The sequence below is a fragment of the Pinus tabuliformis genome, chromosome 5_1 (genome assembly GCF_031772625.1).
Source record: "Pinus tabuliformis cultivar Carrire ecotype Pingquan chromosome 5_1, CPIR1, whole genome shotgun sequence".
NCBI classification, from domain to species: Eukaryota; Viridiplantae; Streptophyta; class Pinopsida; order Pinales; family Pinaceae; genus Pinus; species Pinus tabuliformis.
Window position 1 is genome coordinate 709017253 of NC_142305.1, and position 72089 is coordinate 709089341.

At 34.6% G+C, this 72089-nt stretch overlaps 1 protein-coding gene and 1 pseudogene across 3 annotated transcripts; both read left to right on the plus strand.

The window, feature by feature from the left end:
* The first annotated feature begins 5374 nt into the window (after window positions 1–5374).
* Window positions 5375–8634, plus strand: LOC149166901 (uncharacterized). Of its 3 annotated transcripts, none has more exons than XM_089431426.1 (3): window positions 5375–5804; window positions 5904–6032; window positions 6177–8634. In XM_089431426.1, exon 3 carries the CDS (start codon window positions 6507–6509, stop codon window positions 8163–8165), a length of 1659 nt encoding a protein of 552 aa, XP_089287552.1. In that variant the 5' UTR covers window positions 5375–5804; window positions 5904–6032; window positions 6177–6506; the 3' UTR covers window positions 8166–8634. The 3 variants fall into 3 exon arrangements, with proteins under 3 accessions (XP_089287552.1, XP_089287553.1, XP_089287554.1); XM_089431427.1 differs by having other exon boundaries at window positions 5968–6032; XM_089431428.1 differs by lacking the exon at window positions 5904–6032.
* Window positions 8635–38542: 29908 nt separating this feature from the next.
* Window positions 38543–39107, plus strand: LOC149166902 (cytokinin dehydrogenase 5 pseudogene; annotated as a pseudogene).
* Window positions 39108–72089: the final 32982 nt, after the last annotated feature.

The following is a 72089-nucleotide window of genomic DNA, read 5'->3' on the forward strand; positions in this document are numbered from 1 at the left end:
TATTTATTAATATCATTATTTAAAAATTAATTTTAGTTGATAAAAAAATTTAAAAAAAAAATTGTTTAAATTTTTTTCATGTATAATTTAATTATTAAAATTATTTCAATATCTTGTATTGTGCTTCCTTATTTTAGTCACTTTATGGTGTCACATTGTGTTATTTGTAACTGTGATCAATCGATCCTTTGAGTTGAGTGACCTTGTGGAATTTTTTTATTGTAATATTTTATTAATAGAAATGAGATAGAATATATATATATATATATATAATTTTTTTATTAAAAATATATAGTTTAAATAACTTAAATTTTTTAATGTGTGATCTAAATTTAAAATAATTATAAACAAAGTCACATAGCTAGTATTATGTGCCACTTAATTTAATAAAATATTTTAATATCATGATATATTGTATGTACTCCAAATAATAATAAAATTGTAAAATAAGTTATGTGAATATTTGTTTTTTTTTAATATAATTAAAAAAATATTGATAGATAAAGGTGTGTATATATATATATATATATATATAATTGACATTGAAAAGAATGATAACAAGTTAATAATTATTTATTTAATATTGAATGATGATATTTTTTTTATATAATGCTCATATTATAGTGCACGTGTCATGTCATTAGACTATAGATTGATATAATGAGAGTTGTACAAATTGTACACATTTTATTTTTACTTTTTTTTTTTTTCAAATTTATATTTTTAAATTATTTTTTTGTAAATTACAAAATAAAACCTAAGAAAATATTCCATTCAATAATTTACACCATTGAGAAAATGGAATTTTTGAATTTAATTACAAACTATTTGTGTTTATGGTACATAGTAATTAATATATAATATTATTTTTCAAATTATTTATATTTATTGTACATAATAATTAGTGTTATAGTACATAGTAATTAATAACAGAGTAGACAAAAGTCAATTCTTGCCATCATTAAAGAATAAGAGGGGAGACATTTTAACCAATCATATTTGAAATAAACAGAAATAATTTTTATTTAAAAATAATAAATTTAATTTCAAAATGTTAAACTTTTGATAGATTTAATTTTTTTTTACTCAAAGAAAAACTAATAACAAATCAATGAGAAATTGGATATAAAATTCAAATGATTATGTCACAATGAGTAGGAAATACTTTTTCACAATTAAAATTTAACATTGCAATTAACCAAACAAATTATTCGAATTTATTTATTTTTTAAATAAATTTTTATTTTTCTTAATACTAATTTGCCCATAGTTGTGTTTATTTTGGAATAAGATTTTGAAAAAATAAATTTATTTATCAATAATTATTAGATAGATTATAGGGTTTTTAGAATATTTCTAAAATGTTTGTATTGATAGATGTGACTATTTTTACACTTATTTATTAAATGTGTCTATTTTTACACCTATAAGTGTGGATCCCTTGGAATAAACCTTTGTGAATTTTAATTTAATTATCAAAATTTATTAGGTTGTTAGGTGGATGGTAGGGATTTAGCCTCTAAAGAATTTTTTAGAATATTTTTAGTACTATACACAAATCAAATGTTGAGATTTATCACCAAAGTAGTTATGCTCTTTTTTTTGCTTTTAATTTAATTAATTAAAGAAATTTCACAGGAACAAATGTCATATGAAATGAATTATAAGTTTCTTAAGTATGTGGTATTGATAAGCCATGTTATTGTAACAAATCCTATATGCAAATATGGTAAAATCGGCATCAATCTCCATGGTTATGAATCATGGAGTAAATGTTTTGATGTTTATTAATTTATCATAAATTGAAGACAATAGACATTTACTAACCATTTTGTTTATATGATTGCAGAAGTAAGGTAAGACTTCCATAATTTTAGTTTAATTATGATAATTATTGGGTAGATGGTAGTGATTTAAGAGTCACATAATATTCTAGAATATTCTTACTAGTGAATGACAAATGAAAGAGTGAGATTTCTTTTAAAAATAGTTAAGTCATTTCTTCGCTTTTAATTAAATTGGTTAATTAAAAAATCATATCTCATATAAACAAGAGTTATAATGTTTGGAACATGTGCTATTAATAAGCCATCCTCTGAGCTCTCTATTTACAGATTGAAAATCTCTATGCAAAGAAGAACTAATCTATATTGTTACAGATCTCATATATATATAGAGAGTTATAATACTAATAATGAAGAAGTTATAATTTAATTGATTTTATGATTTTTATTTAAATTTAGCAATACTAGATATATAATAAGATAAGTATTTTGATGTCTATGGATTTTTATGAATCATTTAATTTATGTGATTACTCTAATTAATAATAATTAAATATAAAATATTAAAATTTATCTCAAAACTTATTATATCTTTTTAATTTAACTTAAAATAATATTATATAAAATTTGATTTCTCTTATATTTTTATTTATGTCATTAAACAATTACTTATTATTAATTAATCTATATATATAATTTAAAATATTTCACTTATTATTAATTATATATATATATATAATTTAAAACATTTTTTATTTAATTAATTTATATATATATTTGAAAATATTTCAATAAACATTTACCACTTATTAATTTATATAGCTAATAATGGTCATGTTTGGTAATTAAGAAAAATCACATAGTATACTAAGTATTATTATTAAACCATTCCGTTTGAAGTAAAACACTGAAATTTGAATTAATGGATAGTCGCGATCCAGTTTTTAAAATGAAGTACAGCACGCCTTTTAACAAATTTTGTTTTCGAATCAAAAGAAGACAAATAGAGATGCTCGTCCTTGTCCATTCACGATTAAGGGCATTAAATTTGAGTCTGAAATTAGAGACAGTCCAAAAAATTTCTCATTGAATTTGATGTAGCAGAAGGTTCACGGAATAGTAGCCTTTCATTCCTTCAATGCTCATGTAATTGCTAGTAGCCTTTCATTCCTCCATTGGACACGTAGTTGCTTCATCCATACAGTCGGGAATTATTTCTTAGATTGTGTAGTTTTCAAAAAAAAATGTTCTTGTGACATTGAACACTTTAATGGTTCATGTATACACTGGTCATGAGTTTTATAAGCAGGATCAAATTGCTACTCTACACATACTTATTTCTCTTATCAGCTAGGTTATAGCGCTGTGCAACTTTAACCATATATCTCGGAACGTCAAAAAGGGAAAGAGCTGTATTAATTTTCTTAGGATTATCTTAAAGAACTGTAATTGGATGGTGAGTTTTCTGAAGTGGAAATTCAGAAAGGGTAAGATGATTCAGATTGGCTTAGATGCTATTAAGGGTATCATTTTTAGCCCTATTTTATCTATCGACATAATACTTTCTCTTTAAAACAGTGATATCAAATATATATCTCAGATCAAGAAGGACTAAAATCAATTATCTTACATATAAAACTGGTACAGGGACACAGATTTGGGTTTCATGGGCAATCAAACAATCTAATGCGAAACATATATAAACAAATTACAAGCATCAGGAATATGCATTACAGAAAGGGAGGATAGATTACAGAAAGGGAGGATAGATGATATGGGATGGAAGGTACAAGAAAAACAACCAATGGTAAAAGAGATATATCATATATTATATAAATGGCTCAATATTGCTTGGAAGCAAGGAATACCTCTGAAAATCATATCTTTCTAGTGGCTAGCCATCCATGGCTGTATCCTCACATGGGATCGGCCACAACATAGGGGATTCAAAAGGTCTAATATTTGTCACATGTGCAGAATGGAAGCGGAGGAGTCAAATCATTTACTAATTAGATGTCATTTCCCAAAGGCGGAATGGGATGGAGTGTTGGACACACTAAACATTGGCACACTGAAGGTACACATTGCACTCATACATTGGATTAAAAAGTAGTCAACACATCGCTACCTTTCGTTATATGGACTATTTGGAGTTTCATAAACACTAAAATTTTGAGTGAAAAGAGCAAGTGGTCTAGGAAGCCACTTTTCAATTAGTGGCATACTACGAGGAATGTGGACTCACGACAAAAAAAAACCAGAAAAGAATGCCCAAAAACAAAAATATTAACACAAAATTCCCCATATGTTTTTTTGATGGGGCTTGCTAGCACAGTAAATGTGGTTGGTGCATACATCATAATTGAAATTGGTCATTTCTACCACAACTTGTGGGAGGGGTTACAGGAACAAATAACAAAGCAGAAATCATTGCACTATGGGGCATCCTTCTAATGGCAAAATGGTTGGATCTTGATCATCTACAAATTTATGGTGACGCAAAGGCCCGCAAAAATCATTGCACTATAGAGATCATTTTAATGGCAAAATGGTTGGATCTGGGTCATCTACAATTTATGGTGATGCAAAGGCCATTATATACTCCATAAAGGATTATACAGAGTTTAACCCACCAATTCTTTCAAAATGGATGTCACCCATCATGACATTGGTAAGCACCTTCTAGGACATCTCTTTCCAGACAACCTATCAAAAAGGGGCATCACTATGGTTCCAGAAAAGATTTTCTTTACTGTTTATGAACAGGGAATCCTCACCAAGGCTGACAGCATAGATTATTACCAAAAAACAAAACTGATTTTCAAAATGATAGAAAAATTGTATTACCAAAAAACAAAACTGATTTTCAAAATGATAGAAAAATTGTATTGTTTTGTTAGAGATACATATGTATGTAAAAGGGAGAAACTCACAGAGATAAAAAGAGATTGTAATTTCTATATTCAGAACAAAATATTCTGGTAAAACAGAAGCAATAATATGTAACTCACTTATATTTTATAATATAAAATTTGTATTTTTTTGCTCTGGAAAAAAGATCTCCTTTGAGTCGGGGTGTGAACGAATCATCGTCCCCTGAACTACCTAATCGCGAATTTCGTGATAATTCAGCCCATTGAACTGAAGTAATTAATGAGGAAAATGAGAAATGCAAAAATGATTTCGGAAACAGTTGCGAGCTCATTACTACCTCTCACACCTGATTGGACGTGTAGAATAATATAAAGGTACCTTGTGATTCCTACCTTCATTCTCTTTCAAATTTACAAATATATGTTCCATATCAGGACAGATCATGTCCATTGGAATAATCTGCCAGCATAGGTATGTTAATTGAGTCTGCTTTCTCATCCATTTGATCCATTTTCTATCGGCCTGCGATCAAGATAAGCTTTGGAGGAGAATGATAGGTCGCTTTCCATCATAATGTTAAAGTGAAATGTATCTGTCACCCATCAATCTTTTCGGAGATTGGCAACATCGGTCTCTGGCAATCCTCGACGGTATTACTATATGCCCAACTCCCAACAAAACATCATTTTCCCTTGTTCACCGTTCAAAACCACCGATGTAGATACTTGATCTCTCGTTCCACGGCTGCCATATTTGTATGGTCTGGTAAATGTTTAGAAGGGTCTCACTGCCAGCGTCAACAAGCCCTACCTGTTTCGGCGTAAGTCCTCGTCCCTATTGTTACTGTTACCGGCCGAGCGAGATGATTCCATGACCCCATGCCCGATTGCGGATTCTCAAAATATTCCAGTTAGGCGTGATGATCAACCAGGCGGAGTTAAGTTGTCAGGATTTAATTTTGAAATGCACTTTACCACTCGCCCATCCAGGATATTGTTGACTGGATCGCTATGCTTCTCCTTTGCCTAAATTATGTTGAAGTTTCACTCAGTTAATTACTCGACACACACAACAAATTTTGCATATGCCTATTTTCACAGTTTCTCTGTTCGTCTCTCCCATGGAATCAGCGTCAACACAAATGAGGTAATCTAGCTTTGCTTTTAGCAATTCTGTTTGAATCCTTCAATTTGCGTAGAGTAGGTTTAGTCACATAGTCTAAATAAATATGTCGGTGTGTGAAAGTAAATATACGATTCGTTACTTACTCGAATTAATTACCGATCCGGAACCTCGCTCAATGTAAAAGCTCGAAGAGAAGAAAAGGGTTAGCCTTTCGTTCCACTAGTTGCCTGATCTAGTGAGCTTTGTAAGGTACGATGCATTATACGACAGTGCAAATATCATTTATAGTTCTACAAAATTATTAATCTAGAGGGAAAATCTATGTTACACATATACTTTTCAGCCAGATCTCGTTTAATAGCCATTCCGTTATCATTAATCTTGGTTTTGCAGCTTGGACTTGGCTTCAAGGAAGCTAGCCTGTCTATGAATCTCGCAGTGTAAAGAAGTCGCCGACCATTGTTCGGCGTATGCTGTTTCAAACTATCTCATGTCCTTGCCACTTGAATTCAGAAAGGGACCTTCGGTGTGATAAATAGGAAGACGGATTGAAAGCAGTATATACAAACCCTGTTAACTTGGCATTATTCTCCAACTAGGGTTTCTATGCAGAACTGATTCACTTATGTCCTTCCAAGAACCTGTAGGCTAAGTTTTTGATCTTTTGTGAAGTACAGAACGTGATAAAGAGAGAAGTCCGACTATTTCAGCAGTTCTCAAGATATGGACATATTGGAGGAAGATAGTGATTATTTTGAGGAGGAAAATGAGTACTTTGGATTCAATGAAGATGCGGTACCTAGAGAAAAGAAGGGTGATAAGTGTAATGTTTTGTTTGAGGGGGAACTTTTGAGCTCCACAAAACCCCATTCAAAATATATTTCTGTGGAACACGAAAGGAAGTATGGACATCAAGCTCCCACATCGGATTCTTGCACATGCTGCTGTTGTTCATCTCCTCTCTTTTCAGTTAGACATGAAACTACTGGTTATAGCAAACCTGCAGTTGATCCCGCAACATACCCATTAAATGGTTTTCAGAAAGCATTTATAGGTCATTCCGGTCCTCGTCATATGCCAGCAGAGAATCCTTGCTCTACATTAGCCCAGCATCTAGATTCAAACCCATTACAAGATGAGGCTCCTGTTATTCTTATGTCGGATATGTTTCAGTTTCCGGATTTTCTAGAAACTGATACCCAGTCTAAAGAAGGGGGGAACAAAAATGCCCTACAACGGAAACAGGAAAAGAATCCCAAGAAACCTCGTTTACTATTTCAGCAACCAGATAAATCATCTGGTAACATGAATACAAGGGATTTCATGGAGCTGCATCAGATTCGTAGTACTTCCGGGAGAAATGATCGGCATAGAAAGGTTGTCACATCAAGAGGACCGAGAGACAGGAGAATGAGATTATCCATTCAAACTGCCATCAAATTTTTCGAAGTACAAGACAGGCTGGGATTTGATCAACCAAGTAAAGCAGTTGAATGGCTAATTCAGAAATCCCGTTCTGCAATTGACCAATTACCTGCAATTTCTCCATCTGCATTGGATATATCATCCTATCTAAAGTCAAACTCAGACTCCTTATTGTGCTTCCGGCATCGTGATACTGACAACTCAAGAGCAGATTTTGTAACGGGTTTCGAGGGAAAAATGGGAATAGCTGATTTCTTGTCTCCCAGTCTGATATCCGAACCTTCCATTGGGAAAGAACAATCCAGGAGCAAATGCAGAACAGGTAATTCAAGAAAAAGTAGTGTTAAAGGGGCACTGGTGAATGGAACAGGAAGGCGCAGGCACATTGCGAGTTTAAAGGAGATTAGATCCAGGGCAAGGGAAAGAGCTCGAGAAAGAACCAAAGAGAAAAGTTACACAAAAGGAAGCACTACATGTCCTTCACCGCATATAAATCATACAACAGCTCCTGAAATAGAACCGTTAACATTTCAGGAAAATACTGCCTCGGCATCATCAGAAAACACCCTGATTGACACAGTGGAAACCAGTGTAAGTCACCTATATTCCGTTGCTCCTACCTTTAAAATTGGCGAACAGGAAAATTCACTTAATAGGCTTTTCCGTCATCATGAGTGTTCTTTAACTGCACAGGATTCAGTCAAAGAACGGGTTGAAAACTCATATCTGAGCGGTCACTCAAACTTGTATTTTAACTATTCACAGAGTGAAATACAAAGTTCAGTTCAAACAGTTGCACAATGCTATAAGTATCAACCTGAAGACATAAGCATGGAATCAACCGGATCATTTACAGGCTTATGTTCAATTACCTGTCCTCCAGCCGTTCAGTCAATGGACGGTGATTTGCAATGCAAGATCTCACATTCCTATGTTGATCATGCTCTTTTGCAGTGACCCAGCATTAAAACCCCATGATGAAGGATAAATTCCTTATGTAGATTCTAATTCCAACAGTCTGTTTTAGTTTAGACCAGTTAGTTTAGCTGAGTTATGTTGAATTCAGTTTAGTTGAATGCAGTCTCACTGCATTCAAGTAGTTTATTTCTTTGTAATTTTATTTAACTCATTCCTAATATCTAGAAGAACAATCTCTACTCCAAACTTCTCTTCATTTTTTATCAACCCTTTGCCTCCACATAAAACTACGGCAGGTAAAACCATCTCCAAGTATTTCCACTAACAACTGAGCTTCAAATGTAGGGCGCAGGTAAAACCATTTCGAAGTATTTCCACTAACAACTGAGCTTCAAATGTAGGGCTCTGCGGACCACCTGCATTTACTCTTCATTTATCCTGTTGCCTGCTGTGCAAGACGTCTGATAGGTTAGTAGTCACACTGATTATGGGTTTTGTCTATCTTATGACCCTTCAACATGTGATTTTCACTATTTTAATATGGTGTCGTGTTGTTGCTATTAATATCATATAATAAGTTGTCGAGTTGTCGCTATTAAGACTATAAAAAACATTGGAGAATAAGATATGTTATCTGGAGAAAGACTTGGAGAGTGATATGTAACCTTGAAATCATTTGACTTAAAGACATCCCTAATGTACCTGTACCAATATAATACATGGTGCAAATAGGAATATAGAGATGTTCTCTAGAAAATAGATGGTTTACCTAGTATGGGGTTTTATATGAGTGTGACATTGAATCTTATTGTAAGGTTTGTTTTATTTTGTTTTGATGAGTCGTTTTAGATTTTTGTTAAGCCATTAGCTTGTTTCACTTCCTTTCCGGAGAATATTGATTAGTTTCGCAAGTTCCGATTTTTTTAAACCATTTTTATTTAAATTTTTCAATTTCTTTTTAAGAGAAAGTTTATTAATTATACTTAGGAGTTATGATTTTTTCTTCAATGAAATTTATATTAGGAAGGATATCTTATAGGTATGTGAATTTATAAGGGATGTAATTAATGAATTAAGAATATATATTTTTATTTGTTATAATGTTGAAGCTTAAATATGGTTGATAACACGATTATAAAAGAAACTGTAATTTTTTTTAATTGTTATAGATGTTTTAATTTCTTGGTTATAAGAAAAACGTGTGTATCGTAATCTTAAAGTTGCAAAAAAAGAAGTACGGGAAATGATTGAGAGAGTAATTGTGAGGATTTGTAAAGAAAGCTACAACGTGGTACATGAAGCTTATTTGCCTCCTCCAGTTTAATGATAGTTGGTTGAGAAACATGTTTGGATTGACTTTAATAGTGGTGTTTTTTCCTATAATAATTGAAGATAGCTTACTCAAAAACATGTTTAAAATCACTCTCATAGTGAGGGTTATTATTTTTCTTACTAAAATAGAATTGTTTATTAAACTTTATGATAAAGTGGTTAACAAATTTCCAAATCTCACAAAGTTAGCATTGGGATAGATACACAATTTAGAACAAATATCATAATTGTTTAATAAATATTATTTTGGTAGTTCACGTGGTCTCACCTAATAAGAAATCCTGAGTTCTAATCTTGTGCTACCTTCGCAAATTGGAAATCTTAAGTTCTAATCTTGTGCTACCTTATACTTAGTGGAATAAATAATGGACATCAAAAATCGAAAAATCCTATCAAACTTACATACAAAAAGCATAACTATAAAACATTGTTACATGAAATATAGGTATATGGTTACAACATCTACCGAGTTGAATTGATGATGGTTATAACATGTTTGCGATTGCAATTAGGAGTGATGTTATTCTTGTTGTGGGAAGCGACAAGTATACATATAAACATGTTGAGTATATGTGCAATCAATAGTTTAGTTCTCCATGTATTTTGGTTGAGCTGATCTAACACCATAATTGTAACAATGTATATGGCTTTAAAGGAAATAAAGGAAATATTGTTGGACAGCTATTAGCAGACTTCGCAACAAACTAACTTGAATTGAATTAGAAGATAAATTCACGAGGTAGTGGAATTTTTTTTATTTTTTTATAAGACGTTTTAAATATTAATTGCTCAATATAGAAGTTTAAAGTTATCCCCCTCCTACAATTTAAGGATTTCTTTGCAGTGCAGGCACCAGCCTTATAGTCACACTTTCTTTCTTTACAGTGCAATAAGTCTATTAGCATCAGCATATTCACAATTTCTTGATGTTAAAATGAGACCATTATGTATGAACATGTGCAATTTGCGTGGTATAGTCGTCAATTGAAAGCTCACTGCCTCTAATAGTGACAAAGAAACAAAGGAATTTGTAAAATTATTTAAGCACAACGAATTTTTAGATTCCAATCTTTTAAGTGCGTGTTCTACAGGATTCTGTTGAACTCTTTGGAATCGATAAGCACCTCTTATTTGACCTCACTTTTTTGAAATGGGGTATATCAATTTTAAAATATGTATATGAATTTCAAAATATAATATTTAGTGTAATCCGACACTATTACATTGGGGCGGTCTGCTCCACTCTTTTATGCAAAGCACGTTTGATGGATATGTACTCTTTCATGTGAGGCATTTATAATATTTAATGCAATACAACATTATTGGGTGGATCATGTTTGCTTCTCTCCTTCATACAAAGTACGTTTCAATATTTTATTCTGTGATGTTTATGTTCGGCTCGGCTTGGTTGGTGACTCCGATGTAAATAAGATTGTATTTTATGTTTTTCAGTTTGTTATTGTTATTGTTGAGTATAATGTTATTTGTTGATAAATTAGGCAGCAATTTTTTTTTGTTGTTGGTGAATTATTAGAATTAGTGCATTAAATTAATAGATGTAGTCAGTATTGAAAGGTATTATTTAACAAATTCTTCGGGCATTAGATTAGAATGAGAGGTTAGTCAGATAATTGATAATCTAATTAGAAATTTGTTCGCTATATTATAATGTATTCATTGCTCCCATGGATATATGACATTCGAATGAGAGTTGAACTCATGGATTGAGAACGAGACTTATCTAGTTTTTGTTCATTGTTTTTTTATGTTTTCATATGTATGCTCTTGATAGATTTAACATGTGGAGCTAGGTGAAGATAGTTGATTTATATGTAAAGTGAGTGTTGTTGGGAGGAGGTTTCAAAAGTTTGTGAAAGCCATTGGCAAGTGTTTTCATAATTTTGTGAACCTTGTGGAGGTTAAGTTATTGGTGGAAGTGCTAAGCACTTAGCAACAACGGCCAATAACAACAGTAGTATGAAAGGTGAGAACTTTGGTTTTTGGAGCATTAAGATGAAAACATTATTTCTCTCACAACATTTTTTGGATTATGTAGAAAATGGTTATACAGAACCACATGCTCACACACTTGGCCGATGGACTCAAGGCCCAAGAACACAACTAAAGAAAAATTGTAAAAAAGATTCAAAGGCTCACTTCCTAATCGAGATGATTATATTTTTCCAAGACTAGTTGGAGTAACAAAATTAAAGGAGGCAGGGGATGTGTTGCAGCAAGCATATCAAGGAACTACTAAGGCAAAAGTTGTTAAGTTTCAGTAAGAGAATTTGAAACTTTTTGCATGCAAAATTCTGAATCTATTCAAGATTTTTTCATTAGAATTATGGGAATAGTGAATGAAATTAGGTCTTATGGAGAAGATTTAAAAGATCAAAAAATTTTGAGAATATTTTAAGAAGTTTGCTTGCAAAATTTGATGGGGTTGTTGTTGCTATTGAGGAGTCTAAGGATATAACTCAGCTGCATGTGAATGAACTAATGGGGTTTCTTCAATCTCATGATTAAAGAATCAATAGATCTTCTGAAAAATCTATTGAGCAAGCATTTCAAGAAAAAGAAAATGTTTCCAAAGGCAAAAGCCATGAAAGTGAGAATTCCTCCCATGACAAAATCCATAACACTCATCGAAGAGGAAGAGGAAGAGGACAAACATACATAGGAGGCAGAGGTCAAGCAATATTTTTTTTCTGCAAACAACAAAGGAAGAGGTAATGATGACAATGGTGGAGGTAAAAGACTTAGTAAATCCCAAGTTTAGTGTTTTTATTGTAAAATATTTGGCCATTATGAACGAAATTGTTGGAAAAAAAAACAACAAGCCAATTTAGCTTAAGAAAAAGAAGAGGTTGGCACTTTATTCTTAGCTTGTGATTCAACTAATAATGTTTCCAAGGAGGTGTGGCTTATAAATAGTGGTTGCAAAAATCACATGATAGGAAACAAAGATGGCTTTGTGAAGATAGATGATCATACAAAATCTGATGTACTCTTGGGAGATGACAAGACAATTGAAGACAAAGGTAAGGAAACAATTACTGTGAAGAAAAAAAAGGGAAACTAAAGCACATTAATGATGTTTTATATGTTCCTGGTCTAGCACATAATTTGTTGAGCATGGGGCAACTCCTTGAAAAGGGATATTTAATTGTTTTTAAGAACAAGCAATGCATAATCTATGGGAAACATGATCATAGTAAAATTATTGTGAAGACTAATATCCTGCAAAATAGAATTTTTTCTATCAATCTCCCTTATGAAGAAAGTACAAAATTAAATGTTGTTTATGATGATAGTTCCTTGCTATGGCACATAAGGTATGGAAAATTGAATATGAAAGGCTTAAAATTGTTATATAACAAGCAAATGGTCAAAGGGTTACCCCTTATTGGTTCTATTGATAAAGCCTGTGAAGGGCGTATTCTTGGTAAGCAACATAGAGATTCATTTCCAGTAGGAAAATCATGGAGAGCAAGTAAACCATTGGAGCTAGTGCATGTAGATATATGTGGTCCTATATAAACTCATCCTCTCAACAAAAATAATTATTTCATTATTTTTGTGGATGGTTTTAGTAGAAAAACATGGGTATATTTCATTAAAGAAAAATTTGATGCATTTGTCATATTCCAACAATTTAAAGTTGTGAGTGAAAAAACAAAGAAGTTATTCTCTAAAAGCATTATGCATAGATAGAGGGGGAGAATTCACTTCTAATAAGTTTGATTCTTATTTTAAAATTAATGACAGTCAAAGGAAATTGACAACTAGTTATAATCCCCAGTGGAATGGCATTGTTGAACGTAAGAATAGAACAATTGTAGAGATGGCTAGGAGAATTTTGAAAGGTAAAAGAATTACGAACAATTTTGGGTTGAAGTTCTAGCCACATCTATTTATTTGCTTAATATATACAAGTGTGGTATGGAAGAAAACCCAATGTTTTTCATTTAATAGTCTTTGGTTGCCTTGCTTATGCTCATGTTTGCACTAAAAAGAGAAGAAAGCTTGATGATAAAAGTGTGAAATTCATTTTTATTGGATATTGTGAGGAAACAACAGGGGGATTCACTAGGGAAGAAATACCATACTATGTTCATTCATATTGGTGGATATTTATTGAGGAAAAAATGACATAATACATTGAGCATATAATAGGGTGTAAAGGGTTTTTATATTGGCAGGTATAAAAAATGGAGCTCAAAGTTGATGAAAAAATATAAAGGGGTGTAAAAAATTTTAATGAAAAAATGGATACATACAATATCTAGTGAAAGTAGGGGTGTTTTAAATTGGGAAGGTGTATTGGGTTCATATTGGTAGGGGATTAAATAATGTGAATTTTAGAGGCATTTTCCAATATGTAGTCAAAATAAGGGTATTGTTTAGTATGCCTTGAATACACATTCTATGCCAGAGGTTCATTGAGTGAAGCCCCCATGGAGGAAACTAAAGGTTATATATTGTACAATCCACAAACTGAAAAACTAATGATTAGTCATGATGTGTTCTTTGATGAGAAAGAGGAATGGTAGTGGAATCAATATGTGCAACAACAAACTCCAAGTATTTGGGGTGAAAAAGAAGTCATTGGGATGAAATGGTTGTATAAAACAAAGTATGCAGTTGATGAATCAATACAAAGGCACAAATAAAGGTTAGTACCAAAGGGATATGCTCAACAACTAGGTATTGACCACAATGAAACATATGCTCATGTTGCAATATTTGATACAATCAAAATTGTTTTGGCATTGGCAACACAATATAAATGGTTAGTTTATCAATTCGATGTTAATTCATCCTCTCTAAATGGTGAGTTGAAAGAAGATGTATATTTTCAATAGCCCCAAGGATATGAAGAAGCGGGAAATGAACACAAAGTCTACAAACTTAAAAAGAATCTTTATGGTCATAAACAATCTCCTAGGGTATGGTATAGTAGAATTAACCGAAAGATGGGTTTAACAGAAGTGAAAATCGACACACATTATATATCAAGTCAAATGGTAATGATATACTAATTGTCTTCTTATATGTATATGACTTGATATACACATATTCAAGTGATTTGTTAGTGGAACAACTCACGTAGGCTATGATCACTGAATTTGAAATGACTACTTTGGGTTTGGTGCATTATTTGCTTGGGATTGAAGTGACACAAATGAATGATGGAATTTTTGTTTCACGAGAAAAATATGTTTCAAATCTTCTTCACAAATGGAAAATGGTAAATTGTAAACCCATGAGCACACACATGAATAAAAATGAATTTTCTTTTGTAGAAGATGCAGCTGAAAAGGTAGATGCTCAATCCTATAAGAGTTCGTAGAAAGCCTATTATATCTTACTACAACTAGGCCTCATATTATGCATGTTGGAGGTTTGATTTCCAGATTCATGTAAATTCTAAGTAAGATTCTTTTTGGAGCAACAAAAAGAATTTTGAGGTATCTCCATGGAAAAAACAATTATGGTATTTGGTATACTTTATCAAATAATTTTGGGTTGGTTGGTTATATAGATAGTGGTTGGGCTGTATCTCTTTATGATAGAAAAAACACTTCAGATTATGTCTTTAGCCTTGGATCGGATGTAGTATTATGGTGTTCAAATAAGAAACCAACTATTTCATTGTCTTCTACAAAGCTAAAGTATATTACAACATGAATGACATCATGTGAAGGAATTTGGTCGAAGAAAATCTTATTAGATCTAAAACAATAACAAAAACATGCCACAACTATTTATTGTGATAAATGGTCTACCATTTCCATAAATAAGAATCTTGTGTTTCTTTTCATGGTGCTAGACCTGCCAAAATGTGAAGGGGATATCACCGGTAAGAAGTCCCAACTAGACCTCAAACTATTTGGAGTAAGAGTCCTGGCACTGGGCGGTAATGTAATTCCTTGACCGTGGTAGTGTACAAGTAAGTATGATAGCTTTGGTCAGAAGAAAGTGTGTGACCTTGCACAGAGTCAAGTAAGATGCATGGGAGTTATAACACACAGAGGGGAAAGGAAGTCTACCCCTTAGAATCATATAATAGTACGAAGATGGAATGAAACACATGAGTGGAAAGACATCACAAGATGGAAGTGGAATAGTCCACAATTCAAAGTGACGGGTTAATCCAACAACATACCTTCAACATAGTTCATACAATTGCATACAAAATAGTTAATACACAAATGTGTAAATTAAGCAACATACATTGCTAAAACAACTAGAATAGTCCAACTATAGTAACAACATATGCATGAGAACATGTTGGCTCAGTTATAGTATTAAGTGAAAGTTTCATCAAAACACACACCATTGACAACCACTAGCCCCAATAGTGGAACATTATAGTCAATGTCGCATCCTTTCCTAAAGAAGTGTACTCGCTCTATGCTGTGGAGAAACTAAGGCTCGTCAAAATACTCCCAGGCCTTCTCTAAGAAATGCCTAGCCAAAATCGTGACTCCCAAAAGCCCCTTCTATGAGTTATGAGGTTCTATTTATAACAAAGGGTGGGGTGACCCTTGACATTCCCATTTTTGACTCTTTGACTACCCTCATGACTCTTCAACTTCTTTACAAAACTCATTACATTACATAGTGACTGTTCACATCCCATTAGCGACACTTGGAATTTCACTTAAAACATATTTATAAATAATATACATTTTCCACATATACCCATGTGGGACAAAATAGCTAGAGTTGGCCTAACAAAACAAAACACTATGACTCCTAATCTTGGGGAAAGACCAATTCAACAACCTCCACTTGATGCTTCCCAATCATGTACTAATGCCAAGCTTGGTACTACATGATGATGTCCCCAAAATATTTGATGGTGTCTTTCTAGTAGCCGACTCTTGCCTCCATAGCATCTGGGTATATAGGATTGGAACCTATGTCGAACTCATCTTGAAGCATGTGCAACATGGTGTTGACCATAACTGGACCACCGATATAATTTGCATGTTTTGTACATTGATCTCCAATTCATCCCCAGTGTCCTCTCACCTTAGGTTCTCCACGCACCTATCTAACTCTAATCGGACTTGGTTCTTGTGCTTAGCTTTGGTGAGGGAACCTGCATCTGTTCACTCTCTTCCTTTGATGTTAGTTGTTCCAGCTCATCAACTTGTATGGAGTTGTTTTTTATGTCACTACACCTTACCTTTGTTCTTATTCCTGCTTCTACTTCTCTTGCTATTCTTTCCTCCTCATCTCCCATCCTTCCTTCAGTTCTTGTCTGTATTTTTCTGATCTCAATTATGCTTCCTGCAAGCTCTCTATTTTCTCTTCCTATGCTATGATGTTTGTGTCATTTGCTTCCTTTTTCTTCTTCTGTCAAAGCTTCCTACATGGAGATTGAATCCACTTTCGATCTGCAATTTTGATCTTCCTTTATTATGTTAGAAATTTCCTCTTCCCTGATACAATATTGGATTGCTGCCTTCTGCCACTGTTGCTGGTGTTGTTGACATGTTAGTGTTGATTCATTTTCTGTAAATAGTTGGGCATATGCATATATTGGCAAGTAAACTGGCGCTTGCTCAATTGCTTCCCCAATACTGCTTTCAGTGGTCGCTCTTGAAGAAACTCTGTTTGGTGCCATGGTACAATGACTTTTGGGAGAAGTGTTTCACAAGTGTTGTACGTGTGGGGAAAAAAGGACACTCATGGCAAGCAAACATTAACTCTTACAAATCTAACTTCACAGCATGACCAAGCAGGAACCAGGCATATGATGAGAGGAATTGTGCAATTTTGACTAACAACGGTGATTGACTGACTATGGGAACTCTTCACTACATATTCCCAGGAGTCAGTGTGAAAGATTGATGACTGGAACTATGCAATACACAGTGTAGTCTAGGCCAGGGACTGGGAGAGACTACAGTTTCAGTGACCAAGCTGGGAGACTGGCTCTTTGAACTATGCAGTGCGTAGTTGGAGGTAGGCTAGGACAACCTCTACATAATTCCAGAAGCTACGGTAGAGGTCTTGATCTCCCAGATTGCATAGTGCATGCAGTGAAGTGTGAGATCCAAGAAAGGGGGGCCCATATATGTCAATGGGGAGTGTGAAAAAAGCAGATCTAAAGGATGATGTAAGGATGAATGTAGATCTGATTAAGTGTATATGTATGCATGTGAAACAAGTGCAACAATTGATTAAATGGAAGGAACATGAAGCATGTGAAGGGAGTCGCCACAACGACGACCGTTGGTGGAAAAATGGGAATACTCATGCCACACTTGAGAAAGGAAATATATAACTTGAAAAAACATTTCTACAAGCTAGAACAAGTTAAAACGCTAGTATTTGTTCAACAAAATGAGTGAAACAACACTCTCACAAGCTAAACAAACAAAAGCAACAGAAAAGGAAGCAAAAGGCAATAAAAGCTAAACTCACCCGAAAAAGCGACGAAAATGCTCCAAATGCTCCTTGATCTCCTTAGGGAAGTTAGAGCTTGATGAAAAAATGTACAAGTGATCTATAGAGGCATCCATTACATAGAGTTGAGAAAATGGATTTCATGACGAGTATGCTTGAGATCAAGTACAACATCGAAACTTGGTAGGAACTTCTAAATATAGTTATGTGATAGCTTCAGGAATATAATAATAGATTCCTACCTCCTAGGGATTTTTTTCCTCTTATTTTCATTCTTCTTTCAGGAAAACTACCATGCACTGCCCTGAAAGATTTCATAGTTTTGGGAAGGATTGGGCAACTCTCTGGCTCATGCATCAGTCACCTGCTGAGGGAATGCTTCTGCACAATTCTTAGGTTGAGTGGCTCTTGCTTCCTCTAATGCTCTGCGCAGTTTCCCAGCAGAAGGCAGGATGCCACCTCAGTCTACGCAATTCTGGTGTCGAAGGTCACTGTTGTGATGAACTACAGATTTCCTGAGGGCAAGGCTACTTTACCTCTAGGATTATGCAGATCACTAAGGAAAGCCTAGAACAAAATTACAACCAACTGAAGAGGTTAGCTTGTGGTTAGACAACACAAAAATTTAGCAAACACAAGCTATAAAGCAAAAGATAAAGCTCAATGAAAGCACAAGTACCTGGGTCAGTGTAAGATAAGTTGCTAGGATTTTGAGGTGGGAATCTCCAAAATGAAGCTTAGGAGAAATTTTGGAGGGTGATTGTAGCCACTTAAACATTAGTGACACACTGGTAAATATGCATCTCTCTCTATGGACCTTGTCTCATGTAAAGAGATTCTATCTCTTCTAGAAGTATTATTTGATTCTTTAATCATCATGGCTTCTTCATAAGATTGAGTTAAAGATATAGTCCCTACCTTTATCTTGATCTGTAAGCACACATACCAAGCCAAGTCAACTGAGTTGTTTTGATTGGGATGAGGGGTATAATGATGCACAAGTAATATAGACTGTCAAAGTTTTAGTTTCATCTTTGGTGTTGCTTGTTGCCAGCAGGTCTTGACAGTACCCCGACGGAGTCATTTCAGTAACGCAAGAATTTCTTCGCTACCAGTGAACCTAGATAGTAAACCAACGGAATTACTTACTTCAACTCCCTCCACATGAATCCTTTCTATTATTTCACCTTTATTTTATTTTTTCATATTTTTAATTTTTCAAAGAACTGTGAATAGGCACTATTTTATTTCATGAGGCGGAAGAGGGATCCCTACTTATTAAGAGCAGAGAAGGTTATCCCTTCAAAGAAGGATGTTTATACATACTTTTGACATACTTGTTAAGGTTTCCCCCTCACCTTTCTCTACTTGAGTGATTTCACAAGGGTTAATCGAATATAGAAAACTGATTAGAGTAGGTGGTACTAGTTAAAAGTGAAAGCGTTATGAATTTACCAAAATTCACTCTGAAATGAATGTATTTTCCATCAGGGTATCATTGAGAAAAAGAAACACAAGATATTCATAAAGATAGGGAATTGACAGATAACCAAATTTTGATAGTTGTATGAGCTATCTTGTATTTCACCCTGCTTGTCTCAAGAAACCAAACATGGTTTCATGGGAAACTAATCCTATAGATGCATAACAAGAGGAACAACAAAGGAAAGTAGTAAAATGAAAGCGAAAACAAGTGAAAGAAAAACATGAATTCCATCACAAACAAGAAAGAAAACACTACTCCTACTCCTAAGCTAAATAGTGCACGAGCCTATTCATGTGAAGTGATATTTCCAATACAGCCACCAATGCATTGGTTGGCCCATGTAAGTGAAGGCATGGTTGACAAGAAATATATTCAAGTAAACCAGCAAGCAAGAAAGATAAAGGAATGAAAACTAGCATGCTTGAAGTTTGAATGCATCCACGAAAAATAAAATATTAAAAACACATGAAAGGAAAAATACAGACGTATGATGATGTTGTATCACACTACAAGCAGATGACAAGCATGTACACTCGTTTGACCTTGAAAAATGAGAAAACTTGAAGAAAGAAGAAAACTTTTGTTTCGCAACATTACTTGTTACATATGACTTCTCCAATGCATGAGCGATAGGATCATGTGATTCTGGTGGAGGATGTGAAAATTGTGGATCAAATTGATTTTCAATGTGAACAAGAGAGTGATGAGGAGCCTGGGGTGATTAAACAAATTTCTCATTGAAAGTGGAATTAACCTCAAGTCTATGAGAACTTGACATAACCATAAGCTTGGGATGAAGTGCCTCAACATCTTGAGGGGTCTCCACTTCATTAGAATAATATGTATCATCAAAGATCTGTGGCTTAGAAAGATCAACAATAAGTGAATCAGAATCATGATCAAATGTATGAGTAACAATATCATGACAGCCACGATAAAAAAATTCAAGATGTGCATCGACATCCTCATGAGCTAATGAATCATATAGAGGGGTTAATGAGAAACATAACTTTTCACCCTCTAAATTTCCAGAAATCAAAGATGACATATCAGTTAGATTTGAAAATAAAGATTTGTCCTATCCACAATCAGATGACAAACTGGAATCCTCCGTGTCCTGTGAATGATTAGAAGTAGAAACATCCAAATATGAATTTTCACAAGAAAAATTAGAAATGACTGAATCACAGAAGATGTCAAGATAAAGTAGATGAGGCACAAACATAAGGAGGTCATCCTTCACTGCGACTTCTTCTTCATATTCCCACACATACTCATAAAAATGACAGTGAAATTTGGATGCTCAAAACCAACTCCATTGACAAGTTGATCCTCGTGAACATTACATGTGGAATCTGGAAGAGATGAACACAATACACAAAAATCTAGAGGATCATAGGAACCATAGGAAAGAGGTTCAGAGAATGAGATTAAGTTACAACCATCAGGGTTGGTGTCCAAATCTGTGCAGATATCCAGAGCAGGTTGGGTAGGGGTGGGTGATTGTTCAACAGATCGGTTCACAATTGCTCCCACCTCATCCTGTAGAGCTAGAGTTGTTTGATGAGAAAAGGATGGGGAGTAACTTATTACAGCCACCTTGTCCATCTTAGATCTGAAAGCTCTAACACCGAGGTATGCTGGGAGGGGTTCGAATCATTCTAACTCATGTGTATTTTCGGATACGTGAAGAAGATAATGAAATCTTTCTCTGAGAAATTTCCAATCAAGTTATCTTCAGGGATTTGAAAAGCAATATTACAGAAGCATTCCCAAAATTTCACAATAGATTCATGAGGTGATTTTAATAACTCTAGATTTTTTTTATTAAGTGCTTTACGGTCATAATGGAAGAAATCATTAACTAAATCTATGATCATGAGATTCAAAGAGTGAATAGAGGTTGCAGGCAATATGAGGCACCATTTCTTAACACACCTTTCAAATGTGTAAGTGAACGACGCATACGAAATTTCATCTGAGGGGACTTCATTACTCTCACAAAAGCCCAAAAAGGAAACTCCATGTCTTAACAAGGCTATTCTACCTTCACCATCATATTTGATTTGTGACAAGTCATCGATGTCATCCTCCGACACTTCGAGATCATGTGCATGAGAAAAATATGTCAGAGTTGAGATTGTGATGTGAGTCATGAATGATGTTCAAGGATTCAAAATAGACATTGAGGGCTTAGCTTGTCATATGGCCCACCTTTTGGTGCCTAAAATGATGATGGTGCTAGACCCAACAACATGTCAAGAGGATCTCCCTGGTAAGAATTCCCAGCTAGAACCTAGACCATTAGGAGGAGTCCTAGCAATGGGTGGTAGTGTAGTGCCTTCACCGTGGTAGCGAGAAGAGGTAATTATGATAGCTTTGGTCAGAATCAAGTATGTGACCTTGCAGCGAGTCAAGTGAGATGCATGGGGGTTTTAACACACAGAGGGGAAAGGAAGTGTGCCCCTTAGAAACCTGCAATAGTACACAATGTGAAAGGAACACATAAACATATTGACATCACAAGCTAGAAGCAGAATAGTCCACAAACCAAAGTGATGGGTAATCCAACAACACGCCTTCAACAAGATTCATACAATTGCATACAAAATAGTTCATACAAAAATGCATAAGTTAGACAGAATAAATTTCTAAAGCAACCATAATAGTCCAACTACAATAATAACATATGTGTGAAAAACTATTGGCTTAGTTATATTATTAAGTGAAATTTCCATCCATACATACACCATTGACAACCAATAGCCCCAATAGTGGAACATTGCAGTCAACACCGCTTGCTCCTCCAAAGAAGTGTACTTGCTCTATGATGTGGAGAAGCCAAGGCCCATCGCAATACTCTCAAGCCTTTTCTAAGCAATGCCTGGCCAAAATATTGGCTCCCAAAAGCCCCTTCTATGAGTTATGAGGTTCTATTTATAACAAAGGGTGGGGTGACCCTTGACATTCCCCTTTGTGACTCTTCGACTACCCTCATGACTCTTCAAATTCTTTACAAAACTCATTATTGTAGCAACCGTGGTAAAAATTCCATGTAAAAAATTATAAGACCAAGGTTGATGGGACATGTATTCCAAGCTGAATTATGGGCAAGACGTCCTAGTGTGGGTGTTCATTTGGTTGTTTGTGATTAAGGAAATTGGCAAAGGCAATGGCTAAGGCTTTGGAAAGGAAAATTGGAATTTTTGGCACATTTATTTATAAAAATAATGGAAATTAGGAGAAAATGAAGGTGAAAGTTCACAAGTTTCATGTGAGGAGGAAAATGAAGGAAAATAATGGAAAATGAAGAAAATAGGTGCCTCATTCATAAAAAGGATTCTACGGATAAGTTGGTAACCTTTCGTTAGTTTAGCTTTGGATATCTCTCATTATTATCTCTCTCTCACTATTGGACACTTAGAGTTTCTTGGAGTACTTAGCCATTGGAGCAAGAAAGGAAAAGAAGGGAAGAGGAAGCAAAGATTAAGCAGGGAAAGGTAAGATCAAGTAGCTACAACAACCTTAATTGTAGGTATTGACTTGCATGTGTATTTCCATTTCTAGATTTGGCATGCATGGTATTGCATGTGGTTCTTTTCCATCATGGCATGGGTTTTCTCAGGTGTGATAATGTTCTTCAACCTAGCCTTCCCATTTCCTCATAGCTTTGAAGAGAAGGGTTTCTCATATTCGGTTAATGTGGGATGGACGGATCGATTCGAGGTCGATTGGGGTGGATCTCCAAACTAAAAATCACATGGGCTAGTGGCCCCTAAACTAGACTATGGATCAAGGTAAAGCCATTGGCCTAGTAACCCTTGAACCAGACTGTGGTTTGTGGTAAAGCCAGATTGTGTGACTTGGTGGGCCTAGGAATATTGTTGGTCAATCGCAAGATATAAAGTAAATCTAGGAGGTGGATTTCCCTCTGTTGGGCCTAGTAGTCCTGGGATGGGATGTGTGGTAAAGCCTGGAGAGTGTGTCTCGATGAAGGTTCTAGTGATGCCTGGATTAGACTGTGGATTATAGTAAAGCCTGAGAGACTAGGAGGCACTCAAATTCCTCATGGTGTAGGCGGAGAACTCTGGTGGCATCCATTCTTGCTAGTTCCTTTTGGTGTGTTCTATGAGTCCCACATTGATACCTGGAATATGGCACAAGGGTGATTATCTGAGAGAGACTTGGCTCAATGAATCTATTGTTGGGTGGAATGTGGTAGTCCCATCTCCAATTGGTTTATAGGATTCATTACCTCGATTTTCATGTGTAAATGTAATAATATATATGTGGATTTTATGGTTGATATGTTTATGATATTTCTATCCTTATTATGATGGTTATATGTACGTTTTATGATAGTAGCTATGTATGGATCTCAACATGTTCTTACTTGTAAATGAATGGATCATGTATCTATGGCCTAATAGATGATAATACAACAAATGAAATGATTGAACAATGGTTCATAGCGATTCTAAGATAAGTATGAGATCCCTACACTTAATTTTATTGTTTACACCTATAGGTTACATGTTGATGATATGTTTGATGAAATTCCTGTGATGGCTAGTAGGGACTTGGTTAAGGTCTTGTTCAATTGATTTCTTTGGCATCACTATTTTCCTGTTCTTTTACTGGTCTTAAGTTGTCACTCCATTCTGGGTAGTGACCTGGGCTCTGGGCCTGAAAAATTGGCTTAAATTTGTAGCACAAAGATGGAAAATCAGGTCCTTGGATGCTGGCACATAAGCCTGTGACAACAAATTTGGGTTTTTGGATGCTTGCATGCCTATAGCATGAGAGAGACTAAGGCTTAAGATGGTCAATATTTTAGTAGGACCTAAGGGCAAGTTGTTGGAATTGTTGGATTGGTTTTTGTGGGTTCTAAAGCTGATGTTCAATGACTGTGTGTGATGTTTCCATCGATTCCACTTCCTTAAGGTCACATAGGAGGTCGAATCCAATCATAGTAGCTTGTCATCACATGTTTACTCCGGTTGGCTAGTTACTTGGGTAGATGTGGGAGGAGGGTGTTACAATTACATTACATAGTGATTGTTCACATCCCACTAGTTACACTTGGAATTTCACTTAAAACATATTTACAAATAATATATACTCTCCATATATGCCCTTGTGGGACAAAATAGTCTAGATTCGGCCTTACAATAAAAAACACTATGAATTCGAAGCTTGGGGAGAGACCAATTCGACCACCTCCACTTGGTGCTTCCCAATCACGTACTGATGCCAAGCTTGGTACTACATCATGATGTCCCAAAACTGCTTGATGGTGTCTTTCTGGTAGAGTACTCTTTCCTACATATCATTTGGGTATATGGTCTTGGAACTTGTGTCCATCTTGTCTTGAAGCATTTACAGCATGGTGTTGACCATAACTGGACCACCAATGTACTTTGAATATTTTGTGTGCTGAGCTCCAAGTCATCCTTGCCGGCCTCTCACGTTAGCTACTCCATGCACTTGTCGACCTATAGCTAGACATGGTTCTTGTGCTTAGCTTTGGTGAGGCAACCTGCATCTGTTCACTCTCTTCCTCAACTATTTATTGTTTTGGCTCATCAAGTTGTATGCCATTTTTCTCTATCATTATGCCTTTCCTTTTCTCTTCTCCTGCTTCTGTTTCTCTTCCCGTTCTTTCCTCTTCAGCTCCTGTCCTTCCTTTCGTTATTTTTTTGCTTGTTGTGATCTCAGTTCTGCTTCCTGCAAGCTCTACTTTTTCTCTTCCTCTGGTCTTCTTTTTATGTCCTCTTCTTCCTTTTGCTTCTGCTGTCAATGTTGCCTACATGAAGATTGAATCCACTTTCGCTCTGCATCTTTTCTCTTCCTTTATTATGTCAGAAATTTCCTTTTTCACTGATCTTGTACTAGGTTGTTGCCTTCTTCCACTGTCTTTGGTCCTGTTTCCATGTTAGCATTGGTTCCTTTTCTATAATTAGTTGGGCATTTGAATATATTGGCAAGTAAATTACTGCTTTCTCAACTGCTTCCCTAGTACTGCTTTCAGTGGTAGCTCTCGAAACAAATCTCTTTGATGCCATGGAATAGTGACTGTTGGAGAGAAGTGCTTCATGAGTGTCGTACTGTGGGACAAAAATAACACTCATGGAAAGCAAACATTAGCTCTTACAAATATAACTTCATAGAATATCAAGCAGCAACCAAGGCAATTGATGAGAGGAATTGTGTAATTTTGATTGACAGGGGTGATTGACTGACTGTGGGAATTACACACTGCACAGTCCCAATAGTCAATGTGAAAGCTTGATGAATGGAACAACACAATGCAATGCAGTCTAGGCCAAGGCCTGTGAGAGACTACGCATTGCGTAGTCTCGGTGACTAAGTTGGGAGACTGTTTCCTAGAAATACGTAGTGCACAGTTGGATGAAGGCTAAGATAACCTCTGTGCAATTCCAGAAGCTAGGGTAGAGGCCTTGAGCTTCAACATTGCGCAATGCATGTTGTGAAGTGTGAGATCCAGGCAACGGGAGCCCAGAACTGTACATGGGAGTGTGAAAAGAAGAAAATTTGAAGGATGATGTAAGGATGAGTTCATATCTAGTTAAGTGTAGATGTATGCATGTGAAAAAAGTGCAACAATTGATTAAACTAAAGGAATACTAGGCATGTAAAGGGAGTCGTCGTAACGGTGACCATTGGTGAAAAAATGGGAAAAATCATGTGACAATTGAGAAAGGAAATCTATAACTTGAAACAACACTTCTACAAACTAAAAAAGTTAAAACACCAACATTTTTTAAACAAAATGAGTGAAAAAACACTCTCACAAGCTAAATAAAGAAAAGTGATAGAAAAAGCAGAGAAAGGCAACAAAAGCAAAACTCACCCTGAAAAGTGATGACAATGCTCTAAAGGCTCCTTGATCTCCATAGGGAAGCTAGATATTGATGATTAAATGTATAAGTGAGCTCTAGAGGCATCCACTACATATAGTTGAACAAAATGGAATTCATGATGTGTATTCTTGACAATAACGAAACTTGGTATAAACTTCTAAACATAGTAATGTGTCACTTTCGAGAAATTAATAATAGATTCCTACTTCCTAGGGATGATTTTTCTCTTAGCTATCTTCTTTTCTGGGAAAACTTCCATGCACTGCCCAAAAATATTGTGCAGTTTTAGGAAGGAGTGGGAAACTCTCTAGCTCATTCATCACGTAGTTGCTGAGGGAATGCTTCTGCACAATTCCTAGACTGAGTGGCTCTGCCTACCTCTCATTCTCTACGCAGTTTTCCAGTCAAAGGCAGGCTACAAGCAGGGTCTACGCAATTCCAAAGCTGAAGCTCATTGCTGGGCTGAACTACGCATTTCCTTAGGGCAAGGATGGTTTGCCTCTAGGATTGCGCAGATCACCAAGGCAAGCCCAAAACTTGATTGCAACCAAGTCAAAAGGTCAGCTTTTGGTTAGACAATAAAGAAATTAAGCAAACACAACCTATAAAGAAAAAGATAAAGCTCAATGGAAGCACAAGTACCTAGGTTAGTGCAAGATAAGTTATTAGGATTTTAAGGAGGGAGGTTCCAAAATGATGCTTACGCAAAATTTTGGAGGGTGGTTGTAGCCATTACAACATTTTCATAATTGCACCAAACACAATGATACCAAATCTCATTTCAGAAGAGACTATGTGGCAAAAGGAGAACTTGAAATAAAGCTTTGTACGAAAAATGACCATCGTGCGGGTATATTTACCAGAGCACTACCAAAAGGGAAGTTTCCTTACATGAGGGATAAACTTGGAATCACCTCATTAAGAATTAAGGGAGAGTGTTGAGAATAATGCTCAACTATGATATGTAATTGCTGACAAATTAACCATCAAATTTTTTGTTCATGAGTTATCAGAATTAAGGCAACAAATTAATAGATGTAGTCAATATTGTTATAAGATGGTGACGAATTTTAGTGCATATAAATTTCTTGATTTTGATATAATTGTTAGGTAATTTATACAATAGCTCATCATTTGTTTAACATACTTTAAAATATTTTTAGATTTTACATATTTATGAAATAGTTGTTCATTTACAGAATATCTGTTTGTTAAATTTTCTAAATAGTTGTTTATTCATGGAATATTTATTTGTTAAACTTTAGGTTATATAGATAACATTTAATGAATATTTTTTTTTTATTTTTTAATATGAATTTTTTGAAAGATTTATTAGTATAGATCAATTTACTATATAAAAAAATTAAATAAAATACTACTAATTAACACATAATTAATTAAAAATTAAATATTTAATTATATGGATGAAAATAAATAAATTAACCATTTGAAAATATTACTTTTATTTTTAAATAACAATTATATTACAAATCCACCCCATGTATTATGTTTGAAAAAGACATGACATATTTATAGCTTAATTTGTAACGGGCAATGATATGTTAAAATATCCTTTATAGAATTGTTTCTACTACAAAGGAACAAACTCTTTTTCAAAACATATTTTATATCACAAATTGGATTTCAAAACCTTTTTTCCATTTAAGAGGTTAATTGATAAATTATCTATTTATCTCTATTGCAATTATGTTGCAAAGATAACTTATATCTATTGCAATTATGTAGCTTTTGCAACATGAGCCTTATAAGAAGCAATTATATGATTTTAATATTTTTTATCATTAATATTTTATGAATATTCATCTCTTTAATATTATAGTTTGATAGTAAAAAGTTACTTTCAATTTATTCATATCGTTTTAGTATTAATTTATTTTTATTTTTTCATTTTTTTTATAAGTATATTTTAAACATTTTATAGAAAAAATGATATTCATTTACAAATGAAAATAAAAGAAAAATATTGTAAGTCTACCCCTCTTTCTGTCTTCTCAATTTTCATAAAATGAAAATTCTTTAATCTCAAAGAAAAAACACAACAAAAATATGATTAAAAAACTATAAATTTTCTATATAAAATAAAGCAAACTTAAATCCCATAAACAAAAAACAAAAATATGATTAAAAAGTTAATTTAGAAATCAGTGAAATCAATGAATTTTCTATACATAATATACTTAACTTAAATCCCATGAACAATAATACTTTAAAGAAATAAACAAATGTTGTTAAGTTAAATTTGCATAAATGCACTTAACAACAACTGGAATTTTCCCATTAAAAATGAGATGTTTATCTACCAAGTTTATAGTTTTATTTTTTTATTTAGATTAGCTATATTTTAATATAATATATATTGCATTAATTGTTTTTATATTTTTACTATTTCTAATAAATTATTTTTTTAATTTAAGCAATTTTTTTTTAGAAATCAAAGATTTTTTTGGCTAACACTTTTCGAACCAACAAATATAATTAAATTGAACAAAACCTTATATTCTTTTTACACCCATTATCTAACAAGCTCTCATGCTGTTATGTTATGTTATAAATAAGGATTTTGGTTCATATGAAAAAGGCACAACATTGAAGCCGCCGTTTCATTTGGCTAATATTTTACACTAATGAAGTATGATATACTTAAATTTCCCCATTGTACTTCTCACAGTTAGAGGAGATAGCGCATTTAAATATATTTTATCTTGAAGTTAGATAGCTGTATATAATTAACCCATTCTAGTTTTGTGCTACCAATTTTGACACATATTTTACTAAGTGCCTCAAAATTAGCTATTGCGTTTCTTTCCACGAACACTTGTCCATAAGTAATTCTAACAATCTTGTGGATCAATGGTGGAAAGCCCGTGATGTCTCCGTACTTCAATTTCATGAAACGATTGCTCCTTTACAACTTATATGGGATGGTTTTGTTTTTAGTATTTCAAGAGAGATTGAGGTATGTTTCGCATACAGATTTAGTTTGAATACACTTAAATTCTACTTAATTTCCCTCTAAATTTACCTATTCAATTCATGGTAATTTTCTCATAGTGCATCATACATGATTTCTTCCATGGAAATGAATGTTTGGTTCATCAAGTATAGTTAACATGACATATAGTATTGAAATTAAGTCATTTAATTAGAGCTACAACTTGGTCATCAAATAAACATTAAAAACAATACTTATAATACATGGAATATATGTAATAACCATGACTAATATGCATAATATGCAATTAATTGGAGAAGGTGAAAGTTACAGTTTTACAGTATAGATAATAATGTATATGCAGCATATTTTCGCAGTTTTCTTACATATTTGAAAAGTTTCGCTATAATGTTGTTATTTCTTACATCAAGGTAGTATGTATTATATTAGGAAGGATAAGTAAAATATTTGATTGGAAAAATGACACTGGTTAAGTTGCAGTGTGGTGTAGGTATCTTGACTTTGGTGTCCCATGTTTTTTTCCATTTTCCAATTACATTTCTAATACTCATTGTTATTATTTATAAACCAATTTGTATATTGCAATAGTTGATTATCTAAATTGAATGTAAATTTAAAAAAAAATATAGTCTACTTAGTATATGATTATTTTATTTTTTCTCTATTTTTAAATATTTTTGTGTTTGTTAGATTATGTGAGTCCTGAGATGACAGGAACTGACACCCCTAACATGTAGTTTGAATAGCCATGACCCAGGGAAACCTAAGCCATCAAAATCATCCAGATATCTGAAAAGGATAATAAGAAATTATTTTTAGCTATTGTGACATATGAAATACTATAATATAATGACGTCACAATAAAATGTAAATATTTACCCTAAAAACAAACACAATAAACAAAATGTTCAATGAAAAGTTCTTACTCGTCCTCTTGCATTATGAATATTACAATATAGATTACAATTTTTCTCAATTTTCTTATATCCAATGGGCTATTATGTTAATCTATAGTTCTCCTTGACTAGATTTTATCACTTTTTTCGATTAAGATGTCCTCAACAAATTACAATCCTACTTAAACTACCAAACAATAGATAGCTATAGAAAAACAAATCCTCCTCCTCACATTTTGTGATGATTTTAATAGCTAGAAAGAGGGCTAGGTTAAGCGTTTCAAAACCTCTTATAACCTCCATGACTCCTCTAAAGTTATGTAATGGATCATAATATGAAGGTACATTATTAAAATCCATATTAAAATTATAGTACACTAACATCATCGCCACTTAGATGTCTGGTGAATATTTAGAAAGTTACTTTGTTACGACCCAAACTTTTACATCATAATTCTATTTTCATTGCAAAATGTCTTGTTGAAAATTTATAAATAAGAATAAAAATATATAAATTTAATGAGGTATAAGTGTGGGTTTCCCTATCTAGGAGCATGCCTAAAATATGTTTTCTAATTCCCTAAAATTTCTTGAAAGCTAAAGAACCAAATTTTACCAAAACAAGAAAATCTTTTATAGACTCAATACAAGCACATTATTTGTATGTAAATCCATTCTGGATCTTACCTCCCCATATTGGGTGGCTTTTTGTCTTTAAGAGTTTCACTTTTGAAGATGACAGAAAAATCTTTTACCTTTCTCCTTAGTGTACCAATTGACCTTGTTTGGAAACCAACCATACAATTACATCAAACAAAGTTATTGTTGACCCCTTATAGCCATTATAAAGTTACATTATTGAATTATTTCCATTGGTAGTTCTCCTTATGCCTCTATTTCAAAGTCATTCATCAAGTGTATGAAATGGCCCACTACATTCTCATAAAGATGGATGGATCCTAGAGTTTCATGTTCTCTACATTTATCACTGGCTAAATTCATATGCATAGTGGAATATTGAGTCTATGAGAATTGGCTTCTACCTTCTCTAATATTTTAGAATTATTATCCTTGATATTTCCCCAATCATTATCAAGCTATATTATAGTATTCAAATACTATACCTTAGTATACTTTTCTATTTGATTACTTGAAATTGGTAAAAATGAGACATATAGATATGTAGCAAAGTGCTTAATAGAAAGTACAAGATTTACTATTAAAACTTATACATTTTGACATATTATCAATATAATCATAATGTAAAAAAATGAAAAATATTTAGGTGATAATAGAAAATCGGAAAATTACCTTCTGATAAAAATCCAAAAAAATTCCAATTAGTGAAACATTTACCCATAAAATATAGTTAAATCCCCATAACGTTCCTTAAAAAGGGTAACCCTAACTAAGTCCTTTATATGGAAACTATTTCAAAGCATCTGTTTATCATGTCAATCTTATATTTCTCATGAAACATCTTTAATTTATTTAAAATATATATGAATAGTTTCCATATTATCTCAATAAACGTTTCTACTTTTAGTGAACCACTTGAAATTATTGTGCCCACATTAAGTTATGTATCTACCAGGTAAAATGGTTATGGTGATGGCTATCAAAAATACATTCCAATGTATGATATGAGGGGAACCAGTTATGACTTTGCTATAGAAATGTTGTACTTACACTAGATTTATATCCTATGTCCTTGAATGATTTTAATTGTAACCTCTGAAAAGATGAACTGATGTCTTATTCAATACCTTTTCTAACCCATCAATATATGGGTAAAATATAGTAGATATGATTGGTGTAGCATCTAACCTATTTCATAAGATATCTAAAAATATGATGAGGAATATTACATCTCTATCATGAATGATGTTCCTTGGAATCGCAAAATCCACCTTGATTATTTTAAAGAATGACCTTGAAATATCCTATCCTATTATTATTGTCTTATAAGCCATCAAAACACACCTTTTGTTGAACCCCTTTTGCTACCATGTATAGGTAACTAGGCCCTCTTCTTGTCCTTGACAGTCCCCCAACAAATTTCATCAATATGCTTTCTTATGGAATTGTATGATCTAGAAGTGAATTGTATAGTCCTTACTTCCTGTATCTAAGTTTTCTAGTGCAATTGAGAATACACCTTTAGATAGATATACATACTTGATCTTACATCTCAAGATAATAAGTATAACTCTATAAGTTAGTCATAAATCTTCCCAACATCAAAATGATAAATGATAATGGAGGTAGGATCCTTACCTATAATTGGAAATCTTTTATCTTTTGGTACATAAACCTTCCCAATGTTGTAAAAAAATGAATCATGGATATGGTAATCAACATCTACATTTTCCCTTTTCCATACTTCTACATGCTGATACACCTCCTTTAACTCCCAATTTTTGCATACTCCTCTGCATATGCTTCAATGATGCTTCATGGGCGAATGGATCGATGTGCATAATGGCTCTTAGAGCTATAATTTTTGGAGGTAGTGGCACGGATTTTACAATAATAAAACTCATTTATTTATACGTTTTTATATTTAAATAGTACATAAATTATTGTAGAAATCCCATCCATTTATGGTGTGTTACTTGTTATAGTTTACTTTAATACTATAAGTATTATAAGGGGCAGTAATTAGTATGGATGATAGTATCCATGCCTAATAGATATAATGCTTCGAGTTCTTAACTAATTGAAATAAGGCATTTATAACCCTATCATATGTATGGTATTTTAGTATTTCTTGATTGAATATATCTAAATGATAACTAGTTGGTCTCCTATTTTCATTAATATTGTTCCCATAGCATATCTACTATTATCATTTATGTGATTTATTTAAGTTAATTGGTATTAGGGTTACACATATACCTATATTTTATTTGTGTTCTTCAAAGTATTTCCACTAATTCTTACCCCATGGGTAATACTTACAACTAGTTGCTATAGCATGAAGTGGTGTCACCACAAGTAGAAATGATGTAATTTTCTATAATAATTGGAGTTTCACATAAACCTCCTAAATTATGTGATATTAGTAGGAGTGGTCCATTTAATGATGGCATCAATATTCGCATTATCAATCCTCAACTCACTTCCACCAATCATGCACCCCATCTACAATGATAATTGCTTATCAAAAAATATTGCCATGATTTTTTTTTAGATTATTGGATTTTCCAATAAACCTCCTAAATGATGTGATATTAGTAGGAGTGGGCCATTGAAATATGGCCTAAATATTTTCATTCTCAATCCTCAACTCACTTCCACCCATCATGTGCCCCATCTACACTAACAATTGCTTATCAACTTTGGACCAAAAGTATTTTAAATTTCATTTTTGAAAGTAAGAATATTGATTAGTGAAAAATTTTGTAGATGTGAGAATTTCGATTTCAAAAATATGAATTTAAAATAATTTTGATTTGAAAGGTGTGAATTTTTATTTAAAAGTTTGGAGTTCAATTACAAAATTTTGAATTTTGGTTTCAAAAGTATGAGTATCAATCTACTTGGATTTTGATATTTCCATTTTATTCCTAATATTTATAAATAAAAATAAAGCATTAACTTAGGGAAATTTATTTATATATGTACATGAATATCACTAGGATATGTGTAAGCACCTTTATTCAACCCCCTTAAAGGATTCTCATTCTAAGGAAGGTGTTACGTATTTGGCCTAATTCCCAAGGTCTGTTATGTTGATGGGGTTAGCAAAAACTTCATTTTTGCAAGCATATGGACATTCATTCTGACATTGTCTTTATTTCTATCTCGTCAAGAGATTTATGATGATATAAAATTTTCCTCAATATGAGCTGTCGATCCAAATCTATGCTCGTTACAATATTTGGACTATTAATAGAGGCCATGTCATCTCATGGATGCCACATGACACTGAAATGGACTCCTCCCTACTCATATGGATCCGCTGCACCATTTGTGGGTGGGTTTTAGGTTACTATGACATGAGACCCAAACTACTATCCTTTGCACTATGCGTCTAAGGATGAGCTTTTTATTCCATGTCATCTTAGGAAATCTTGGCATCAAGGTTCCCTCCTTACCTCCATCTCTTCCATCCTTAAGACAACGTATGAATTATGAGATTTGAGATCCAATGGGGTCTCCTCATTGAGGTTCCTTACCTCATTTTGTTCAAGCCCAAATTTTAGGCCCGAGGACTGGTATCTAATGGAAACATTCCATTACTCATAATTCCATCTTCATCCCACTGTCTTCCTTCTCCCGCACGTTCATTATGATTTTTACTCAACCAAATTAGCTAGTGATATGGAGTACCCAATGGTGGTTTCGAGTGTGATGAAGAGGTGGGGGGCCTCAATGCATCTCAATTGTTGATTGGTGGAGGGACATTTGGAAGTAATCCTAACCATATTTCCTTCTATTTATTAAACTGCACGATCCCCCCCAATTATATCTCGACCATCCATCTCCAATCTACTCTCCACTTCATTCCTTTAAAAATCCCATTAGCTTGAAGACCGATATTATTAGACATAATTTCGTCAAATTAGGAAAAATACCATCATTTTGGATCTTTCGTTATCCATCATAGTGTTCCAAAGAATCCCCTTGCAATATTAGAACCCAAACAACCCCAAAGAGAATAAAACTCTTAGATTTCAAGGCTAAAAAACCCATTTTTGGCTTCCTGCATAGTTCCTTATTCCATTTCTGCATATATGCGGAAGAGATCATCAGAACCTATGCACAGGTATGCTTTGTCTGATAGTATGCTCTATGCATATGACTTAATGCATGTAAACATAAAAATTAAAGTATAGAATATTTGTTAGTCGAATATTTCCCAACTGATAGCTTCGAATGGATTCCTACTCAAGCCTAATCCCTCCAATGATGATGCTACTTCCCTCTCTTTCTGGAACCCCTATCCCACCATTTATGGATCTCATCCCTTTAGGAAATGGATCCCAAACTTCTTGCTCTTGGCTTATAAAGCAAACATAAGCCAACGGATTGAGGAGTACTATTAAAACTAGGCTTATGTTGTAGAAATAAGGCTAGTGTTAAACACACATGGACAATAAAGACAATGTGAAAGATAAAACATGCAATACAATTTTTATTGACAAATGATTTACATTTATAGTACATTATGTGACTCTTGGGTTTCAGATCCCAAGGTCTCTTGGACTGCATTGGTCTATTCGGCTTCCACACTAACCCATTAGGATTAGGTGTCCAACATTCCCCCCCTTAATCCGAAGGGTTATGTATGAGTCCAAGAAGAGAGCTGTAATACAAAATGTGCAAAAAATGCATGGCAGCACTAGGCTGAATGTGCTCTATGAAATGTTGGTATAAAGGGCAGTGGTTTAAGGATGACCACCAACACTGGAACGCTTAGTGCAGTTCCCGGAACTCTTCCAAAACTGGCAAGAAACTGAAGTTTTCTGCTAGAGGAAGTGATCCTATTGTTTCAAAGAGGGAAACCTTCAACCATAAAAGGGAGGTCTCACCCCGCATAAAAGGTAAAACTTCAACCTGAAAAGGGAAGTCTCAACCTGTGATGGTTTAAGGATGACCAACAACTATGGAATGCTTAATGCAATTCCTGGAACTCTTCCAAAACTGGCAAGAAACTGGAGTCTTCTGCTAGAGGAAGTGTTCTTAATCTGTGATGGTTTAAGGATGACCAACAACTTTGTAATTCCTGGAACTCTTCCAAAACTGACAAGAAGCTGGAGTCTTCTGCTAGAGGAAGTGTCCCAGATTGCCAACTGAAGGCATGTTCAGGGGCATCTTTGTCTCTGGCTACAACTCTGAAACTGGTGTGGCAGGTTGTGGCTCAGGCTCGCTTGATGTGGCTTTGAAGCTTGTAGATGACCATCATTTCCCCCCCTGTCAGATACAAGGTGAGAAGATGGAGAAAACTCAACTGCAAGACTGTTCAATACTTTGGAACAAGTTCTGACATGTGTTTGGAATATCTTCTTGGCTGTTGATGCCCATTGCCAAGAAGCGATCCATCCAAGATGAATCTTTGTTCTTGCGGGACGTTTGTTTCTGAAGAATCTGTGTGAAGAATGGCTGGTTTTATGACAGTGCTTACATGGATGAAGATCAAAACAGTGATCTTTCAGATGGCCAACTCGGTCACAGTGTTGGCATTTCACGATCTGTTGTTGTTGTTGTTGTTGGTGTTGCTGTGGAAGAGGGGCAGAATCTGGAACAGCTGAAGCTGAACTGTCATGAGGAGCAGGTGGACTGTCATGAATAAATCCAGCACTCTGAAATTGAATGGGCTTGGCGTAGTCTGGAATATGAAAGGACAAGTCCTTGTCATATCCAAGACCAGTTCTGTGCTTGTTGTGGACAGGCTGTTCCCAAGGTCTGATGATGGGCTTGGGAAGTGCAGACTGAGTTTCTGCATCTGTATGTACAATTGCTGCTTTATTTGAATGAACTGTAACATTATTAACATGCTGCTGATGGGTGGTTGTCTCAATGTTCTGAACAAAAACAGGTTCAGAATGGTGTCTATTTTGATGTAGCTCTTCTTGCTGTAGCTGTGATTCAAGCTGCAAAAAATCAATTTTCTCTTGTGCATATTGTAGACATGTCTGAATTTCTGAGAGAGAGCCTTTGCTGACTTGGAATGTTTCATGATTAGAGGAATACATCAGAGTTTTTAAGAACTCTAATATTTCAGTAATTCGAGGCATATTCTTCATTGTCAAAATTACAACCCTTTAAAAGACTGATTACAACTATGACCCAATGAGTAAAAGTAACACCCACTCACAGTACAAAGACACAGAAAAATCCTTTGTAAATGTGCAGCAAATGAATCAAGGAACAGAAACTATAATGAGTTTTAAATACAGTTCCACAACTGGGGCAGCAGCAACTGCAACATTGGCAACTGAGAGTCTTCTTGCCCAATTAAGAGATATACAAAAGAGGCTCCTTGAGTTTATTAGAAAGAGGGTATCACTTCTTGAAAAAGCACTGAATGCTGAATATCATAAGGAGTCAATAATTGCAGAGCAGAAGGAATTTGAGTCTATCAATGAACCTGAGCAAGAGGCTAGAGATGCACATCAACCACTGGCAGAAATTGGTAGCACTGCTTTTCTGCTCTATCAGCTCTAGGTTGATATTTATGTGTTTCTGCTGAAAGTTGACCCAAAGTTTTGATTCTAGTTCCAGAAGAGGTGTCAACACATGCTTTTGATAATGATCCAAATCGCCTGAAATTAGCTAGACTTTACAATGAGATGTGTAAGGTGATTAATGAAAATGAGCAAGAATCATTTCAAACATATACAGGAAATAAGTCAGCTGATCTTCGCCCCCTTGACAGCTTGTGCGAAGGAGTTTGGAAAAATCTCAAAGTCCAGTATAATTCCACAAAGTTTCGAATCCAACAATTCTAAAAAACGAACAATAATACCCTATATATATGCTATAAATCAGTCAATTTGAGCACCTGAATCTTCTGCACTTAAAGCTAGCTGTGTGTCCTTTTCTTCTTTTTCTACTTTGTCATTGCTATTTGACAGTGTATAACAGTTAATAGTAAACCAAGAAGGCCGCTCTTCTTGAAACAACGGGTGGCTGCAAAGCTTCGGACATTGAACTATCAATGCATATTTGCATGTGGACACGTCTTTAAAGGAATTTATTGATGGATGATCAGAGTGTGCACACATAAATCTCACCTCTGTCTCTCTTGGCTCATTTGTAAGGTCACAAATTGTGCCATTCCTATATAAATGTGCATGATACCTTTGAGCAGCAGTTTTGGAACGGGGATCTTTCTGAAGGGACACATCTGGTGAATTCCGATGGAAAGCTGCAGTAAAGCTGAAGATTTCTACCCCTGGAATCGGCCCTTGAAAATCCTTACCAGGGCCTCATGAAGCACTGCACATCCCCAACACCGTCGCACGAACAAGAGATAATTATCGGCCTTCAATAAAAAATTCAACGCACAAGATATCCTCGCCTCATATATCGACAACGAAACCAGATACTAACACACTTTCCAACATTTAACCATTTAAGAATTTTACGGTGCCCTAGAGACGGAACCAAAGTTTAATGCACCATTAAATGCAACAACGACCTCAATAGCTGAACTGACCCATTTAATTGTCTAAATTTTATAGAGGTACACACCATTGAAAGTAATAGTCATGGGCCTTTCAATGCAACAACCAACTAGTTTGTAGGCAGAGATTCAATGCTTCAGGGATCGACGCAGAAGGAGAGAGCCCTTTTTTCTCATACCAAACTCATGTTTACTGCCTTCACAATTATTCAACGCAAGCAAAAAGTGTATGATGGAGACCAAAACACACCACAACGTGCAAAGATAATTACAATATATCGATTCAATGCATCATGTGAACGACGGTTCAGTGCACCACACACTCACTATTCAATAAATAAGTCACGACCTTGAGAAAAAATGGCTAGTGTTGATTCATCCGGGATGTGTTATAACAAGCCCAATAGCCCAGGCGGTGGCTACGAGTGCTCGGTGGTTTAGGCCAGTTTGGTATCATAACGAAGGCCAGGATCGAACTCGAACCCGCACCACAGCGAGTGAGATGGATCAGAGTTTTGTACTCAGACTTTGCGGCATTCACCAGGGATCAAGAATATCTGATATCCTTACCCAAGAACAGCACCTTCGATTACGTCGAAGGCTTTGTGATTGTCAACAACGAAGGCCTGCTGAGCAACTGGAGATCCTCCTACTTCTCGCCTCAAAATCCCGTGAAGGTCAGCTCTCTGGACACCAAGGGCCGGGTTCTGTATTGCCTAGAGATGGCCAAAAACTACAATGAGCACGATCCTCTTCATGTGATCGACGAGAAAGTGGAGTCTTTGCTGGGGCCTCTGGATTTCATTCCCGCCTCAGTTTTCACCACAGATCTTTCCTATGCGACAATATAATCTCTGGCTATTGAAGGCAAAAACCACCATCATAAATTCAGAAATGGCATTTTCGATGCTGCTTAGGCTCGTAGCAGGACAACATCCGAAAGGGAGGCCGGCTGGCGTGCAACAGGTCTGGCAATGGAGCGCTGATACAACAGTGTGGTGACAGTTATGGAAGAGCAGCAGTATAGGTTTGGTGATCAGCGTGGAAAGAGCCGCAGTGTATGAAGGGAGGCCAGCTAGCGATATTTACCAAGCATAACGGTTGGAGGGCGGTCTATTCAGAGAATAAAACGTATATTGACACCATCTGCATGGAGCAGGCTTCAGGCAACAACAACGTATTATATGTCAGAGCAGGGCAGAGGAGCAGCGCTGTGTATGCAGAGAGCAGCGTGAAACGCTTATGGACAGCGAGGGGCTCTATAAAATATGGCAGACATCTTAGAACGGCTTGGACAACGCTGGTAGTGTCAGGGGCAGCTAAAATTTAGCTGAAGAAATATTCATGAGAAAATATTCCTGAGATGCAGAATTGATGGCAGGAATGACTTGCACAAAAAGGCCATACAACAAATGGCTCAAATTAATTAGGCAGAGCAGGAATACGCCTGCTCTGATACCATGTTAAACACACATGGACAGCAAAGACAATGTGAAAGATAAAACATGCAATACAATTTTTATTGACAAATGATTTACATTTATAGTACATTATGTGACTCTTGGGTTTCAGATCCCAAGGTCTCTTGGACTGCTTTGGTCTATTCGGCTTCCACACTAACCCATTAGGATTAGGTGTCCAACAGCTAGCATGCCTTCCATTCAAGGGGAGGTTTGGATATTGTGATAAGAGGCTTGTAACAACAAGGCTTTGAGACTGTAATTTTGTTCTCCATTTTATTTAATGAAAAGAAATTGTTGTTTCCTAATTATGTCTTTGTTGATATCATTTGATGTATTCCTTGATCAATCACATAGGTAATTATTGATTATTGACTCAATTTATGTTATATGTTGAGTTAAATAGTTCATTTACCTTTCATTCTATATACTAGATGATTTGATTCTTTCTATTTTTTCTATGCACATCTCCTTCGAAACATCATGGAGAAGTTTCGGGAAGCGTTGGAATAGTCTCTAAATCATCAAGAGGAAGCTAACTGTGGAAGGGATTTAAAGGGATTTCAACACACTTTTTGATTAAATGGTAAGTGATCCCTTTCATGTTATTTATTTCAGTCAATCGTAAGCGAAGGAAAGGTAGCAGTTCTCTCTTGTTTGTTACTAGATTTCTTTGAGGTCTAGGAAAATTGATCTTGTCCGCAAAAGAGATTGATCCACTTAAAAAATCGGTGACTCCACTAGGTAACATGTCACTCTCCATCATTCTCTTTGTTTTTAACTTTGATCCTTCTATCATAGCCCTATCTATGTGTTTGGAAATATTGAAAATTTGGATTAAATGATTTTTTTGACTTGTTTTTATCTTTTCTAAAAATTTCCCATTGTGCACACCTTATATTTAGGCATAGAGCATTTATCCAAGCACTAGACCCTTTGCAATAGTGTGTATGTGCACTAGATTGTTCTATTCCCTACACACATACGTGGAATTTTTTAAAATTTCATTTTACTTTTTATCAAATACAATTTTTATATTTGTCCTATTTAATTACACTTGCTTACCTTCTCGAAATCTCCTATTTTTTTTTTATTTGGATTCTTGGATTTCTTTTTGAAGAATTATTTACATTTGAAAATTAGGTTTCGAAGTTTTCCTTGGTGAATTGCTAATTAATCAACATAAGGCCTAGTCATTGCTGAGATAGTTTGAGTATATCCTTTTTATGTCAATGCATAATATTAAGTACTTTGTTTTCTCAATTGCAAAGTGTCACTAGTATTAGGAAAATTTAGGGTTTTTCAAGAAAGAACTTGTGGTTGGAGGTTTGTTGTTTTTCCAAAGTGATTTCTGGTTATATCTCTCAATACGACAACATAATCTTCTACTTAAAGTGGTTTGCAACTCATTACGTGAACTTGAAATTATAGCTTGTGTATGTTGAAGGAAGATTTCATTGATTTTTTTGGGTATGTAAGAACTTGATAAGATCAAATTTTTTTCTTCTTGTATATTACATTTTGAGGAAGTTAGGTTTCATTTCTAAAAGAAGGGAGAAGAATCGTGTATTCTGCATTCTCTTTGATTTGTAGATTTTGAAATGATTCATTGATTCTTGTATTTTTTTGGAAAGTTAATGAAACCTCTTCCATTATTTTATTTACAATTCATCGAAATGAAAAGATTACCATCTCATTTTTTATTGCATTAGGTTTTGAGTCAAGTCATAGCACCATCAATTTCATATCCATTTACCTTTTGATAAATAATAGCTCTTAAAATCAGCGATAATATAATCAATCTAGACATTTTTATTATTTTAAGCCTCTTTTCCACCTACATTAGACAAGGTTATAGGGATTTGGAATAGGGAAGTCAGTTAACTTTCCAAACATACAAATAAACATTACTATCTTGTGATAAGGAGCAGCCCCATTTCATTCAATTTGGTTGTGGGAAGCTCCCCTTACAAAGGAATTAAGAACGAGATCCTGTCAGACCTATTGGAGTGATCGACCCCATTTCATTGGTTATAATCAAGTGATTTACACATATTAAAAATAATACTGAAAGGTACCTGGGAGTCACTTGGGAGTAAATTGCAAATTAACCATGTGGAGGAACTATCAAGGGGATTGAGATCTGTTACTCTACCCTTGCTTTTACATCAGATCTGTGATTGTCCCCCCAAGTTAAATTGTTTTACGTGGTAACCTTGGAGACCATAATCTCAGGGATACACCCAAGGTTAAAATAGAGGAGAAGTCTCTATTGTACCTAGAACAGGCATTGGCTAGACTCACTTGGACCTTTTGGGAGGGTATTCTTCACTCGAGACAATATAAGTGAAGATTACTTGCACCAGATTATGTACGTTAAGCAGGTTGTCAGCGTATCTATTTCCACTCGCTCTATCTTTAACCACTTTTCACATTGATCTCTTTGACATTGGATTTCATCACCAACTAGTTATTTCACTGTGAAAAGATTTTTTACATGGTTTGATTCCTTAGATTTACTACCACATGTTATTTTCTTGTTTTTTACTTTTTATGGGCCTTAGGTGTGAATTGTGATTTTCAATTATAATATTGATAGTAAATTTATCTAAGTTGAATCTAATGGCATCAATTCCAGAAGATACAGATAATGAATGCCCTTTTAATGGGAACCCTAATCCTCTCACTAATTTTGAAAATGTCGATCCTCCTTATATGGCTACGTTGTTACTTCTTGGATTTAGGATAGGTTTACCAGTGTGGTTGTTTTCAACTTCTTTGATCCAAAATACCCAAACTATTCCACCTCAGGGAGAGTGTACTTGTGTGCAGGTTTTGATGGTGTCTTTTTCGTATACGCGGAAGAGACCATCAAAACTTGTGCACAAGTACACTTTGTTTAACACTATGGCCTGCACACATGAAATAATGCATGTAAAAATAAAAAGTAAAGTATAGAATATTTTTTAGTCGAATATTTCCCAACCAAGAGCTTCGAATGGATACCTAATCAAGCCAAATCCCTCCCATCATGACGCTACTTCCCTCTCTTCATGGAACCCATATCCCACCATTTGTGGATCTCATCCCTTAGGAAATAGATCCCAAACTTCTTCCTCTTGGACTATAAAGAAAACACAGGCCAGCGCATTGAAGAGGACTATTGAAGGTAGGCTTATGCTGCAAAAATAAGCCTACCATGCCTTCCATTCAAGGAGGGGTTGGAGGTTGTGAGAAGAGGCTTGTAACATAAAGGATTTGAGATTGCAATTTTGTTCTCCATTTTAGCTAATAAAAGGAAACAGTTGTTTCATAATTATGTCTTTTTTGATATCATTTGTAGTATTACTTGATCACTCACGTAGGTTATTATTGATTATTGATTCAATTTATAATATATGCTGAGTTAACTAGTTCATTTAACTTTCATTCTATACTGCATTATTTGATCCTTTCTATTTTGTCTATGCAAATCTCCTTCGAAACATCATGGAGAAGTTTTTGGAAGCGCTGGAACAATAAATTATCAAGAGGAAGCTAATTGTGGAAGGGACTAAAAGGGACTTCAATAGACATTTTGATTAACTGGTAAGTGGTCCCTTTCATATTATTGGTTTTAGTGAATCATAAGCTAAGGGAAGGTAACAATTATTTCTTGTTTGTTACAAGATTTCTTTGAGGTCTAGGGAGATTGATCTTGTGCGCAAAAGGGATTGATCCACCTAACAAATTGGTGACTCTGCTAGGGAACATGTCACTCTCCATCATTCTCTTTGTTTTGAACTTTGATCCTTCTATCATAGCCTTATCTCAGTGTTTGGAAATATTGAAAATCTAGATTTGATGATTTATTTGACTTGTTTTTATATTTTCTAAACATTTCCCATTGTTCATAGTTTATATTTGGGCACAGAGCATATATCCATGCACTTGTCTCTTTGCAACAATGCATATGTGCATTGGATTGTTCTATCGCCTATGCACATACCTAGAATTTTTTAAAATTTCAGTTTTCTCTTCATCAAATACAAAAATTTTGATTTTTCTTATTTAATTACACTTCTTTACCTTCTGGAAATCTCCTCTTTACTTTTATTTGGCTTTTCGAATTTATTTTGAAGAATTATTTAATTTTGCCAATTAGGGTTCGAATTTTTACCTTGTGAATTGCTAATTAATCAACATAAGGACTAGTCATTGGTGAGATAGTTTGAGTCTATCCTTTTTATGTCAATGCATCAGATTAAGTACTTTGTTTCCTCAATTGCAAAGTGTCATTAGTATTAGGAAAATTTATGGTGTTTCAAGAAAGAACTTGTGGTTGGGGGTTTTTTATTGTTTTAAAGTGATTACTAGTTATTTCTTTCAATAAGACAACATAATTTTATGTTTAATTGGTTTGCAACTCATTACGTCAAATTGAAATTATAGCTTGTGTATGTTGAAGGAAGAATTCATTGATTCTTTTTGGGTATGTAAGAAGTTGATAAGATCAAAATTTTGCTTCTTGTAGATTAGATTTTGAGGAAGTTAGGTTACATTTCTTAAAGAGGGTACAAGAATCATGTATTTTGAATTCTCTTTGATTTGTTGATCTTGAAATGATTCATTGGTTCTTGTATTTTTTTGAAAAGTTAATGAAACATCTTCTATTATTTTAGTTACAATTCCTTGAAATGAAAATATTATCATGTCATGTTTGATTGCATTATGTATTGAGTCAAGTCATAACACCATCATTTTCATATCCATTTACCTTTTAGTAAATAATATCTGTTGAAATCAGCGCTAATAAAATCAATCTAGAAATTTTTATTATTTTAGGCATGTTTTCCACCCACATTAGATCAGGCTATAAGATTTTGGAATAGGGAAGTGAGTTAAATTTCAAAAGATACAAATAAACATTAGTATCTTGCGATAGGGAGTAAATCGATTTACTACAATTTTCCTATGGGAAGCTCCCCTTACAAAAGAGTTAAGCACGAGATCATGTCAGACCTAGTTGAGTGATGGACCCCACGTCATTGGTTATAGTAGAGTGATTTACACATATTAAAAATAATGTCGAAAGGTACTTGGGAGGAACTTGGAAGTAAACCTCAGATTAACCATTTTAAGGAACTTTCAAGTGTATTGAGCTTTGTTACTCTGTCCTTGCCTGTACGTTCAATCTGCGACTATCCCCCCATGTTAAATTGTTTTACGTGGTAACCTTAGAGACCATAATCCTAGGGATATACCGAAGGTGACAACGGAGGAGAAGTCTTTGTTGTGCCTGTAACATATGTTGGTTAGACTCACTTGGACCTTTTGGGATGGTATTATTCAATTGAGATTGTATAAGTGAAGATTACTTGCACCAGATTATGTACATTAAGCAGGTTGTCAGTGTAACTGGTTCCACCCGCTCTATATTTAACCACTTTTCACATTAATCTCTGTGATGTTGGATTTCAACACCAACTAGTTATTTCATCGTGGAAATATTTTTTGCATGGTTTGATTCCTTAGATTTACTACCGCATGTTATTTTCTTGTTTTTACGGGCCTTATGTGTGGATTGTGATTTTCAATTGTTAATATTGATAGTAAACTTATGTAATTTGAATCTAATGGCATCAATGCCAGAAGTTACCCATAATGAATCCCCTTTTAATCGGAACCCTAATCCTCTCCCTCATTTTGAAAATGTCGGTCCTCCTTATATGGCTACGTTGTTACTTCTTGGATTAACGATAGGTTTACTAGTGTGGTTTCTTTCTACTTATTTGATCCCAAATACCCAAACTATTCCACCTAAAACAGAGTGTACTTGTGCGTAGGTTCTGATGGTATCTTCACCGTATATGAAGAAGAGACCATTAGAACCTGCGCACAAGTACACTTTATCTGACACTATGGCTTGCACACATGAGTTAACACATGTAAAAATAAAAAAGTAAAGTCTAGAATATTTGCTAGTCAAATATTTCCCAACTAACAGCTTCAAGTGGATTCCTACTTAAGCCTAATCCCTCCCATAATAATGATACTTCCCTCTCTTTGTGGAACCCATATCCCACCATTTGGGCATCTCATCCCTTAGGAAATGGATCCAAAATTTCTTCCTCTTGGCCTACAAAGAAAACATAGGCCAACAGATTGAAGAGGACTACTGAATGTAGGCTTGTGTTGCAGAAATAAGGCTAGGATGCCTTCCATTTAGGGAGAGGTTTGGAGATTATGAGAAGACGATTGTAACTTGAAGGCTTTGATATTGTAATTTTGTTCTCCATTCTATTTAATAAAAAGAAATTGTTGTTTCCTAATTATGTCTTTTTTGATATCATTTTTTGTATTCCTCGATCACTCACATGGGTTATTACTGATTATTGATTCAATTTATGATATATGTCGATTTAACTAGTTCATTTACCTTTCATTCTATATACTAGATGATTTGATCCTTTCTAATTTGTCTGTACAAATCTCCTTTGAAACATCATGGAGAAGTTGTGGTAAGCATTGGAACACTCTCTAAATCATCAAGAGCAATCTAATTGTGGAAGGCACTGAAAGGGACTTCAACAGACATTTCAATTAAACAGTAATTGATCCCTTTCATATTATTTGTTTCACTCAATCAGAAGCTAAGGAAAGGTAATAATTATTTCTTGTTTGTTACTAGGTTCTTTGAGGTCTAGGAAGATTCATCTTGTCTGCAAAAGGGATTGGTACACCTAACAAATTGGTGACTCCACTAGGGAACATCTCACCCTCCATCATTCTCTTTACTTTTAACTTTGATCCTTCTATCATAACTATCTCTGAGGATTTCGAAATATTTAAAATTTAGATTTGATGGTTTATTTGACTTGTTTTTATGTTTTCAAAAAACTTCTTGCTATGCACACTTTATATTTAGGCACAGAGTGTATATACATGCACTTGTCTCTTTGAAACAATGTGTATGTGCACTGCATTGTTCTATTTCGTACACACATACCTAGAAATTTTGAAAATTTCAATTTTTTCTTCATCAAATACAAAATTTTTTATTTTTCCTATTTAATTACACTTCTTTACCTTTTGAAAATTTCGTCTTTATTTTTATTTGGATTTTTGGATTTCTTTTTGAAGAATTATTTACTTTTGCAAAAAAGGGTTCGATTTTTTACCTAGTGAGTTACTAATTAATCAACAGAAGCACCAGCCATTGCTGATATATTTTGAGTCTATCCATTTTATGTTGACGCATTAGATTAAGTACTTTGTTTTCTCAATTGCAAAGTGTCATTAGTATTAGGAAAATTTAGGGTTTTTCAAGAAAGAACTTGTGGTTGGAAGTTTGTTGTTTTGCCAAAGTGATTACTTGTTATTTCTCTCAATAAGACAACATAATCTTCTGCTTAAAGTGGTTTGCAACTAATTATGTCAAATTGAAATTATATCTTGTATATATTGAAGGAATAATTCATTGATTGTTTTTGGGTATGTAAGAAGATGAAAGAGAAAAAAAATTATTCTTGTAGATTAGATTTTGAGAAAGATAGGTTGCATTTCTCGAAGAAGGGATAAGAATCGCGTATTTTGCATTCTCTATAATTTGTGGATTATGAAATGATTCCTTGATTATTATATTTTTATGAAAATTTAATGAAACCTCTTCCCTTATTTTAGTTACAATTCATCGAAATGAAAATATTACCATGTCATGCTCGATTGCATTAAGTATTGAGTCATGTTTACCAGTGTGATTGTTTTCAACTTCTTTGAACCGAAATACCCAAACTATTCCACCTCAGACAAAGCATACTTGTGCGGAGGTTGTGATGGTGTCTTCCTCGTATACACAGAAGAGACCATCAAAACCTATGCATAATTACACTCTATCTGACACAATGGTTTGTACACATGACTTAACGCATCTTAAAATAAAAAGTAAATTCTAGAATATTTGTTAGTCAAATCTTTCCCAACTAACAACTTTCAAATGATCCCTACTCAAGCCTAATCCCTCCCATCATGATGCTACTTCCCTCTCTTTATGGAAACCATATCCCACCATTTTTGGATCTCATCATTTAGGAAATGGAATCCAAACTTCTTCCTCTGGACCTATAAAGAAAACACAGGCTAGTGGATTGAACAGGACTATTGAAGGTAGGCTTAGGCTACAGAAATAAGGCTAGCATGCCTTCCATTCAAGGAGAGTTTGGGAGGTTGTGAAGGGGCTTCTAACATCAAGGCTTTGAGATTGTGATTTTGTTATCCAATTTATTTAATAAAAATAAACTGTTGTTTCCTAATTATGTCTTTGTTGATATCATTTCCAGTATTCCTTGATCACTCACATAGGTTATTATCAATTATTGATTCAATTTATGATATATGTTGAGTTAACTAGTTCATTTACCTTCTAGTCTATATACTAGATGATGTGATCCTTTATATTTTTTTTATGCAGATCTCCTTAGAAACATCATGGAGAAGTTGTGGGAAGCACTGGAATGGTTTCTAAAGCATAAAGAGGCTCATAACTGTGGAAGGCACTCAAAGGGACTTCAACAGACGTTTTGATTAAATGGTAAGTGATTCCTTTCATATTATTTGTTTTAGCAATCGTAAGCTAAGGAAAGGTAGTAGTTCTTTCTTGTTTGTTTTTAAATTTCTTTGAGGTATAGCTAGATTCATCTTGTCCGTAAAAGGGATTGGTGCACCTAACAAATTGGTGACTCCACTGACAAAACATCTCACTCTCCATCATTCTCTTTGTTTTGAAATCTGGTCCTTTTATCATAGCCTTCTCCGAGTGTTTGGAAATATTGAAAATTTGGATTTGATGATTTATTTGACTTGCTTTTATCTTCTCCAATTTTTTTTTGTCATGCACACTTTATATTTAGGCATAGAGCATATATACATGCACTTGTCTCTTTGAAACAATGTTTATGCACATTGGATTGTTCTATTGCTTGTGCACATACCTGGAATATTTTAAAATTTCAGTTTTCTCTTCATCAAATAATTGTTTTTTTATTTTTCCCGTTTAATTACAATTCTTTACCTTCTGGACATCTCCTCTTTATTTTGATTTGGATTTTTGATTTGATTTTTCAATAATTCCTTACTTTTGAAAATTAGGGTTCAAAGTTTTAACTAGTGAATTGTTAATTAATCAACAGAAGGACTAGTCATTGCTAAGATAGTTTGAGTCTATCCTTTTTATGTCAATGGATCAGATTAAGTACTTTGTCTCCTCAATTGAAAAGTGACATTAGTATTAGGAAAATTTAGGGTTTTGCAAGAAATAAATTGTGTTTGGAGGTTTGTTGTTTTGCAAAAGCGATTATTGGTTATTTCTCTCAATAAGACAACATAATCTTCTGCTTAAAGTGGTTTGAAACTCATTACTTCAAATTGAAATTATAGCTTGCATATGTTGAAGGAAGAATTCATTGATTGCTTTTTGGTATGTAATAAGTCGATAATAGATTTTGAGGAAGTTATGTTGCATTTCTCGAAGATGGGACAAGAATCATGTATTATGCATTCTCTTTGATTTCTGGATTTTGAAATGATTCATTGATTCTCGTATTTTTTTGAAAAGTTAGTGAAACCTCTTCCCTTATTTTAGTTACAATTCATCAAAATGAAAATATTACCATGTCATGTTGGATTGCGTTAGGGATTGATTCAAGTCATAACACCATCAGTTTCATATCCATTTACCTTTTAATAAATACTACCTCTTAAAATAAGCGATAATAAAATAAGTCTAGAATTTTTTATTATTTTAGGCCTCTTTTCCACCTACATTAGATCAGGTTATAGGGCTTTTGAATAGGGAAGTGAGTTAACTTTACAAAGATAAAAACAAACATTAGTATCTTGCGATAGGAAGTAAATCCATTTACTGCAATTTTGTTATGGGAAGCTCCCCTTACAGAGGCGTTAAGCGCGAGATCATGTTAGACCTAGTGGAGTGATCGAACCCACTTCATTGGTTACAATAGAGTGATTTACACATATTAAAAATAATTCTGAAAGGTACTTGGTAGGCACTTGGAAGTAAACCTCAGATTAACCATGTTGAGGAACTTTCAAGGGGATTGAGCTTTGTTACTCTGCCCTTCTATGTACGTTTGATCTGCGACTGTCGCCCCAAGTTAAATTGTTATATGTGGTAACCTTAGAGACCATAATCTTAGGGCTATACCAAAGGTGACAAAGAAGTAGAAGTCTCTTCTGTACCTGGAACAAACCTTGGGTAGACTCACTTGGACCTTTTGGGAGGGTATTCTTCACTCAAGATGGTGTGAGTGAAGATTACTTGCACAATATTATGTACATTAAGAAGGTTGTTAGCGTAATTGGTTCCACCCGCTCTATCTTTAGACACTTTTCACATTGGTATCTATGACATTGGATTTAATCACCAACTAGTTATTTCATAGTGAAAAGATTTTTTGCATGGTTTGACTCCTTATATTTACTATCTGATGTTATTTGTTTTTTTTTTACTTTTTACGAACCTTAGGTGTGGATTTTACTTGTACTTGTGCGTAGGTTCTGATTGTCTCTTCTTTGTATACACAAAAGAGACCATCAGAACCTGCACACAAGTACACTATATTTGACTTGATGACCTATGCACATGACTTAACACATGTAAAAATAAAAATTAAAGTCTAGAATATTTCTTAGTCAAATATTTCCCAACTAATAGATTCAAATGGATTCCTAATCGAGCCTAATCCCTCCCATCATGACGCTACTACCCTCTTTTTGTGGAACCCCTATCCCACCATTTGTGGATCTCATCCCTTAGGAAATTGATCCCAAACTTCTTCCTCTTGCCCTATAACGAAAACACAGGCCACTGGATTGAATAGGACTATTAAAGGCATGCTTATGCTATAGAAATAAGGCTAGCATTCCTTCCATTCAAGGAGAGGTTTGGAGGTTGTGAGAAGAGTCTTGTAACATCAAGGCTTTGAGATTGTAATTTTGTTCTCCATTTTATTTAATAAAAATAAATTGTTGTTTCCTAGTTATGTATTTGTTGATATCATTTCTGATATTTCTTGATCACTGACCTAGGTTATTATTGATTATTGATTAAATTTATGATATATGTTGAGTTAACTAGTTTATTTACCTTTCATTCTATATACTAGATAATTTGATCCTTTCTATTTTGTCTATGCAGATTTCCTGAGAAACATCATGGAGAAGTTATGGGGAGCATTGGAATGGTCTCTAAAGCATCAAGAGGCAGCTAACTATCGAAGGCACTAAAAGGGACTTCAACAGACATTACGATTAAATGGTAAGTGATCCATTTCATAGTATTTGTTTCAGTCAATCGTAAGCTAAAGAAAGGTAGAAGCTCTTTCTTGTTTGTTACTAGATTTCTTTGAGGTATAGGGAGATTTATCTTTTCCACAAAAGGGATTGGTCCACCTAACAAATTGGTGACTCCATTGGGGAGAATATCTCTCTCCATCATTCTCTTTGTTTTCAACTTTGATCCTTCTAGCATAACCCTCTCTGAGTGTTTGGAAATATTCAAAATTTGGATTTGATGATTTATTTGACTTGTTTTTATCCTTTCTAAACATTTCTCACAATGCAAACTTTATATTTAGGCACAGATCCTATATCCATGCACTTGTCTCTTTGAAAAAATGTGTATGTAAACTGGATTGTTCTATTTCCTGCACACATACCTGGAATATTTTAAAAATTCAGTTTTCTCTTCATCAATTTTTTTTTTTTCCTATTTAATTACACTTCTTTACCTTCTGGAAATCTCCTCTTTATTTTGATTTGGCTTTTTGGATTTATTTTTGAAGTTTTCTTTACTTTTGAAAATTAGGGTTCAAATTTTTACATTGTGAATTGCTAATTAATCAACATAAGGACTAGTCATTGCTAAGATAGTTTGAGTCTATCCTTTTGATGTCAATGCATCAGATTAAGTACCTTGTTTTCTCAATTGCCAAATATCATTAGTGTTAGGAAAATCTAGTAATTTTCAAGAAAGAACTTGTGGTTGGAGGTTTGTTGCTTTGCAAAAGTGATTACTGGTTATTTCTCTCAATAAGACAACATAATCTTCTGCTTAAAGTGGTTTCCAATTCATTATGTCAAATTGAAATTATAGTTTGTGTATGTTGAAGGAAGAATTCATTGATTGTTTTTGGGTATGTAAGAAGTTGATAATATCAAAAAATTTCTTCTTCGAGATTATATTTTGAGGAAGTTAGGTCTCATTTCTCAAACAAGGGATAAGAATTGTGTATTCTACATTCTCTTTGATTTGTGGATTTTGAAATGATTCATTAATTGTTGTATTTTTTTGAAAAGTTAATGAAACCTCTTCCCTTGTTTTAGTTACAATTCATAAAAATGAGAATATTATCATTTCATGTTTGATTGCATTAGCTATCAAGTCAATTCATAACCCCATTAGTTTCATATCCATTTATCTCTTATTAAATAATAGCTCTTAAAATCAGTGCTAATAAAATCAATCTAGAATTTTTTATTATTTTAGGCCTCTTTTCCACCTACCTTAGATGAGTTTATAGGGCTTTGGAATAGGGAAGTGAGTTAACTTTCCAAATATACGAACAAACATTAGTATCTTACAATAGGGAGTAAATCCATTTACTGCAATTTGGTTATGGGAATCTCCCCTTACAAAGGAAGCATGACATCATGTCAAAATTAGTGGAGTGATCGACCCACTTCATGGGTTACAATAGAGTGATTTACACATATTGAAAATCATTTTGAAAGTTACTTGGGAGGCACTTGTAAGTAAACCTCTGATTAACCATGTTGAGGAACTTTAAAGGGGATTGAGCTTTTTTACTTTGGCCTTTTGTATACATTTGATTTGTGACTGTCCCCCCAAGTTAAATTGTTTTACGTGGTAACCTTAGAGACCATAATCTTAGGGATATAACCAAGGTCACAACGAAGGAGAAGTCTCTGTTGTACCTGGAACGGATGTTGGCTAGACTCACTTGCACCTTTTGGGAGGGTATTCTTCACTCGAGATGGAATAAGTGAAGATTACTTGCACAATATTATGTACATTAAGTAGGTTGTCAACGTAAATAGTTCTGCCTACTCTATCTTTAGCCACTTTTCAAATTGATCTCTATGACATTGGCTTTCATCACCAACTAGTTATTTCCCCATGGAAAGATTTTTTGCATGTTTTGATTCATTAGATTTACTACCGCATGTTATTTTATTGTTTTTTACATTTTACAGATCTTAGGTGTGGATTGTGATTTTGAATTGTTAATACTGATAGTAAATTTATCTAAGTTGAATCTAATGGTGCCAATGCCATAAATTATTGATAATGAATCCCCTTTTAATGGGAACCCTAATCCTCTCCTTTATTTTGAAAATTTCGGTCCTCCTTATATGGCTACGTTGTTACTTCTTGGATTCACGATAGGTTTACCAGTGTGATTGTTTTCAACTTATTTAATCCTAAATACCCAAACTATTCCACCTCAAACAAGTTTTTCACCTCAAATGTGTTCATCATCTGAACATGACCAACCTTATGTTGAGCCTTTACCTTCCTCACCCAACATGTCTTCCTCTCTTTCTTCTTCTTCACTTGGTAAAAGCCTTGATGCTTCTAACCAGATGACTAAGAAGAAGAAGAAAGGGAAGAAGAAGAGGAAGCAAGATAAGAAATATTTTAACCAACCAACCATAGTTGTAGGTAATGGTAATGTTGAAGAAACTTCCAACATGCATTGCAAGTGCAGATACCCTTGCAAACTTTGTAAGGATGACCACTTCCTAATTGATTGTCCTGGTATTCCTAAGGTCTTGAATGTATAGTCAAAAAATTATTATCAACCTACTATTGATCCATCAACCAATGATTGTGAGGTTCCTAGGAAAAAGGGTAAGGTTAGGTTTCCTTGTAGGTTATGCAAAGGGATTAATCAGAGTCACCTTTGCCCTGATATGAATGGAGCCTCAAAATTGTTGTAAAATTTAATTATTTCATAGAAACAACTTCCGATTGGTTACCATAATATTTATCCCAATCGATCATCAGTTGATGAAGTGATTGATCTAATAATAAGTACAGTCAATCCCACTCTTCCATTGGAGAGTGAAACACATATCACTCAAGCTGATGAGCCATTGGTTGATCAGGTGATCAAGTTGATATCATTTTTCAGTTGATCCCACTTTCCCTTTAAAGAGTGAGAATAATACCACTCAAGTTCTTCTTATTACTTTAGATTCTTATATACATGGGGGAATTTCACCTGTTTCCATTGAACCCCCTTTGAGTAATGAGGCTATTTCCTTTGACTGGAGTAGACTAGTAGAACCTCGTCTTCCTTATTCCACCCCTTTCCAAATCATTGCGAAAGCATATGGTAAGAATGTGTGATGCACAAATGTAGATGAAGGTTCTTCTGTTAGTATTTTATCCTCATCCACTTGGAAAGTTTTGGGTTCCCCTGAGCTTGTGCCTGTTACACAAAATATTTTTACTTTTAATAGAAACTATTATTCTTGAAGGTAAAATTGTCTACATTGATCTTATGGCAGTCCAAGGCCCCTTGGATTTCAATTTTGTCCTAGGGTTAGACTATGACTATGCGATGAAAGTTGTTGTATCAATGCTCTTTTGCGTCATGTATTTTTCTCACAATGGAAACATTGTGACTATTGACCAACTTTCATTTGATGATCTTGATTCGACTACCAACCATATGACATCTCTGAATGTTCCATATGTGCAAGTGGTGTCTACCTTTCCACAGTTTAATTATGTGGAAACTAGTCTCGTGTTTTCAGTTACCAATGCAAGTGATCCTCTCATTATTTTTACGAATTCTTATGACCTTGATCCGATAATTGACATTGGGAACCTTATGGGGGGATTTGAAACAGATTTTCTTACCGCTTTCGATTATCTTCACATGTATTTCTTCTATAGATCTATTATTCCTTCTGATGAAGATCTCTTGGAAGCCATGGTTGAGAAGTATCCCTTGGCATATGTTTCTTCTAGATGTAAGCCATGATCCAAGTTCCCATGAGGATGGTTTGATTACAGTGTTAACCTCGTTAAAAAATGAAACAAGTTCCAATGAGGATGGTTCTTTTACAATGTCAACCTTGTTAAAAAATGAAACAAGCTGATATGTGGATGGTTCTTTTACTGTGTCATCCTCGTTAAAAAATGAAAAAACCTGATATGAGGATGGTTATTTTACTGTGTCAACTTCATTAAAAAAATTTAAAAAATACCCATGAGGATGGTTCTTTTACTATGTCAACCTCGTTAAAAAATGAAATAAATACTTGAGAGGATGGTTCTTTAAGTGTGTCAACCTAGTTAAAAATGAAACAAGCGCTTGAGAGGATGCTTCTATTACTTTGTCAACCTCATTTAAAAAATGAAACAAGTGGCTATGAGGACAGTTATTTTACTATGTCAACCTCATTAAAAAGTGAAATAAAGTTATTCATAGGATGGTTCTTTTGTTATGTCAACCTGGCTAAAAAATGAAATAAACTCCGAGAATAATTATTTTTGTTTCAAGCTCTCATAAAAGTGGAACCACATTATGGAATTCATGAGCATAGTTCTATTTCCAAGATCGTTAAAAAATGAAACAAGTCCCTTTTAAACCAATACTTTTATGTGATTTTATTAATAAATCTTTATTTCATTTCCCTAATAGTAATTTATCGTTTACTTAAGCAAATCAAACAAAGCTCGAGGGGTAGGTCTCTCTTCATTTGTACATTATAATTATGTTTTGTGTGAGACAATTTTTTCAGCATGTTTTTAAGATTTGTTTACTAATTTTTCTATTTATATTGTGTTACATTTGATTACTGATTCTTTGACATTCGTAAACATATATAAGAAAACAAAAACAAGATTCATCCATATATTGTACAAGATAGACATAGATAGAAGTAGTAGTTTTCGTTAAGTAAAATGTTTGTGAAAAGTGTGGTTTTACAAAAATGTCATCCAAAGACATGAGGCCTTGTGGCCTCTATTATCCAAAAATGCCAATACATCATTAAAAAACAAAATCTAGCCCTAAAACTAGTAGCTACACATGATGATCATGGTAGCAAACAATAGTGCCAACTACTCATCGTATCAAGTGACTAATCAACGTTGAAAACCGCATGGTGTGCCTCTGATAGTGGATAGGTAGGTCATCAATCTTGATATTTGGAATGCATAGAGCCAACCTCTCTAATTTGTGCTCCGACTTAGTCAATTCCTTGACTGCGATGGTGTTCTATACTGTAAGAGCTATTGGTTTCTCATTGCGCCTATCAAATATACAAATTCTTATTGGTCTCACTGGGCCCAAATTTGCATCATCATTTTGAATAGTTAGTTTTGAATCCCAAAAAATTAAAACTTTGAAAAACATAAAACAAAAAAATGTGAAGTTTTCACCTAGATCATGCCATTGCATCCCAACTGATAGTGGAATATATGGATTATTTCTTTAATCCATACCAGCATATGGAAAATATTCAATCATGATGATTTCATGTTCAAGCCATCCAAATAAATGAGTATAGTGAATCGTTGGGCCTCCACCACCTCCATGGCATGCCATTAGTATGACCTACTTCAACATCTAAGGATCTCACAATCTTCTTCTATCTATAGCTACCTGTGGAGAGAGAAGGGGGATCCTCTCTAGAGAAAATGAGATGACAAAGTCAGCATACCCAAAATTCTTGAGTTTTCCAGTTTTGACTCCAGTTAATTTCCCGTTTAGGTTGGCAACTACCCCTTCGGACCAGTTGAATATTGTAGGTTGCATGCACTCCACAAAAATATGCATTTTAGCCTTGGTAATCATGTGAAGAGTTTCACTTTGACATAGTCGTGCAAGAGTGAAGCCAATATCTATCAAAGGAAGCATCTCTATGGTTTTGATATCAATTCTTCCATCTTTGAGAGAAAATCCTTGAAATAAGTGTTGCACTAGATAGGTGGTATTTGTTTCACCGCCTCATCTCTGTCCATATAGATAAATATATGCCCCACGATGTGGAAGCCTAGACAAGAAATAAATGTCATTGACATTGATAGTGAATCTATGGTCTCCAATCACGAAGCGTTCTTCACGTACATTCCACTATCTCACCATCAACTCTAGCAAGTATAACTGGGCCTTCATCCCTAGAATGGTGAAAATTTTATATAGGCCACAGTTTCTCATTGCATGTATTGTCTATGAGTGGTTCAAACTAGGTATATATTATTCATCATGTTCACGATATCTCCACTCCATTTTTGTGGCTCAAAACCCTACAAATAAACATGGAGGATCACTAGAAGAATTGTCATAATTTTTGGCAAAAAAATTAGGTGTTTTCAATTAAATTTTCAATGCACTCAGTGTTGTGCGTGACTGCTTGAGGAAACCACTATGGATTTGTGCAATTCTAGGCCTAGAAATGATGCACATCCCATTTTTCTATGTAAAAAAATTAGTAGGTGTGCGCAAGCCCTATGAGGGTGAATTGCACACGCCGATGGAAATTTTTCATTTGATAACCCCCCCCCCCAACCCAAAAAAACAAAAAACAAAAATACACTATCAAATGAAAAATAAAAGAAATGAAAATTAAGATATCAGAGAGATGATTTACCTAGAGAAGACGACTTGTGATATGGTTGAACAAGTTGCCCAGATTCTGCTTCTAAAGTTCATGGTGGAAAATGCACTCTATCACTCTCAAACGGTAAAATGTTTTTACTTTTTTGGATTTTTAAAAGTTTTTAGGCCCATTAAAATATTATTTTTGTATGTTAGCCTCTAAAATTTGAATTCTTAATGTTTTCAACTATGCTTTTGAGCGGGGACAATAATTTTTTAGTTTGAGTGTGCAAAACATAGGTTATTACGAAAACAAATCATTTCGGCGTTGAATATATTTTTATCACTTTTTCCAACTCGTTAAAGACTTACGAAAAAGTGAACCTAGGAGTCCTTTTTACACCCTTTTTAGAGTCCCTAAACATGAAAATATCATTGAGTACTTGAATATTAGAACTTGTAAAAGTAAATGAATAGTTGTTTATTCGGTATAAGTTTACCCATTTTACGGACTGAAGTAGGCTATTTATGAAAAATGTATACGTTGACTAATCATGGTCAATAAATTTCTCTCCTGCATTATTTTATCTTTTTCAATCTCGAGGGACTAAAATTTACGAAAAAGGACATTGTGGAGTTTACTTCTATTTTCCTCCTGACTCCCTAAAAATGAAAAATACCGAGATTTACTTTCTTCAAGCTCATTAAAATTTCACGTTGAAATAATTGAATGAGTTTTATTTTTTTGTATTTTCAAACTCTTGAAACATGAAAATGGCGTCGAGTTACTCCTTCAGTGGATTCATAAAACATAAACTGTGCAAGACTCATCAATCATGATGGGACCAAACCACTCTTTCCTATCATTTGTTAAAAGTACTTTGAAGGACTCATATGAAGGATGAACTTACAAGAAAAATATATGTTATCTCCTCAAGCTTCTAAAAAAATAAAGAGGTACTTTCCAGTAATGGTGGGGGAAAAGTGGGAGAGAACCTTTGTTTTTATTGTAAAATAAGGTATCTCACTCTTGAGCATGACACTCCATCACTTTTGTGTCTGGGTTGGGAAATGCATTTGTATCCTAATTGACAATACCTCATTGAAAGCCTTCAGTTGGTTTTATGTATTCTTTTTTGAGAAAAATATTGCCAAGCTAGAATTTCATGTCACTGATATGCTCAAGAGAAGTTCAACCTTAGTCAAAATCACTTTTTTATTCATATTTTTTAATTGCGTCGACCATCCTTGAGTCAGTCCTAAATTACTCCAAATAGTTGTTCTTCAAAACTTGACATGAGTTTCATGTCATAGGCCCTCCTTCGATGGGTTGCTTCCTATCAAATTCTATTCAATATCTAGAAATTTGATTAGAAATCTTCAGTACCTTGGAGCCTCCATGCCTTAATGGTAGGTTTCTCACCTTTGACGAATGGTTCTAATCATTGACCTTGGATCGAATGATTCCATGAGTGTTCTACATCATCACATCTATTCACACTTCATAGATTGTAGTGGGGGTACCTTGAGGACCATTTTAATTATTGATGGTTTCTCTCATGCTTTTTAATGGTTCAAATCATTGACTGGTAGTCAAGTGGTTTCTACCATATTCGACTACGAGAAATTCACTCTCACGACTAGATTCATACTATCGATCGAGAGATGGAGATCACCACCCTCGATCTAGTTTCAGCCATCCAAGCTACATGGAGTTATTAAATATTCATTATTTTAAATATAGATCCATTGATGGCTGCGTCCATAATATGTCATCTATTGACATGGATCTTCCAATGCATTTTTGTACTGATTCTTTGATACATTTGTGCTCTAAGTATGCGAATGCCTACCTCAACAATGATTTTATATTGAATTATAACATTTTATTGATTTTTTTAGGTATCTTCCTACAATCTCTAACCTGAACCTTCACATGATAAAGCGCTACAGTCACCAAACATATTTTCCGACTTCACATTTTAGGGGGGCAATCTGTTACACATCATTTTGTTGCATTAGGAAAATGACCATCATTTTGGATCTTTCTCTATCCATAAAAGTGTTCCAAAGCACCCCCTTGTAAGGTTAGAATGCAAAAAATCCCAAAGAGAATTAAATTCTTGGACATCAAGGCTCAGAAACCCATTTTGGCTTCCTACGTAGTTCCCTAGTCCATTTATGTGCATATGCATAAGAGACCATCAAAACCCGCATACAAGTACACTATGTCTCACACTATGGCCTGCGCACATGACTTAGCACGTGTAAAAATAAAAATTGAAGTCTAGAATCTTTGTTACTCAAATCTTTTCCAGCTAACAACTTTGATTGGATGCCTACTCAAGCCTAATCCCTCGCATCGTGGAGCTACTTCCCTCTCTCTGTGGAACCCCTATCCCACCATTTTTGGATCCCATCCCTTAGAAAATTGATCTTGAGCTTCTTCCTCTTGGTTATAAAGTAGACATAGGACAAAGGATTGAAGAGGACTATTGAAGGTAGGCTTATGCTGCAAAAATAAGGCAAGGAGGCTTTTTTTTCAAGGAGAGGGTTGGATATTGTGAGAAGAGACTTGTAACATGGAGGCTTTGAGATTGTAAGTTTGTTTTCCATTTTATTTAATAAAACTAAATTGTTCTTTCATAATTATGACTTTGTTGATATCATTTGTGGGATTCCTTGATGACTCACATAGGTTATGATTGATTATTGATTCAATTTATGATACATGTTGAGTTAACTAGTTCATTTACCTTTCATTCTATATACTAAATGCTTTGGTCCTTTGTGTTTGAGTTTATGAATATCTCCTTCAAAACATCACGGTGAAGCTATGAGAAGCATTGGAACGGTCTCTAAAGCATCAAGATGAATCTAATTATTGAAGGCATTGAAAGGGACTTCAAAAGGAATTTCAATTAAATGGTAAGTGATCTCTCTCATATTTTTGTTTCATTCAATCATAAACTAAGGAAATGTAGCAAATATTTCTTGTTTTTTACTAGATTTATTTGAGTTCTATGGAGATTTGTCTTATATACAAGAGGGATTAGTCTACCTAACACCTATAGATTCCACCCAAAGCAATGTGACTGCAAACCATGTCACGAAGCCTCATCACCAACCCACATTACCATGCCATACCAATAATGGATTCCTACATGGCATTCATGTGGCCCCTACTTAGCCCAGATGGTATTTCCATGTCATCATCATGCAGGGTTCATAAATCCATGCACTACATTGCAAGTGTATCTAGCTTTAACTTAATTTTGGTCTGGACATTTTTGCAATCAATTTCCACCACCAAATCCTTGGACTCCTAAATACTCTATTGAAAGGTTCCACTAAAATAATTTTTCTTTGGTGGTCTAGCCCTCCAACAAAAGATCAATACTTTTCTCTAGTTATCTTCGGTTTGTCACAAGGTCTACACCCTTCGCCCTCCCTACATTCCTAGACCCTGTATTTATTCCTTGTATGAAGTAACTAGTATTATCCAAACAACGTTATGTCAAGAGGTCCCCATATAAAGGATTGAAGGGTTTTAGTTGGTCCTATAAAACATTTGAACCTTTAAAAAAGTGTTTTCCTATTTTTCTATTGATCCTCAGATCCCTCGATACATAGATACAACCCATACTGAAACTAATCTAGCCATAGGGAAATCTAGGCCTTCGCAAAGGTTTTGGCTCCTACCAACCCCAAAATTTCAAATTTGATCCACCTTGAAAGTAATCAAGCCTAGAGTAGCTCAAGCCTTCACAAAATATGTTGGATCCAACCAAACCCATGTTCGATCATAAGAATTGTACTATTCTAATAGTTTGTTACGTTATTTTTCACTCAATTTCCATTTATCCTTACATCACTACACTACTATATTGAAATAAATAGCCGTCGTAATTACATAAATAAATAGTATGGTAAACGTTGAGTATTATCTAAATTCTATATGTTTTTCTTTCTAAATTTGGCTTAATTTGCACAAGTTACAAAACTTGACACATTTTGCAGCCTCACTAATATTGTATAGTTGAATCCAAGTTTTAAATAGATCCAATCGAAGAAAGATCAACCAAAGAACATGGAAATATTCCAGATGGTGCCTATATGTTTTTCCCCTTATTGGGAACAAGTATAAGAATATTGGTTGACCGCAAAAAGAAAGTCAAACTATTGGTCAAACTGTGACATGGTGTTTTCAAAATACTTGACATTAGAACAGAGTATCAGGAGAGAGTGATTCCAAAGAAAGTAATTATGATCCTAAAGTAATTAAATCTCTAAAGAATGATGTTGTGTTTATTCACATGATTCACTTCCTTGATAGTGAATCATGTGAATTAGAGTTCCAATGGAAATCAAAGACTAAGATATCTGTTGATGCCTTGTTTAATCCCCAATTTTACCATTTACCACCTCCATTTTTGCCCATTTTTTTAAAGAAAGTACTCCTTCACCTAGCTTTACATCACCATCACTATCCTAAACCTACCAAGACCCTGACATGAGGTAAAAGCATTTCATTAGTGTCATTTTTCTATTTTTGGTTGGGTTTGAGTAAGTTTGAGCTATATTCCTAATGTGATAACTAATCACTATGGATTAAGTGTGAAGATTTGTAGCAGTATGGATAGGTCAGCTATAGATGGAGGGAGTGCTTGTCAACAACCTTGTTTTGTTATTTTTGCATTCAACAACCCAGTCTAGGATATATACTCAACACCATGGAGGCTTAGTAAACTTCATGCTTCTAGAAGCTTGGACACCAAAACTAGAGAATCTGATCGAGCTCGAATTTGGTGATTTCCATGATGAATGTCTTCTACATCCTCCTCGAAACAGGTCCATGCCAATATTGGGATTTTTTAGAATCTGTTGTGTTAAGGAGAGCAAGGTTGTTCCAGTGATCAAATCTTAAAGACTAATTTAGTCAACTCATTGAATTCTCCATGTATGGTTTATTGCTGTTCTACACATGAATTGATGCCTATAAAGGCTAGTATTGTAAAGAGTTAGTTGTTGAGAAGGTTTTTATTGCAAACTATTGAGTTATCAAGTATTGTTCATACATTATTATTCATAATCAAATACTTCGTCATGGTTATGCGTTGAGCTTGAATCATTTCGAGTATTGGTTTACTATGAGTTTTTGATTTAAATGTTTTAAGCTTTTCTTTCCTGTAAGTAGTATAATCATACCCAGGTGTGGCAAGACCCACCATCCTCTGGGAATAGGCTTCATTGTTATTCTGTAGGAATATCATTGCGTGTTAATACATTACAGTTTCTCTTATCCAGTTCTAGTTTGAATTCGTTGAAGTTTCTTATACAAATGCACGACGAATTTAATTAATTTTGGAGTTATCTTAAGTTTGATAACCTAGCATTCATTACTAGACACCTCGATTGGGAATTCTGAGTGTGTAGATCCTTGACACAGAGTTATGATATGTTCTTCATAAACATTGAGTTGTATTTTGATATTAAACCATGCTCTGTTCTATCATTTGAAAGCACATTCATTTATATTGTGATCATAATACTTCTGATAAGTTAATAAAATGTATTTTGGAATCACTATACACGATCTTTATGTGTTTGAATTGATGTGTTCATCTCTTTAATGAGGTTTAAGATAAATGATAAATCGTGTGGATTTCTCTGTGTAGAACAGGGAGTTTGATTTATGGTAAGAATTTAATTTTTTTTTGGAAATGAATCTCAATTAGTCACAATAAAAATTGCATTTTCTATTTCCACCATTGAGTTGTTCGATTTCTTTCAGACATTTTGATTCAGTTTTCATAGTGTGATTTATCATAAAGCATTTCTTTACAAAGCATTGATTGGAGTAGTTAAATTATCATAGGATAATTTAATTTCATTCTCGTATAATAGATTAAAGATTGATTTCCATTTTATTTAATGTAGAATATAGGTTGATTTCAAGCATTGAATTGAGTGACTTATGTTTCCAGTGTGATTCGATCTTTTACATTTCTTTGAGTTATTGAATATAGTCATAGACTAGGTTTTCATTTTAATGCAATAGCTCAGGATTTGATAAGCACCAGACTTAGATACTTCTATCGAGATTCCATTCCTGTAGCATTAGTTTCTGTAGTCATTCAAAGCACAATTTAGAAGGTGTTTTATTTTCAAATAAAAGTAGTTTGATATGAATGAATTGAAGGCAACAGAATAGGATTTGATTTTAGAATTATAGACTAGTCTCTTTATCATGTTTTGTTACAAGTAAAATAGGTGTTTGATTTATTTCAATAGTTAGAAGTTTGAATCCTCATTTAAGATTTGTAGTTAGAATGAATTTCATTTAGCTTTCAGTTTTAGTAAGTTTATCCTTTGATTTCAGAGAATTAGAATAAAAGTAGAGTGGATTGAGTTAAGTAGAATTCTTTCAACTTGCTTATGTTTTCTAGGAATGAGATGAGTGCTTAATTAGTATTGTTTCTTTTCCATCATTATGTACTTAACGATAAAAGGAAAATCACATACTCTAAATTTAATCTTGAACCAAAAATGCAGTACAACTCATGCTTACGAGTCCTGGTTGACAATTAATAGTAAGAGATTTAATCACTAATTAAAACTCCCAACATTTTGGTGCTGTTGTCGGGGAGTTGTATTATGGTTCAAGTAAGACTATTACAGAGTTTCAAAGGTATTGTAGGTAGTCAGAGTGCAGAGAAAGTATGGTAAGATGTGAGTGAAGAGCCACGCATCCAATATTGTGGGGTTGTTCCAAAGTCTGATCGTCTTTGATTATCTTTGAAATTTTAATTCCTTTTCTTTATGCGTAGAAGTAGAAGTAGACCTAGGGATAGTCAAGGCAGATTTATTGTTAGTTCAAAATTTCGTATAACTTTTTGTCCAACAAACACACCAATCAATAATCCTACTAATCGATATGATGAAACAAAGCAAGAATAAAGAGGTTTTGACAACAAAGTGGCTTTGGAAAGGGAGGTCCTGAATCAAGACGAGGAAACAGTTCAACATATCATTTTTGGAAGTATGGAAGTAATTGTATTTGAAGATCTAGAATAAACTAATATCAAGGACCATCCTTCAGTACCTCTTGTTGACCGAGTAATCTTCAAGAACCTATAGAAGACATGGCCAACCAGGAAGGCAAGAACAAAAACAATGGGGAACATGTGGGAGAAGGAGAAGGTCAGTGTTGTAACATATGAGAATGAAACAATGAGGAACATCAGGGGGAAGGAGAAGGCCCACATCACAACCTATTTGGAGGAAACCATGAAGGACCAAGGGGAGGACCAGAAGAATAATAGGAATAAGAAACGACTTTTGGGCTTCCTATCCTAGATATAACTAGGAATATCACTATGAAAAAAATACCAATGTCATCCCTCCTGCTCTTCTACGGTAAGTCCTCCAAAGACCAAGATGAATTCTTATTTGAATTTGACATTCTATGTAGGAGTTATAATTATTATGAGGATGCACATAATCTCAAGCTATTTCCAGCCACCCTAAAAAATGAAGCCCTTAGATGGTTTATGAGCTTATGTGAACATACCATCTACTCCTGGGATGATATGAAGTCTGTCTTTCTCAATAAATACCAAGACTTATGCAAAAGTATGGTTGTGAATGATATCCTTAGGATGCAACAATTAGAAGACGAGGACCTAGATGAATATCTTGAATGTTTCTTTTATAATTTCCATAAATCTTGGGGGACACATCTAGATGAGAAGACTGTTAGGACAATCTTTTTAAAGAGGCTGAGGGATTGTATCGAAACCTAAAATATCTTAAGTGGTGGGGATATTTATAAAAATATTTTTGTTGAAGTGGATGAACTATGTCGCACTTACTCAGAAGGTCAAGCTAAAGTAGGAAAAAAGCTCTGTGACAACTCCTTAGATTATGTGTCCAAAAATTATAAATTTGTACCTAATGCAGTCACTAGGGTGGAATTAGGAAATCTATTGGAAAAATTCAAAATGGATATCCTGAACACTATCGATAACCAGCTTGACACAATAAAACTCAAAAGGAAGAAAGAAGATGAGAGGGTTGCCATGGCATTGTTTTGTCCTAAATGCAGAAACAAGCATGTTGAGAGAGAGTGTCCCATTAATGTTCTTGAGGTTTGTGGGAACTGTGCTTTAGAACATACAACTGAGAAGTGTCCATCTCTTCCCAGTTTAAAGGCTACCTACAAGGGTAATGTCGAAACAAATGATTCCTCACAAACAAACAAGAAAACCTCTTGGAGAAGCCCAAATCAAAACATGTTTCAAGATCCTAATTGTCAAGCCTATGGTTAGAACTAACCTTGGAATTTCTAGCCATATTATCCTTGTTGGTTTAATCCTTAATCTCAAAACACTCCTTGGAATTAGTATTGGAGTGGAAATCCCTCTGGAAACAGTTTCCAACCCTAAAACCAATCCTATCCTCCATACTCAAACATGCGTAGTACTTCCTAAAATTTGAACGTTCAACCTTATCAAGAGGGGTATAGCCCAAATCATTATCAACAACCCTCACTGTCGCTTCCTCCTTTCCACTAGATTTTACCTGCGCCATCTAGCCCATCACCTTCGCAAGGCACCATCGTCATTGAACCCACCTCATCCTACTATGTTGTCTGTGAAACACATAGCTAATCCTAACCATAATAAACAACCTCAGCCTCTACAAAGCATAGGAGCATACCCTTTTCCTACTTATGTGATCACCTTTGTCCCAATAAATTAGATTCAACTACGATCTAGAAAAATAGTCAATAAAGGAAAATCAACTGTCATTATTCAGGAAGAGGCCCCTCTAGAACAAACTGAAACTTACATCCAATGAGAAAAACAAAAACAAAAGGAAGAACCAAATGAACCTCCTTACCTAGAAAGATTACTTGTTAAGAAGGAATATATTCCAATTGAATATGATTTAGAATCAGAATTAAGGAATGTTTGTATTAAAATTCCTCTATTACAAGCCATTAGAGACATTCCTATCTACATTAAAATCATTATAGATGTCTGTATTAAGAAACCGGGAAGGAAAGGACACAAGAATCAAAATGTAAAAGTCATGAGTGAAATGTCTAGGATGATTTGAGATTTACCATTAAAATATAGCGACCCAGGAAATCCCATAGTGATTATTGAAATCAATGGAGTACTTCTACCAACCACCCTTGTAGACTTAGGAGCAACAATTAATGTCATGACTTTCGAAATCATGACATCTTTACAATTGCAAGGGATAAAACCTACAAACATTATTTTAAAATTGGCTAATAAATCCATTATCCAACCCATGGGAACCCTAGAAGACATAGTACTCACCCTTGCTTCCTCCCAATATTCCATCAATTTCATTGTCATTTCTCTAAAAAAACCAGGACACCCTGTAGAACTAGGACACCCTTGGTTAGCTACTGTAGATGTGGTGATAGGGTGCTGAAGTAGAGAAATGGTCATTTCTAATGGTTTATTTAATCAAACCTTGTCAATTTCCCCCCTGCTCAAACTGCTGTTGAAGTATCATTATGGCTAGAGAGTCCTTAAGGAGATGAGGATTGTATGTTTCCTTTGTCATCATTAGAACAATCTAGAAGGCTCCAGGAAAATTCATAAGATCATATTTTGCACTAATTTATGTTTGATCATTCTTATATTGATTATCCTATTTATTTTAATGGTTATAATCATGTTTTCAGTCATGAGTTTTAGGAAGATTTTCATCTAGCTATATTTGCCTTGTTCACATCAATAAAGGAAAACAATGACCTCACTATTGAACCAATTAAAATTAGAGAAGGGAAATTTGTGTACATTGGCAATGAACTAAACGAAGAATAGAGGCAACAATTGTTGAGCATGGTTCAAGAATAATCTGGAGCTTTCGCCTAGGACTATTTGGACATGAAATGCATACACCTAGATACATGCATGCACCACATTTACATGAATGAGGAAATGAGAACAATCCGGTAGCCACAGAGATGCATGAAGAATGGGTGTCACCATTAGTGGTGGTTCTCAAGAAGAATGGTAAGTCGCACATATGTCTTGATTATAGGGAGTTAAACAAAGCTACCCTATGGCATTACTTTTTGCTACCATTTATCGATAAAGTACTTGACACACTTTCTATTAAGAAGTATTTTTCATTTATAGATGGGTACATCAGGTATAACCATATTCAAATAGTTGAGAAAGTCCAAGAGAAGGCGACATTCACTTTCCCTTGGGGTACCTATGCCTATCGAGTCCTCCGTTTTGGCCTTTGCAACACCCCAACTACCTTTCAGTGAGCTTTCCTAGCCATCTTTTCTCACTTGACCGATGAGTATGTAGAAGTATATATGGATGACTTTAGCGTATATGGAGACGACTTTTCCCAAGCTCTGGCATATCTAGAAAAAGTATTAATTCAATGTCAAGAAGCCAATCTAGTCCTGAGCAGTAGCAAATGAAAAATGATGCAAACTAAGGGGATAGTTTTGGGCCATCATGTCTCATTTAAGGGAATTAAAGTTGATCCAGCTAAGATTGAGGTAATCTCACATATTTTCATTCCTTGTTCACAAAAGGAGGTAAGAATTTTCCTAGGACATGCAGGTTACTATCCTTGATTTATTGAAAATTTTACAAGAATTGCAGCCCTTTATTTAAATTGTTAACTAAGGATGCTGACTTTGTTTGGAATGATGATTGTCAATATTCTTTTAAGCTATTAAGAGATACGTTGTTGATTGCTCTAGTATTGTGGGGACCAAATTAATCCTTACCATTCTACATTTCCAACGATGCTTTAGATACAACACTTGGAGCAGTTTTAGGACAAAGGGAAGATCACTCCCATTATGCTATTTATTTTTTTAGCAAGAATATTTCCCATGTTGAACTCAATTATAACATTACTAAAAAGGAATTGTTAGCAGTCGTTCATCCCATTAGCAAATTTAGACATTACATAACCAGTTATGAGACTTTTGCCATACCAATCATTTTTCCATTAGATTCCTGATGAACAAAGCTATCACTAATGGTAGGATCACTAGATGGTTGCTTCTTTTGCAAGAATTTAATATAACTGTGATTGATATGCTGGGGCGAGATAATTTGGCAGTTGACTTCTTGTCTTGAATGAATGTCAAGCAGGGAAATGTACTGAATCCAGTGCCAGATGATTTTTTGGATGAGGAACTATTTACTATATCTACCATTACTCCCTGGTTTTCCGATGTTGCCAACTACCTGGTGTTAGTGAAGTTGCCTCAGAATCTGTCTACCAGGGAGAAACATAACATCATACAACAAAGTTCCAACTACTCTTGGATCGATGGATACTTGTTCTGCATTGTGTCCAACTTGATCTTGAGGAGATGTGTGCAAGAAAATGAGATATTTGATTTATTTAAGGCCTGCCATAGTGAAACTTATGGGGGAGACTTTGCTGATAAAAGGATCATGTACAAAGTTCTTTGTGTCAGGTATTATTGGCCCTCGCTTTTCAAATATGCTAAAAGGATTGTATCCAGTTGTGACACTTGTCAAAGCATGGGGAGGCTAGTTTCTTCAATGAGATGCCCCTTCAAACACAAATATCCATAAAGATTTTTGAGAAATGGGCATTAGATTTTGTCAGACCTATCTCCCCCATGTCAAAGAAGAAAAAGTATATTTTAGTTTGAACTGACTATGTTACGAAGTGGGTGGAAGCCAAACCTTTGTATGCTGCAACGGAGAAATAACTAGTGGAATTCCTCTTCAAGGATATCTTCACTAGATTTGGAGTATCCCGGGAGGTTATCACTGACCAGGGCACATAGTTCACATCAAAATTGGTCAAGGCTCTCACTAAGAAATACCAAATTAAACATCGGAAATCTGCTCCTTACCACCCTCAAGAAAATGGGCAGGTGGAGTCCACAAACAAAGTGTTATAATCCATCTTAACCAAGATCATTAAGTTGCATCACATAGATTTGGCTAACAGGTTGTTGGATGCATTATGGGCTTACCGTATCACTTGGAGGAACGTGACAGAGCATACCCTGTATGAGTTAGTTTATGGTAAACAGGTGCTGCTTCCCATCGAGTTCTAAGTGAAAACATTCCAGACTTCCACTCAACTTGGGATGAATCTTAATGAAGCGCAAGAACAAAGGTTAATGCAGCTGAATGAGTTGGACGAAATTAGACAAAGATGCATTCCATCAAACTATGTTGGTGCAAGATCAAAGAGCTCGTCGGCATGATAAGTTTATTAAGAAGAATATTTTTTGTCCGGGAGATTAGGCCTTGCTTTATGATAATAAGTTCAAACACTTTAAAGGAAAATTCTCCACTCATTGGTTAGGTCCCTATGAGGTGGATGAGGTTTTCAACAACGGTTTAGTTTGCATTCAAACCATTTATGGAAGTCATACCTCCTTTGTAGTAAATGGCCACCGTCTCAAGATTTATCACCAACCTCTCTCCCGACAAGAATTTTTGCAGGAGGTAAGAAGAGATCTAGAGATGGAGTTGGTTCATGAAAATGACCAGTCTCTTGTTGGTTCATCTAGTTAATTTCTTTTATTTATGTATACACACACACACACACACACACACACACACACACACACACACACACACACATATATATATACAGAGAGAGAGAGAGAGAGAATACTCAGTGGGTTGTCCTTTTTATATACCTTTAGGTGTTTCTCCCCACAACTCATGTAGAATAAAGGAGAAATTTGTCTTGGGTAGGTTATTCCTTTAACCAGACTTGATAGATTAATATGGAAAACGAGCCTTTTGGAGTCCACGTTGGATGTTTTCAAACTCCAAAAAATTTAAACTCCCAAGCAGTAATTGATCCAGGCTCATAAAATGACATGGGACAGTGGTAGCCTAGGGATTCCTTAAGTACATATTTATTCTTTTTTGGATTTAAGGAAATATTTATGGAAAAGAAACCCCTTGGAGTCTTCTTTGGGTGGTTCAGACTCTCTAAATATGACAACCTCAAGCAATGGCTACTTTAGGCTCGTTAAAATAATAGAGTAGCACTAGTTAGGGATCTGTTGGGCATATAATTATTCTTTTCTAGGCTCAGGAGAATACTTATGAAAAAGAAACCCCCCTAGAGTTTTCTTCCTGGTCATTTCAAGCTCTCTACATAAGAAATTCCTCAGGCGATCATCATCCCAGGCCTGGTTAAAAATCCATGGAGTAATAAACAGGTTTTTCTTATCTTCTGAAAAGTAATAAATAGCACATTACATGACACTGAATAAAGGAATTTTTAAATCTTGTATTCTACACTCTGTGTGTAGCAGTTTCTATACTATACTGGGTAAAAATTGCGAGTCCTCTATTACAAATGTATCCTAGGAACAACATTTTTGGGAGCATGATTGGTATTATGTTTCTTTTGTATGAGGATTGCTTCACAACCAGTGTTCGTTTCTACTGTCAGCTAAGGAAGGTCATCTCCACAACTTAGTAATCTATATGGAACTATGCAAAGAAAGATTTATAGGTTCTGTACTCCACTTCTGTACTTAACCTTGTAAAAATTAACAGTTCTGTCATTAAAATTTTATTTCCAGAACAACAGTCATAGAGCACATTTGTAGCTTCAACACCATCCCTATCAGCATTATTTTTCTATTTAGTACCTTATCATTACTTCAAAGCTGGTTGATCTCCACTAAATCTTTATCGTATATCATTATAAGTGGCTCAAGTATGTACTTAAAATTTCTTGAATTTGTTCATTAATAGTTAAAATGTATGCTATAAGTAAATGCACCTCTAACTATCCCTTATCTTAAATTATGCTCATAATTCCATCCTATACTCCTATAACTCTTCCATCCCCTAATCCTATATTTCCTATATTCCTTCCACCCTGCATAATTATACCCTCCATCCTCTCCTCACTGCCACCTCATGATATCTCTGAGTAATCATGATTGTTTATGCCAACTCTCATTCAGCCTTAACATTATCATTCCACATCAGTTGCATATGGGTCATTTTTATCATTGCACCTCAAGTCTCATGCTTCCTTTAATCGTAATGATTGCTTCTATGCTATCATTTGGCCAAGATTTGAAGTATTGGGAATGGATTAAACCGAGACTTTAGAGTTATTGAGCAATAAAGAGGCAAGATTTCTTGTTAATCCTATAAGGGTGCAATTGTAATTGAATTGGGTATCGACATGGGAGATGATCATCATGAGCCCACATTTGGCTAGTTTGTGCACAGTCCTGAATACCAACAGTGCAAAGGAATTGCGGAGGAGAGAGGATGGACCGCATTTCTAAAAAAAATGCAAGGTTATAATGATAAGGACGGTCTATCATTTGTTCAAAGTTTCGATGGGTAACATGTTAAGGTTGGGGATTTGGGTTTCGGAGTTACTGCAGAATCGTGGAGCAGAGCTATAAGGTTGCTCGTTGAGGGAAAACCATTCTTCAAAGCTAGGCGGTTGAATATCTCGAATTGCACTATTTTTTTGAAGTCATCTTACTGATCACTCAGTTGGGCGAAGGGTGTATTACGGAGCTTCATAGAAGAATAGTGGTAGTCGCTGATCATGATGATGCAATGCTTCCTTACCTGTGAAGGAAGGTATGCAATTGTTTTTATTTACCACATTCGCTTATTGACTTATTTCAATTAGAAAAACCAGATAAACATCTCACATTTCTTGAATTTGA

Excerpts from the sequence above, each read along its gene's own strand:
- LOC149166901 (XM_089431426.1), top strand. The coding sequence starts at position 6,507 with ATGGACATATTGGAGGAAGATAGTGATTATTTTGAGGAGGAAAATGAG.